This window comes from Hibiscus syriacus, unplaced genomic scaffold (assembly GCF_006381635.1).
Source record: "Hibiscus syriacus cultivar Baekdansim isolate YM2019G1 unplaced genomic scaffold, ASM638163v2 tig00018586_pilon, whole genome shotgun sequence".
Lineage (NCBI taxonomy): Eukaryota > Viridiplantae > Streptophyta > Magnoliopsida > Malvales > Malvaceae > Hibiscus > Hibiscus syriacus.
Genome location: NW_024062441.1, coordinates 736,869 through 808,957, shown reverse-complemented (window position 1 = coordinate 808,957; position 72,089 = coordinate 736,869). Strand labels below are relative to the sequence as shown.

Here is a 72,089-nt window from a genome sequence, read left to right as displayed (position 1 = left end):
AATCCACTCTTTTCAGCTTAATACTTCATATATCATCCTCTTTCTTATTTCCTAACTTGCATACTCTTACTTAAGCTAATTATTATCCATTAAATATTTCTAAAACTTAGAAATCTAATTCTCCATAAAGAATTTAAGAATCTAACCCAAATTTCAACTTGTTCTAATTTCAATTCTATTACCTCATACTTCTTAATTAACTTATTGACAAGTCAAAAATCTTATTCAAACTTCAAAAACTCATCCATATCAAAATTTTATCTAAAAACTCATTTTCCAAATCTATCTCTAAAACACTTATCTTGTTGTTTTAATGTCATATAAGCTTTCCTTTAGCTTATATAACATCCAAACTTCAATTTCCAAGCTAAAAATCAAAGAAACTACCAAGGTTCAGATTCTTACCTTTACTTGCAAGCTTCACGTTTGGAGAAGGAAGAGAAGAAGATAAGAAAGAAGGAAGAAGAAATGAGAGGATTCTGGAATACTAATGCCCCACGTGGGTTCTAATATAACCCCATAACATTTTTAATTATAATTTTCCTTACAAATGACCATTTTGTCCTTACATTCATTTCATATTTACTAACCATTATTTTTAAACTATATAATTATTCTACTTTAATCACCAAATGTTGAAACTTTGCAAATTAATCACTAACCCGGCATGGAGGATGTTACAAATCTCCCTCCCTTAAGAAAATTCGTCCTCGAATTTCAATAAGAAAAGAGATGGGGATACTGATTCCTTATATCCTCCTCACGCTCCCATGTTGCTTCCTCTACTTTGTGATTCTTCCATAAAACTTTAACCAATGGAATAGTCTTATTCCTCAATTGCTTAACCTCATGAGCTAAAATTTGAATCGGTTCTTCCTCATAAGTCAAGTCAGGTCGAATCTCAATCTCTTCTAGTGTCACAATATGAGAGGGATCAGATCTATATCTTCGAAGCATTGAAACATGAAAGACATCATGTATCTTTTCCATCTCAGGTGGTAAAGTTAGCTGATATGCTACAGGTCCTACTCTCTTCACAATCTCATATGGTCCAATAAACCGAGGACTCAATTTTCCTTTTCGACCAAATCTCAACACCTTCTTCCATGGGGACACTTTTAAAAACACTTTATCTCCAACTTGAAATTCAATTTCTTTCCTTTTAAGATCAGATGCCGATCAGAGGCCACTTTGAGGTTATGCTGAATTTCTCGAACTTTCTGTTCTACATCTTGAATTAAATCCGGACCAAGAACACTTCGGTCTTTGAGTTCATACCAATTTAATGGAGTACGACATTTTCTTCCATATAATGCTTCATATGGGGCCATCTTTATACTAGACTGATAACTATTGTTGTAAGCGAACTCTGCCAGCGGTAAATACTTTTCCCATGATCCTTTAAATTCCATTACGCATGCTCTCAACATATCTTCCAATATCTGAATAGTTCTCTCTGATTGCCCATCAGTCTGAGGATGAAAAGCCATACTAAAGTTTAAACGAGTCCCCAACGCTCCATGCAAAGATTTCCAGAATCTAAAAGTGAATCGAGGGTCTCGATCAGAGACTATGGAAACAGGTACTCCATGCAATCTAATAACTTCTCTAATATACAGCTCTGCATACTTTTCCATAGAGAAATCCGTTCTAACCGGAAGAAAATGCGCTGACTTAGTTAATCGATCAACAATTACACAGATTGATTCTCTTTTGTTCGGGGTCAAGGGTAACCCCGAAACAAAATCCATCATAACATTTTCCCATTTCCATTGAGGAATGAAAAGCGGTTGCAATAATCCTGATGGAACTTGATGCTCGGCTTTGACTTGTTGACATATCAAACACTCAGACACAAATTCGGTGATGCTTCGTTTCATCCCTGACCACCAAAATCGATCCTTCAAATCCATATACATCTTGGTTCCACCCGGGTGCATCGTTAACGGACTACAATGAGCCTCTGATAAAATTTCTTTCTTCAAGTCGTCATTGTCGGGTATTACAATTCTTCCTTTACAATATAGATTTCCATCTGACTTAATCTCAAAGTCTTTAATCTCTTTGTTCTTTACTTGTTCAATTCTTTTCAAACACATTTCATCTTTACTTTGCAATTCTCCTATTCGTTCTAACCATACTGGTTTAAGGGTTAATTCTGCACAAAGACCACCGTCTCCCATTAAAGATAATCTTGCATCCATAGCTCGTAAAGCTGCAAACGTCTTTCTACTCAGAGCATCTGCTACCACATTAGCCTTTCCGGGATGATAGTCAATTATCACATCATAATCCTTTAAGAACTCTACCCATCTACGTTGCCTCAAATTCAATTCTTTTTGAGTAATCAGATACTTCAGGCTCTTATGATCCGTATATAAGTAACAACGCTCCCCATAAAGATAATGACGCCAAATCCTGAGAGCGAATACTACAGCATCCATTTCTAAATCATGAGTGGGGTAATTCCTTTCATGTGGTTTCAACTGTCTCGATGCATACGCTACCACCTTTCCTTCTTGCATTAATACACACCCCAACCCGTTATGGGATGCGTCACTGTATACTACAAAATTCTTGCCAGATTCCGGTTGAACCAATATCGGAGTTTCCGTCAGAATTCTCTTTAAAGCTTCGAAGCTTTCTTGACATTCAGAAGTCCAAACAAATGGTACGTTCTTTCTCATTAGCTTTGTTAGAGGCAGCACAATCATCGAAAAATTCTTAACGAATCTTCGATAGTAACCGGCAAGTCCAAGAAAACTCCGAACTTCAGACACATTCTTAGGAACTTCCCAATCCATTATAGCTTTAACCTTCTGAGGGTCTACTCTAATCCCAACTGCCGAGATCACATGCCCCAAGAAAATTACTTTCTTTAACCAAAATTCACATTTGGACAATTTCACATAGAGATTTTTATCCCTGAGAATTTGCAACACTAGCCTCAGATGTGTGATGTGCTCTTCAATGGACTTCGAGTAAACCAGTATGTCATCAATAAAGACAACAACAAACTGGTCCAGATAGGGCTGAAAAATCATGTTCATAAGATCCATGAAAGTGGCAGGTGCATTCGTTACTCCGAATGGCATTACGATGAATTCATAATGACCATATCTCGTTCTGAAAGCTGTCTTCGGAATATCTTTCTCCTGGATCTTCAATTGATGATAACCCGAACGTAGATCGATCTTCGAAAATACCGAAGCTCCTTTTAGTTGATCAAACAAGTCATCAATGCGCGGAAGGGGATACTTGTTCTTGATGGTCACCTTATTAAGCTGTCGATAATCAATACAGAGACGCATTGATCCATCCTTTTTAACAAATAACACCGGAGCTCCCCAAGGTGACACACTTGGTCGAATAAATCCTTTTTCTAACAATTCTCGCAATTGATTCTTTAACTCTTGCAATTCCTTCGGAGCCATCCGATAAGGTGCCATTGCAATTGGAGCGGTTCCTGGCATTACTTCAATTTGAAATTCTACCTCTCTATCCGGAGGTAATCCCGGCAGTTCAGCAGGAAAAACATCAGGGAACTCTCGAACTATTGGAATCTCCTCTAACCTTTTCTCTTGAGCTCTTGAATCAATCACATTTGCAAGAAAACCCTGACATCCTTGTAGCAATAATTTCTTGGCAGACATCCTTGATATTACATTTGCTAAAGGATTACACATTTCACTGATCACATTAACTTCTATTCCTTCTGGACTCTTCAGGGTTACCTTTTTCAATCTACAGTCGACATTCCCATAATAATGAAACAACCAATCCATTCCCAGAATCACTTCAAACTCGTCAAAGGGTAATTCCATCATATTAGCAGGGAATTCAATTCCCTGAACCTTTATGGGGCACCCCTTACAGACTTTGTCCACCTGAGTACTATGCCCTAACGGATTAGTTACTATCATCACATTACTCGTAGCTTCTATAGGAATCCTCAACTCCTTTACTAACTTACTTGTAATATAAGAATAATTAGAACCCGGATCAATCAGCACCAATACTAATTTATCATACAACTGAAAAGTACCTGCTATAATATCAGGGTCATCACGGTCTTCACTTGTCTTTAGATTGTATACCCGAGCAGTGGATCGAACTTCAGGTTGAGCAGAGAATTCAGACGGGTTCCTTCCTCTGCCTCTTCCTCGTCCTCTTTGTGAGGAAGAACCAACTCTTTCAGATGGTGCAGGCTCACCAACAATCAAAGGACAATCCCGGATAAAATGTCCGGCATCTCCGCATCGAAAACAAGTCCCAGCAGCCATACGACAAGCCCCATAATGGTTTTTCCCACAGTGCTGACATTGTCTCCCTTGACTCGGAGTAGATCTCCCAGCACCAGATTCCACTGACTGCGTCTGTCTAGGTCTTTCCTGACTTGCTCCCCTAGCAGACGATGCAACTGATTCTGATCTAGTTTGTGATCGAAATCCCGAGTCTCTTTCCCTTTTTGTTGGTACTGAGCTAGAAGAAGTAGTCGTCCTCTTTGATGTCTGAACTCTTGAGTCCCCAAATCTTTCATTCTGAGCCCTTTCAAGAGCTTTTGCACGATTGATCACCTCCTGGAACGAGGACAAGTTTAATACTATCAACATTTCTTTAAGTCTAGGGCGCAAGCCCTCCACGAACCATTCGCAAGCATCTTTTTCAGTAGGCACAAGCTCAGCTGCAAACCTGCTCAGCTTATTAAACTCACATTCGTACTCATATTCGGAGCGGCTCATCTGCTTCAAATTCATAAACTCCTGCTTCATTTGTCGGATAAACTGATCTCCAATATACTTGTTTTTAAATTCTTCTAAAAACAAAGACCATGTCAACTGGTCAGTTGACATCCTCATGGTGACGTTCGTCCACCATATCCTCGCCTGACCCCTCAATAAAGATACAGCTCCATCTAATTTCTCCACTTCGGAACAGTGGAGACCATCTAACATGATTTTCAAATCATTCAACCAAAGATCCGCTGACACTGGACCTTCCTCAGCTTCTCCCTTAAATTCGGGAGCTCCTAAACCTCTCAACTCTTTTGCTACATTAATTCTTTGAGTTAGTGGAGCAGAAGGTTGAAGACGCGTCAGAATAGCGTCTAACGTTCTGAAGAACGTATCTTGATCTTGCACAAGCACTCCTTGAGATGCCTGTTCTTCACCTTGCCTGGCCAGGGAAGGTGAATTACTGCTTTGAGCATGCCCATCTTCTCCCGCTTCACTTCGGGAGCTATTATGTCCGGACATCTAATAAGAATAAACACATTGTTCTATTAGCAAAACAACATACTCATACTATACCAGATCAGAAGTTCTCACTATTTGTTGGCATGTATTCCATTTAAAGACTCTATAGACTCTGGTTCATGCCTAGAATCGGCTAAACCATAGCTCTGATACCATTAAATGTAACACCCCCAACCCGTACCCGACCCGGATATGAGTCAGAGATACTACATTGACTTTAAAACACAACTTTTAACAAATAATAGCAAAATATTTGAACTTATATTAAGAAAATACGATAATATACATATTGTAATATAAGTTTACCAAAATATTCAAAGCATACACAACTTAACCCTTTAATTACATGCCAACTGCCATTTACATAACAAAATGACCTACTGATTAAGTTGCTTCTGATCTGGTGGTTGCAGGAGTAATGCTGTCAAGCTGCTTAACCTGTCTCGTCTACTTTCTCGGATCCTACGTGTGAAACACTCACACGCTAAGTCATCGACTTAGTGAGACAATGTAATAATAATAACAAAGCAATGTAATGACCATGTCATAATGATATGAAATGAGATGCAAACATGTACTTAATCAATGTAGTCTACATCATCAATATCCATACCTGTAAGCATATTACTTTAGCATTCATGAATTTGTATGAATAAGTTTATTGGCCCATGATATCATACTGAGAACCTAAGGTATCTGAGTAATGTGAGGTTGTGCACTATGCTGTCACCACAACTCGTATAAATGCACCGAAGTGCTGTGTAGAATTGCACCGTAGTGCCATATAATGATGTCCATAAGAACCACATATAATTCCTTAAGAATCATATACATATATTAGGGATCAAGTATGTGTCTTTCCAAGACTTCACACATGTTCCACAGAATATATATATATCCCGAAGGACCGCGTAGAATTGCACCGTAGTGCCATATAATGATGTCCATAAGGACCACATAGAATTCCTTAAGAATCATATACATATACTAGGGATCAAGTATGTGTCTTTCAAGACTTCACACATGTTCCAAAGAATATACATATGTCCCGAAGGACCGCGTAGACCCTCTACCCTTGGCATGCCAACTATACCTATAGTTCTCATCTACATAACATGGGCTTTTACATTTCACGTAGTCTATATCGCGTAGACATGTAAATTCTTACCTTTTCACATAGCTCATAACTTTTCCCACATAGTCATGTCATATAATGCATTTTATATGAACTCATGTCATGTCTCATAATACAGAATATGCTCATGTACCAAGATATAAAATCTAGACTTATCACAAGTCTAGAATGGAGTATATTCTATAATTATGCTATGCATATGCACTCACCTATATTTCTTTGCCTTTTCCTCGATCGATCCTACTTGTAGATTGTTCCCGAACTCGTGTAGGCTCAGTATCTACATAATAATTCAATGATACTTATCAGTATACTAATTAATATATTCTAAACTATCATTCCTTAGACTCATAGAAAAGCCAATTTCATCCTTTAATGAAGGTATGCATCGATGCACTACTGATGCATCGGTGCATAAAATGCATTCGATGTTGTATTATTACTGGGATGCATCGATGCATGACTTATGCATCGATGCACTAATTGCATTCGATGTTTCTATTTTAAAAGAGTGCATCGATGCATTACCAATGCATCGATACACCTTCAAATAATTTCTGGGTTTTAAACTTTATGCATCGATGCACTATGAATATGCATCGATGCACTCTGCCCAGAATCCTCTTTTATGCCCAAAAATCCACTCTTTTCAGCTTAATACTTCATATATCATCCTCTTTCTTATTTCCTAACTTGCATACTCTTAATTAAGCTAATTATTATCCATTAAATATTTCTAAAACTTAGAAATCTAATTCTCCATAAAGAATTTAAGAATCTAACCCAAATTTCAACTTGTTCTAATTTCAATTCTATTACCTCATACTTCTTAATTAACTTATTGACAAGTCAAAAATCTTATTCAAACTTCAAAAACTCATCCATATCAAAATTTTATCTAAAAACTCATTTTCCAAATCTATCTCTAAAACACTTATCTTGTTGTTTTAATGTCATATAAGCTTTCCTTTAGCTTATATAACATCCAAACTTCAATTTCCAAGCTAAAAATCAAAGAAACTACCAAGGTTCAGATTCTTACCTTTACTTGCAAGCTTCACGTTTGGAGAAGGAAGAAGATAAGAAAGAAGGAAGAAGAAATGAGAGGATTCTGGAATACTAATGCCCCACGTGGGTTCTAATATAACCCCATAACATTTTTTAATTATAATTTTTCCTTACAAATGACCATTTTGTCCTTACATTCATTTCATATTTACTAACCATTATTTTTAAACTATATAATTATTCTACTTTAATCACCAAATGTTGAAACTTTGCAAATTAATCACTAACCCGGCATGGAGGATGTTACAAATCTCCCTCCCTTAAGAAAATTCGTCCTCGAATTTTCAATAAGAAAAGAGATGGGGATACTGATTCCTTATATCCTCCTCACGCTCCCATGTTGCTTCCTATACTTTGTGATTCTTCCATAAAACTTTAACCAATGGAATAGTCTTATTCCTCAATTGCTTAACCTCATGAGCTAAAATTTGAATCGGTTTTTCCTCATAAGTCAAGTCAGGTCGAATCTCAATCTCTTCTAGTGTCACAATATGAGAGGGATCAGATCTATATCTTCGAAGCATTGAAACATGAAAGACATCATGTATCTTTTCCATCTCAGGTGGTAAAGTTAGCTGATATGCTACAGGTCCTACTCTCTTCACAATCTCATATGGTCCAATAAACCGAGGACTCAATTTTCCTTTTCGACCAAATCTCAACACCTTCTTCCATGGGGACACTTTTAAAAACACTTTATCTCCAACTTGAAATTCAATTTCTTTCCTTTTAAGATCAGAATAGGACTTTTGCCGATCAGAGGCCACTTTGAGGTTATGCTGAATTTCTCGAACTTTCTGTTCTACATCTTGAATTAAATCCGGACCAAGAACACTTCGGTCTTTGAGTTCATACCAATTTAATGGAGTACGACATTTTCTTCCATATAATGCTTCATATGGGGCCATCTTTATACTAGACTGATAACTATTGTTGTAAGCGAACTCTGCCAGCGGTAAATACTTTTCCCATGATCCTTTAAATTCCATTACGCATGCTCTCAACATATCTTCCAATATCTGAATAGTTCTCTCTGATTGCCCATCAGTCTGAGGATGAAAAGCCATACTAAAGTTTAAACGAGTCCCCAACGCTCCATGCAAAGATTTCCAGAATCTAAAAGTGAATCGAGGGTCTCGATCAGAGACTATGGAAACAGGTACTCCATGCAATCTAATAACTTCTCTAATATACAGCTCTGCATACTTTTCCATAGAGAAATCCGTTCTAACCGGAAGAAAATGCGCTGACTTAGTTAATCGATCAACAATTACACAGATTGATTCTCTTTTGTTCGGGGTCAAGGGTAACCCCGAAACAAAATCCATCATAACATTTTCCCATTTCCATTGAGTAATGAAAAGCGGTTGCAATAATCCTGATGGAACTTGATGCTCGGCTTTGACTTGTTGACATATCAAACACTCAGACACAAATTCGGTGATGCTTCGTTTCATCCCTGACCACCAAAATCGATCCTTCAAATCCATATACATCTTGGTTCCACCCGGGTGCATCGTTAACGGACTACAATGAGCCTCTGATAAAATTTCTTTCTTCAAGTCGTCATTGTCGGGTATTACAATTCTTCCTTTACAATATAGATTTCCATCTGACTTAATCTCAAAGTCTTTAATCTCTTTGTTCTTTACTTGTTCAATTCTTTTCAAACACATTTCATCTTTACTTTGCAATTCTCCTATTCGTTCTAACCATACTGGTTTAAGGGTTAATTCTGCACAAAGACCACCGTCTCCCATTAAAGATAATCTTGCATCCATAGCTCGTAAAGCTGCAAACGTCTTTCTACTCAGAGCATCTGCTACCACATTAGCCTTTCCGGGATGATAGTCAATTATCACATCATAATCCTTTAAGAACTCTACCCATCTACGTTGCCTCAAATTCAATTCTTTTTGAGTAATCAGATACTTCAGGCTCTTATGATCCGTATATAAGTAACAACGCTCCCCATAAAGATAATGACGCCAAATCCTGAGAGCGAATACTACAGCATCCATTTCTAAATCATGAGTGGGGTAATTCCTTTCATGTGGTTTCAACTGTCTCGATGCATACGCTACCACCTTTCCTTCTTGCATTAATACACACCCCAACCCGTTATGGGATGCGTCACTGTATACTACAAAATTCTTGCCAGATTCCGGTTGAACCAATATCGGAGTTTCCGTCAGAATTCTCTTTAAAGCTTCGAAGCTTTCTTGACATTCAGAAGTCCAAACAAATGGTACGTTCTTTCTCATTAGCTTTGTTAGAGGCAGCACAATCATCGAAAAATTCTTAACGAATCTTCGATAGTAACCGGCAAGTCCAAGAAAACTCCGAACTTCAGACACATTCTTAGGAACTTCCCAATCCATTATAGCTTTAACCTTCTGAGGGTCTACTCTAATCCCAACTGCCGAGATCACATGCCCCAAGAAAATTACTTTCTTTAACCAAAATTCACATTTGGACAATTTCGCATAGAGATTTTTATCCCTGAGAATTTGCAACACTAGCCTCAGATGTGTGATGTGCTCTTCAATGGACTTCGAGTAAACCAGTATGTCATCAATAAAGACAACAACAAACTGGTCCAGATAGGGCTGAAAAATCATGTTCATAAGATCCATGAAAGCGGCAGGTGCATTCGTTACTCCGAATGGCATTACGATGAATTCATAATGACCATATCTCGTTCTGAAAGCTGTCTTCGGAATATCTTTCTCCTGGATCTTCAATTGATGATAACCCGAACGTAGATCGATCTTCGAAAATACCGAAGCTCCTTTTAGTTGATCAAACAAGTCATCAATGCGCGGAAGGGGATACTTGTTCTTGATGGTCACCTTATTAAGCTGTCGATAATCAATACAGAGACGCATTGATCCATCCTTTTTAACAAATAACACCGGAGCTCCCCAAGGTGACACACTTGGTCGAATAAATCCTTTTTCTAACAATTCTCGCAATTGATTCTTTAACTCTTGCAATTCCTTCGGAGCCATCCGATAAGGTGCCATTGCAATTGGAGCGGTTCCTGGCATTACTTCAATTTGAAATTCTACCTCTCTATCCGGAGGTAATCCCGGCAGTTCAGCAGGAAAAACATCAGGGAACTCTCGAACTATTGGAATCTCCTCTAACCTTTTCTCTTGAGCTCTTGAATCAATCACATTTGCAAGAAAACCCTGACATCCTTGTAGCAATAATTTCTTGGCAGACATCCTTGATATTACATTTGCTAAAGGATTACACATTTCACTGATCACATTAACTTCTATTCCTTCTGGACTCTTCAGGGTTACCTTTTTCAATCTACAGTCGACATTCCCATAATAATGAAACAACCAATCCATTCCCAGAATCACTTCAAACTCGTCAAAGGGTAATTCCATCATATTAGCAGGGAATTCAATTCCCTGAACCTTTATGGGGCACCCCTTACAGACTTTGTCCACCTGAGTACTATGCCCTAACGGATTAGTTACTATCATCACATTACTCGTAGCTTCTATAGGAATCCTCAACTCCTTTACTAACTTACTTGTAATATAAGAATAATTAGAACCCGGATCAATCAGCACCAATACTAATTTATCATACAACTGAAAAGTACCTGCTATAATATCAGGGTCATCACGGTCTTCACTTGTCTTTAGATTGTATACCCGAGCAGTGGATCGAACTTCAGGTTGAGCAGAGAATTCAGACGGGTTCCTTCCTCTGCCTCTTCCTCGTCCTCTTTGTGAGGAAGAACCAACTCTTTCAGATGGTGCAGGCTCACCAACAATCAAAGGACAATCCCGGATAAAATGTCCGGCATCTCCGCATCGAAAACAAGTCCCAGCAGCCATACGACAAGCCCCATAATGGTTTTTCCCACAGTGCTGACATTGTCTCCCTTGACTCGGAGTAGATCTCCCAGCACCAGATTCCACTGACTGCGTCTGTCTAGGTCTTTCCTGACTTGCTCCCCTAGCAGACGATGCAACTGATTCTGATCTAGTTTGTGATCGAAATCCCGAGTCTCTTTCCCTTTTTGTTGGTACTGAGCTAGAAGAAGTAGTCGTCCTCTTTGATGTCTGAACTCTTGAGTCCCCAAATCTTTCATTCTGAGCCCTTTCAAGAGCTTTTGCACGATTGATCACCTCCTGGAACGAGGACAAGTTTAATACTATCAACATTTCTTTAAGTCTAGGGCGCAAGCCCTCCACGAACCATTCGCAAGCATCTTTTTCAGTAGGCACAAGCTCAGCTGCAAACCTGCTCAGCTTATTAAACTCACATTCGTACTCATATTCGGAGCGGCTCATCTGCTTCAAATTCATAAACTCCTGCTTTATTTGTCGGATAAACTGATCTCCAATATACTTGTTTTTAAATTCTTCTAAAAACAAAGACCATGTCAACTGGTCAGTTGACATCCTCATGGTGGCGTTCGTCCACCATATCCTCGCCTGACCCCTCAATAAAGATACAGCTCCATCTAATTTCTCCACTTCGGAACAGTGGAGACCATCTAACATGATTTTCAAATCATTCAACCAAAGATCCGCTGACACTGGACCTTCTTCAGCTTCTCCCTTAAATTCGGGAGCTCCTAAACCTCTCAACTCTTTTGCTACATTAATTATTTGAGTTAGTGGAGCAGAAGGTTGAAGACGCGTCAGAATAGCGTCTAACGTTCTGAAGAACGTATCTTGATCTTACACAAGCACTCCTTGAGATGCCTGTTCTTCACCTTGCCTGGCCAGGGAAGGTGAATTACTGCTTTCAGCATGCCCATCTTCTCCCGCTTCACTTCGGGAGCTATTATGTCCGGACATCTAATAAGAATAAACACATTGTTCTATTAGCAAAACAACATACTCATACTATACCAGATCAGAAGTTCTCACTATTTGTTGGCATGTATTCCATTTAAAGACTCTATAGACTCTGGTTCATGCCTAGAATCGGCTAAACCATAGCTCTGATACCATTAAATGTAACACCCCCAACCCGTACCCGACCCGGATATGAGTCAGAGATACTACATTGACTTTAAAACACAACTTTTAACAAATAATAGCAAAATATTTGAACTTATATTAAGAAAATACGATAATATACATATTGTAATATAAGTTTACCAAAATATTCAAAGCATACACAACTTAACCCTTTAATTACATGCCAACTGCCATTTACATAACAAAATGACCTACTGATTAAGTTGCTTCTGATCTGGTGGTTGCAGGAGTAATGCTGTCAAGCTGCTTAACCTGTCTCGTCTACTTTCTCGGATCCTACGTGTGAAACACTCACACGCTAAGTCATCGACTTAGTGAGACAATGTAATAATAATAACAAAGCAATGTAATGACCATGTCATAATGATATGAAATGAGATGCAAACATGTACTTAATCAATGTAGTCTACATCATCAATATCCATACCTGTAAGCATATTACTTTAGCATTCATGAATTTGTATGAATAAGTTTATTGGCCCATGATATCATACTGAGAACCTAAGGTATCTGAGTAATGTGAGGTTGTGCACTATGCTGTCACCACAGCTCGTATAAATGCACCGAAGTGCTGCGTAGAATTGCACCGTAGTGCCATATAATGATGTCCATAAGAACCACATATAATTCCTTAAGAATCATATACATATACTAGGGATCAAGTATGTGTCTTTCCAAGACTTCACACATGTTCCACAGAATATATATATATCCCGAAGGACCGCGTAGAATTACACCGTAGTGCCATATAATGATGTCCATAAGGACCACATAGAATTCCTTAAGAATCATATACATATACTAGGGATCAAGTATGTGTCTTTCAAGACTTCACACATGTTCCAAAGAATATACATATGTCCCGAAGGACCGCGTAGACCCTCTACCCTTGGCATGCCAACTATACCTATAGTTCTCATCTACATAACATGGGCTTTTACATTTCACGTAGTCTATATCGCGTAGACATGTAAATTCTTACCTTTTCACATAGCTCATAACTTTTCCCACATAGTCATGTCATATAATGCATTTTATATGAACTCATGTCATGTCTCATAATACAGAATATGCTCATGTACCAAGATATAAAATCTAGACTTATCACAAGTCTAGAATGGAGTATATTTCTATAATTATGCTATGCATATGCACTCACCTATATTTCTTTTCCTTTTCCTCGATCGATCCTACTTGTAGATTGTTCCCGAACTCGTGTAGGCTCAGTATCTACATAATAATTCAATGATACTTATCAGTATACTAATTATATATTCTAAACTATCATTCCTTAGACTCATAGAAAAGCCAATTTCATCCTTTAATGAAGGTATGCATCGATGCACTACTGATGCATCGGTGCATAAAATGCATTCGATGTTGTATTATTACTGGGATGCATCGATGCATGACTTATGCATCGATGCACTAATTGCATTCGATGTTTCTATTTTAAAAGAGTGCATCGATGCATTACCAATGCATCGATACACCTTCAAATAATTTCTGGGTTTTAAACTTTATGCATCGATGCACTATGAATATGCATCGATGCACTCTGCCCAGAATCCTCTTTTATGCCCGAAAATCCACTCTTTTCAGCTTAATACTTCATATATCATCCTCTTTCTTATTTCCTAACTTGCATACTCTTACTTAAGCTAATTATTATCCATTAAATATTTCTAAAACTTAGAAATCTAATTCTCCATAAAGAATTTAAGAATCTAACCCAAATTTCAACTTGTTCTAATTTCAATTCTATTACCTCATACTTCTTAATTAACTTATTGACAAGTCAAAAATCTTATTCAAACTTCAAAAACTCATCCATATCAAAATTTCATCTAAAAACTCATTTTCCAAATCTATCTCTAAAACACTTATCTTGTTGTTTTAATGTCATATAAGCTTTCCTTTAGCTTATATAACATCCAAACTTCAATTTCCAAGCTAAAAATCAAAGAAACTACCAAGGTTCAGATTCTTACCTTTACTTGCAAGCTTCACGTTTGGAGAAGGAAGAGAAGAAGATAAGAAAGAAGGAAGAAGAAATGAGAGGATTCTGGAATACTAATGCCCCACGTGGGTTCTAATATAACCCCATAACATTTTTTTAATTATAATTTTTCCTTACAAATGACCATTTTGTCCTTACATTCATTTCATATTTACTAACCATTATTTTTAAACTATATAATTATTCTACTTTAATCACCAAATGTTGAAACTTTGCAAATTAATCACTAACCCGGCATGGAGGATGTTACAATCATAGCTTGACGAGAAGGGATACATTCTTCTCTAATTTTGTAAGAGTCAAAATATTGATAATACCAAAAACGATGATTTCTAGGACCAGGATGATTGAAGCACGAGTTTTGGATAATCATATTAGGATCAATGGGATTAGGATTAGGAATTGGAATTTCAGGAATAGGAGGAGGATTTGGAGGTGGGTTGGATTGACGATTTGAGCGACTAGATGATGACCTAGCACGTTTAGGATTGGACATGGTTTAGGAAATCGGAATAGAATGGATAACCTGCAATTTAGAAAACACATGTATGCAATTCAATCAATCCTAAAACTCAATTGAGTCCTCAATATTTCAAGGTTCTCTAAACCAATCCTAATGGGCAAAGTTTTTGAAAACTATTGAAAAATAAGGTTTTGAAAAACAATATATGTATAGTTTTCATAACAACAACATAATTCAATTAAAACACAATAATTTGAAAAACAATTTTTTTTTATTTCAAAAATTTCAAAAATTTTGGAAAATTCGTGTGTTTTTGATGAAATTAGTTGTAATATCTAGTTTCTAATCACTAAACAATCAATGCCCGATCACTATTTCTATCTAGAACTAATTAAAACTAGTCATATGTTCAAAATCAATTAAATAGAGAGTCTAAAAAAAATTTCCTTGAAAGATGAGATTAAGTGAATTTTGATGTTGTTTGCACGATTTTAATGATGCTAGCAAGTTTAGAAGATGATATTTGAAGAGAATTCCGATTAAAAATGTTGTTTTGAGGTAAAGTGGAGATATGAAGAGAGTAGAGGAGGAGAACGGTGGTAATGAGAGAAGAAGAGGGTTTGAGATTTTTAGGAGTTATGCCCGTGTTAAAATCCATAACCCCATGGGGGTATCGATTCCCCTAGGGGGAATTGGTTCCCCTTCAAAGGGGGAATCAGTTCCCTAATGAGGATATCGATTCCCTCTGTACCAAAATGCTAAAATCCAATTTTAAACACACACAAAATGCTAAATTAACTTTCTCTAGTGGTATTGGCAACTCATCATATATTGAAAATTAATTGGGCAATGAAAAATTAATCATGTTCAAACAATCAAATTAATCTTTAAACTATATTTGAACATAAAGTTAATTTTCATCAAGAATCATAAACTCCTCCTAACTAATAGCAATGAATGCAATCAAAAATTACTATTCTAAGCATTTTTCATTTAGTCTTAAAAATGCTAAAATTATTTTAAACACTAAGTGAAGATAGGTTGGTCAAATTGGTCAAACCTAATTCTCTCCTAAGTGTCCAAAATCTTTCATTGTCTAAAGGTTTTGTAAAGATATCCGCTAATAGGTGCAAAGTATCAACAAATTCTAGAACTACATCTTCCTTAGCGACATGGTCTCTAATGAAGTGATGTCTTATTTCAATATGCTTAGTTCTAGAGTGTTGGATGAGATTTGTAGTGAGACAAGTAGCACTAGTATCGTCACACTTGATAGGAATGGTACCAACTTCAATTCCATAATCAAAAGGTTATTGTTTCATCCATAAAACTTGTACACAACAACTACCAGTTGAAATATATTCGGCTTCAGTGGTAGATAATGCAACACAATTTTGTTTCTTTGAAAACCAAAAAATCAACATATTTCCAAGGAATTGGCAAGTATCGGAGGTGCTTTTCCTATCTAATTTGCATCATCCATAATCCACATCAGAAAAGGCATGCAAGCTAAAGCTAGAGTCTCTAGGATACCAAAGTCCTAAACTAGGAGTATCCTTAAGGTATCTAAAGATTCTCTCAACAGCTAGTAAATGTGATTCCTTATGACATGATTGAAATCTAGCACATAAGCAAACACTAAACATAATGTCCGGTCTACTTGCAGTTAGATAAAGCAAAGAGCCAATCATTGACCTATATAATTTAACATCTACACATTTACCTCCTTCATCTAAGTCAAGCTTTGTTGAAGAGCTCATTGGAGTGTCGTGAGGTTTGCCATTTTCCAATCCAAACTTTTTGAGCATATCTTTGACGTACTTAGCTTGATTGATGAAGATGCCATCTTTTCTTTGCTTGATTTGGAGTCCCAAGAAAAATGAGAGCTCCCCCATCATGCTCATCTCAAACTCACTTTGCATTAGCTTAGAAAATTCTTGGCAAAGAACATCATTAGTAGAACCAAATATTATATCATCAACATAAATTTGAACTACTAATAAATCTTTACCTTTATGCTTTAAAAACAATGTAGTGTCAACCTTCCCTTTTGAAAAACCTTTTTCAATTAAAAAGTTTGACAATCTTTCATACCAAGCTCTAGGAGCTTGTTTTAAACTATAAAGCGCTTTTGTCAATTTAAGAACATGATCCGAAAATTTTGAATCTTCAAAACCTGGAGGTTGTTCCAAATACACTTCTTCCTTTAGAAAACCATTTAAAAATGCACTTTTAACATCCATTTGATATAATTTAAATTCATGAAAACATGCAAATGCTAATAACATTCTAATTGCTTCCATCCTAGCTACGGGAGCGTATGTTTCATCATAGTCTATGCCCTCTTCTTGAGTATACCCTTGAGCAACAAGTCTAGCCTTGTTTCTCACTATATTACCACTCTCATCAAGCTTATTCCTAAATACCCATCTAGTACCTACAGTAGATTTATTACTAGGCCTTTCAACTAATGTCCATAATTTACTTCTCTCAAATTGATTTAATTTTTCTTGCATAGCCATAATCCAATGTTCATCATTTAATGCTTCTTTAATATTCTTAGGCTCTATGCATGAAATAAATGCAAACTAATTACAAATATTTCTAAGAGAAGATCGAGTTGTTACCTCTTTGGATGGATCACCTATATTCTCACCATCCTTGACATAGTTGTACTCTCTTGGATAAGATACTTCCCTTTCTTCAATGGTTGGATTTTCAAGAGGATCATGAGTTTCCTAATTTTTCGTTTTTTCCTTTGATGATGGTTCTCCAACGTCATGTCTAACGTCATTTGTATTTATAACACCTACATCATCATTCACACAAGAATCCTTCCTCGGAAAGGGATTATCATCGAAAACAACATGTATAGACTCTTCTACAACTAAAGCTCTTTTATTAAATACTCGATAAGCTTTAGAATTTAAGGAATAACCCAGAAAAATTCCTTCATCACTTTTAGCATCAAATTTGCCAAGGTTTTCTTTACTGTTGTTTAAAACAAAACATTTACATCCAAAAGGATAAAAATAGCTAATGTTAGGCTTTTATTTTTGAAAATTTCATATGGAGTTTTCTTTAAAATAGACATAATCATTACTCGATTTACAACATAACAAGCGGTATTTGTGGCTTCCGCCCAAAAATATTTTGGCAAATTATTTTCACAAAGCATGGTTCTAGCCATTTCTTCTAAAGTTCGATTTTTCCTCTCAACAACTCTATTTTGTTGAGGGGTTCTAGGTGCTGAAAAATTGTGGCTAATACCATTAGAATTACAAAACTCAGTAAATCCAAGATTTTCAAATTCAGTGCCATGATCACTCCTAACACTAGTTATAGAGTAACCTTTATCGTTTTGGATTACTTTTGAAAACGTGATGAATTTTTCAAATTGTAATACTCTACTAGTTGATACGTCATTAATGGATTTAAAAGAAACTCGCTTTTGTTTTCCTTTAGCACAAGCATCACAGATTTTATCATTATCAAATTTAAGCTTAGGCAACCCTCGAACTAAATCACCTTGAATTAGCCGTTGCAAAATACTCATACTAGCATGTCCTAGTCTCCTATGCCATAACCAACTATCATGTTCATCCTTAGCAACTAGGCACAAATTAGTCATATCAATAGAATCTAAATACACCATGTATATGTTTCCTATTCTATGACCAACAAGCATAATCCAATTAGATGCAATGTCAATGACTTTACAACCATTAATATCAAACATGACATTGAATCCCTTATCACAAAATTGACAAATACTCAATAGATTATGCTTTAATCCATTCACATATAAAACATTCTTAATTTGTATGGAAGGTATTACCAATAGTACCAATACCTTCAATGTGACCTTTTGAATCATCACCAAAAGTCACTTCTCCTCCATTTTTGGCGTTAAGCTCATTGAACCGGCTTTTGTCTCCGGTCATGTGTCTTGAGCATCCACTATCAAGGTACCATGAATTTGGATTTGTTTCCCTTGCCTTGTAGCAATGCTCATTTTCCTACAAACATAGATTAATTTCTAATTTTCGGTACCCAAGTTATTTTGGGTCCATATTCATTAGTTTCCAAAATCCTAGTCCCCTTAGGTATCCATTTGTGTAGGATATCCTTATCTTTAGTAGTAATGAGCTCTTTAGGAACCCATATACTTCTAACGATTTTTTCATTAGAGGTTCTTTGGGGACCACTATGATTGTAGTTTTTAAAATTTTTTCTAACAAAGTTGGATTTTGAATTTTCTCCATTTTCAAAACGTTTTGTTCCAACTTTATCAAAAGAAGCTTTAAGATCATCAATTTTCTTTTGATGATCATAAATGACCTTTGAAAGTAAATTTTGCAAATCCAAATTTTTCTTTTCAAACTCTTCTAGTTTGATTTGCAAATCTTTGATTTTACTTTCAAGATCGTTGTTGGTTTTGGATATGAGTTTATTTTCATTTTTCAATTTTGAAACGTCATTTTTATATTTTAAAAACAATTTCTCATAATCCGAAGCCAACCCATTATATTCCTCTAATAGCTCATCATAGGATAAATCATCAAAATCAGATGAGTTAGAGGTTACCTTAGAATCTTCCCCGAATGCCATCATGCACAAGTTTGCTACTTCTTGTTCCTCTTCATCGGAACCTTCTTCATCGCTCCATGTAGCCACATGAGCCTTGTGCTTATTCTTTGATTGACCCTTTCTCTTTAATTGTGGGCAATCATATTTGACATGCCCTGGCTTTTTGCATTCATAGCAAATGATCGGATCATTCTCTTTTGGTTCATTTTTGAGGCCTTCATTTCGTTTGAATTTTCTTCCTCGGTAAGGTCTCATCATTTTTCTGAACCGTTTGGCAAACAATGTCATTTCCTCGTCATCGTCATCTTCATCCGAATCACTCTCATCTTTTGTGGATTTGAGAGCAACTCCAATATTTTTCTTCTTCTCCTTCTCCTTTGGTGTCTCTTCAATCTTATCAAGGTCCACCTCATCTTCAAGCATCATTTCATGAGTGAGGTCCTTAGACTCGATGATTGCCGTCCTTTGATTGCCACGATTTTGGAAGGGAATAGACTAACTTCCTCACAAGCTTTTCATTTGAAATGATCTCTCCATATGATTTGAGACCATTGACAATCGTTGAAAATCTATCTGTTATAGCTTTGATATTTTCATTTGGTTTCATCCTGAAATTTTCATAGCTATGCGTTAGAATACTAATTTTAGATTTCTTTACCTCATCGGTACCTTCATGAGTGACTTGAAGTTTGTCCCATATTTCTTTGGAGGTTGTACAAGATGAAACTCTTCCGTATTCATCTGGTCCAAGAGCACAAAATATGATATGGATGGCTTTGGAGTTGAGCTGGAACATTTTTGTCTCTCCTTCACTCCACAATCTTGGATGAGTGAGAGGATTGATGTATCCTTCTACTACGACATTCCATGCTCCCATGTCACTTGCTTGAATGAAGTACATCATCCTATTTTTCTAATAGACATAGTTAGCCTCATTGAAGAAAGGAGTCTTGTTGACGGGCATCGAATCGAGACTGGAGTCGAAGTTTGAAGCAGAGGTCATTGATGACTTTGATTATCGATGTAACTCTTCCCGAATCGACTCAAGAGACGATTAAACCTTCAAATGAGTTAGGCTCTGATACCAATTGTTGAGTTAATCGATTGATGAAATCGACCAAGAGGGGGTAAATTGGCAATTAAAAATTTGGTGAAAGCTTTTACAGAAAATTGAAAGTAATTGCACAGCGATTTAGAGTGGTTCGACTTTTTCAATCAAAGTCTACGTCCACTACCTTAGCTATCAACACTAAGTATTTTCCACAAATTCACTAATTTGTCTTTCTTTTGAGGACAAAGAGTAACCTTACAAACCCTCAAGAATTATACCCCAAATTCTTGAGAACACTCTCTCCCAAAGAGAACAATACAAATTTGCAAACTTACAAGGAAATCCTCACAAGGTAGATTGTTTGCACAATTCTAGAACAAAGAAAAGAACTCTCAAGAATGAATACAATTGAGCACAATAAGTGTTCTTGAAAGCAAAATGAATATTGAATGAAAAATAGGCTTGAAATGCTCAAACTTGAGGTTTGATGATTTCTCTTTGATTCTCTCTTGATTCTAGTTGCTTGTTGTTTCTTGTTGTTGATCAATGGCTTCTAAGCTTGCTTAAATACACCTTGAATCACTTCTGAACGTTGGGGATCATTAATAAAGTTTTTGGAGCCGTTTAAGTGTGAAAACAATTAATATTTTTGCTTGGAGCGTGGGGGGAATCGGTACCCCTCATGGGGAATCGGTTCCCTAAGTGTAAAATTCAAATATTTCGACCGTTGAACAGTGGGGGGAATCGGTACCCCCTGGGGGGAATCGGTTGATGCTTTCTCTTTGATTCTCTCTTGATTCTAGTTGTTTGTTGTTTCTTGTTGTTGATCAATGGCTTCTAAGCTTGCTTAAGTACACCTTGAATCACTTCCGATTGTTGGGGATCATTAATGAAGTTTTTGGAGCCGTTTAAGTATGAAAACAATTAATATTTTTGCTTGGAGCGTGGGGGGAATCGGTACCCCTCATGGGGAATCAGTTCCCTAAGTGTAAAATTCAAATATTTCGACCGTTGAACAGTGGGGGAAATCGGTACCCCCTGGGGGGAATTTTTTCCCTCCGAGCATACTAGAAATCTCGGAGCCAAACCATTCAGGGGGAATCGGTACCCCCTTGGGGGGAATCAGTTCCCTCTGAGCAATCTGGAAATTTTGGCTTTGAAATGGTTCGAAATATTTTGTAAAATTGTTTTGAAATTATTTTAAGACTAAAACTTAATTTTACACTTGAGTAAGGATTAAAAATGACATTTGAAAGATTTGGAATAATATTTTGATATTCAAATAATTATATCGAATATACTTAGAAAATATTTTTGGAAAATCTTAAAATTCATTTAACTTAATTTGTTATATCAAAATATCAAAATATTTTCAACACTTTCAAATTGAAGAAATTCTTGAACGAGTGACAGGACAATTAAGGATAGATGATGGATTAATCCCCGTAGATTTATGGGTTCATGTGTTGATTTCTAGACTTGATTTTATTTTTCTCATCTTCTTGTAAGTGCTTCATCAATCGTTTCATTCTCACAAGCCATTTACTTTAGAATAAAAGAGATGGATTCTTACTTAAATAGAATTTCTATATAATCTCTAATAATAAAGATCGATTATATTTTTAAAAACGCCCGAACCCATTTAATTGAGAATAAATTCTTGTTTAAAGATTCGATTAATTGAATTAATCTTATTTATGTAAATAAATTATTTAACGATTACCTCTGATATTGTAATATCGTGTATCTTATAAAAGATTTTTATTTTTTATATATATGGCTTGAAAATTCTTTGTAGTACATGAATTATTGAAATAAGTTTGTTTATTGATTATGTTCAACCATTTAAATTAGACTAATCACATTTGTATAGCGAAGAGTATTGTACAATACAATTGCTTTTTAATATGGTATAAATTATTGAAGTAATATTTGAATTATTTTAATCATGTTCAACTTTAAGTAACGGATATTAGATTATACTAATTAAAATTAGATAATTTAATTAAGTTGAATTTTTATCCAGAAGAACTTGACGAGTGTGGAAAATCAAGAGACGAGATCACCAAAATCAACCCGAGAAACACAACGTAGACTACGGTTTAAAAGAGAAATACACTCTTTGGACACAAAAGGAAAGGGGAAAATTCGGATTGTCTTACCTTCTTCGACCTCTCCTTTCCTTAAAGTTTCCATCTTTCCCAAAATTCTTGTTTTCATTCACTTTCCTTTCAAATACTTCACCTGGTGAGCTTCTTCTTCTCTACTATACCCACATTTTATTTTGGTTTGATAATCGGTTTAGCGTTAAACCCATCTCAATTGTGATTGGTTTTACTGTGTTCTGCTTTTTCTTCAGCTGGTTTTGACTAATTTTTGTGTGGCTGCGAGGTAACTTTGCTTTGGCTGGCTTCCTATTTTTCATTTCTAGGGCTTTAAGCTTGTTTTACCGATTTATTTGTTCTTTGAATATAGCCGTGGAAGTGAACTTTAGACTTTTTGATGTTTTAGCTTTCAGGTAAGTATTAGATGGTTCTTTCGGTTTTGATTTTTTTAGCTTTTGGCAAAACTCCTCTTCACTTCATAGTCTTTTTTATTGGATTTTTAGGACCATATTTGGCTATAATACTGGGCAATCTTTTTGATTCACTTTGCATATTTAGGCTCCTTATTTTCATTCATTGTACTGCATAAAATCTAGGGCTTTCTTAACCAGGTATATATATTAATACAAGTAGTTTGGTTTTTTTTCTCGTCTCTTTTCATTTTCATTTGATTTTCTTTTTCCATGTAGCAGTTGAGAATACTATGAAATAAAATGGATGGTACGAATTCAATCCCCAAGCCTCAAAGCAACTTAGATATACCCACTTTCAGTGCCTCACAAATGACTTCATCTTCTTCCCCGTCTTATATGCGTTTGAGTCCTGAGAACAACAGTAACAAGAGACCTGGGATACCTCCTTCACACCCCAACAACCCTACTGCTCCATTGCCTTATTCGCAACAGATGGTTGGTTCGCGTCCCAATGCTCAACAAGGGGCACCGAGTTATTCGAGGTCTTTATCTCAGCCCACATTCTTATCACTTGACAGATTGCCCCCATTGTGTCCTCCCCCTTATCGAGATCCTTCTGTCCCATCTCTATCTGATCCCGCTTCTAATGATGTTTCTATGGAAGAAAGGGTTGTCAATTCTAATGTAAGGTCCTCTCTCCCTTCACCTGTTGGCGGAGGAAGTAACGAGTTCCGCATCGGTGAGAGTTCAAGCCTACCTCCACGTAAAGGACATAGGCGGTCTAGCAGCGATGTTCCATTTGGATTTTCTAATATGATTCAGTCTTCCCCTCAATTGGTTCCTATAGGGGGTTGTGGCATGTTGGATAGGTCAGTTTCAGGTAGGGAAAGTTCTTTTGGTTCAGAGAAACCGATTCAGTTGGTGAAACGTGAATCAGAATGGAAAAAGGATCGTGGCAGTAATGTAGAAGTAATGGGTGAGAGGAAATCTGATGGGGATGTTGCGGATGACTTGTTTAATGCGTACATGAATTTGGAAAATCTTGAGACATTGAACTCATCTGGTACTGAGGACAAGGATTTGGACAGCAAAGCTAGTGGCACAAAGACGTGTGGCGAAAGTAGTGACAATGAAGTTGATAGTAGAGTAAATAAACATCCATTCAGTTTACATGGAATGACTTTTGGCGTTTCTACGGAGAAGAGGGAAGGGGTCAACAAGAGGAGAGCTGCTGGAGATATTTCACCGACGGTTCGGCATTACAGAAGTGTCTCAATGGACAGTTACATGGGAAGTCTGCAATTTGATGAGGATACACCAAAGATTCCTCCTTTGGGAAATCATGGCAATCATCACTCTCCTGGTAGCTCAACTGATGCAAATTCAAGTAAATTCAACTTTGAGATTGGGAGTAGCGAGTTCAATGAATCTGAGATTAAAAAGATCATGGAAAATGAGAAGCTTGCTGAGATGGCATCTGTAGATCCAAAACGCGTCAAAAGGTTTTGTACATCGCTTCTGCTTCTCCTTGCTTTTCTATTATATTCTGCTTTTGGTGTTGCGTGTAATTAGGCATGATTGATGTTTCTGATGTATTTATGACAGGATTTTGGCTAATCGTCAGTCAGCTGCGCGTTCCAAGCAGCGGAAGATGCAGTATATTGCAGAACTAGAACAAAAGGTGCAAACTTTGCAAACAGAGGCAACGACATTATCTGCACAGCTAACAATGTTACAGGTGGGTACAAAATTATATGACCATGCTATGCAAACAGAGGCAACCACATAGGGCTCATAATGTTTTTTTTGTGTGAAAACTAAATCAAGCTATATGACCGTGCTATGCAAGGCATGATTATAAATACTTTCATAGTTTTTTCAGGAATGGTGCTATTTTTGTTATGAAAAGCGTCTGAATGCATCTAGTTTGGAATAAAAGGGATTGATCCTTATTTAAACAAGATTTTTGTCCAATCTCTAAGAAAAAAAGATGGATCATTTTTTTAGAAAAATTTACAGAATATAGAGTTGTTATGTAATTTTTTTAGATTCGATCGATCGGATTAATCTTATTTACATAAATATAAAGTTTATGAATTGCCACGTGATATGATCTACATCTGATAATAAATATTGTGTTCCTGTTTATAGACTTTGAATATTATATATATGATTTGAAAATTCTTTATTATTGTAATACGCGAATTATTAAAATAATTTATGTTCATTAATTATGTTCAACCATTTAAAGAACGAATGTTACATTAGACTAATCATATTTGAATAGCGGAAAGTATTGTATATAATACAGTTACTTTTTAATATGGTATAAAGTATTGAAGTAATATTTGAATTATTTTAATCATGTCCGACCGTTTAAGTAACGAATATTAGATTACTCTAATTATAATTAGATAATTTAATTAAGTTGAGTTTTGTTCCTTTGGTTGGTCTGTCCTTTTTCAGAGAGATTCTGCTGGGCTTTCAAGCCAGAACAATGAGCTAAAGTTTCGTCTTCAGGCCATGGAGCAACAGGCCCAACTGAAAGATGGTATACTTCTTTATTATTAAATCTTATATATTCTGTTTCCTAGTAGTTTCTCAATTGGTATACATTTTTCTATTTCACTTGAAAATCTTGATCGCCGATATGATATTTTACATATTTGGTAGACCCTAGGATTTCCCACAGATCCAATATGTTATATTGCTGGCTTTATGAAGTTGCACCACTTTTGGCAATTTGGAATTGAGTATCCTATTCTTTTAGCAATTTGGAATTGAGCATCCTCTACAATTCTAGCAAAGCATGATAGTATATAGACTCTAAGTACTAGTTTTCCCTATTTACTTTTTTCGAAAATGTCTCTGCATTTTGAATACATGTTGCTGGATCTGAATTCCTGGTTGGTGCAGCGTTCAATGCTTAGTTCTCTGAGTTCCTGGATTTTGAATACATGTTGCTGCATTTTGAGTTACATTTATAGATGCTAGTATTGATTTATATAAGACCAGCATGTATCCATAACAAGTCGGAGATGGAAGAGGTTTAGGCTTATCAAACATGGGGCTCATAACGGTATTTTTTTGGGGTGAAAACTAAATCAAGCTATATGACCATGCTATATGCAAGGCATGATTATAAATACCTTCTTAGATTTTTCTTACGAATGGCACTATTTTTGTTATTATGATGATGTTATCATAACAAAGCCTAAATGAAAGATGCTTGAATGGGGCCAAATTGTGTTCATTTTGATTGTTAGGGCAATACTGACTGATATGGCTGCTGGTTAGTTGGGTTGCTTTTAACTTTCCTTTTTATTCGTTTATGTGACTTAACTATGCTAATGATACAATTGTATCTAAAGAAAATGATACTCCGTTATTGGTTTGGTTTTGTAGCACTAAATGATGCATTAACTGCTGAAGTCCAACGACTGAAGCTCACTGCAGCAGAGTTTGGCGGAGAGGTTCATCTTTCAAACCGTATGGCTCAGCAACTTTCCATCAATCATCCAATGCTCCAGGTACAGCCTCAGCAACACCAGCAGCTAAATGTTTACCAGATGCAGCAGCAACACCAACACCAACAACCACAGCAAAGTCGCAATGACCCGTCCCAGACCCAACAACAAAATGGTGATGCTGCTGCGAACGAATCAAAGTGATGACTGGTTTAGAGGTTTCTACAGATATCATATACATATATTTTATTTACTGTCGTAAACTTTAACCATTTTTTGTTCATGTGATGCCTTGTGGTGGCAATGCATTGGAGGGTTGAAGCCACACTACAGTTCTGTTGGTTCATTTATGGTAGACTCGAACCATCTTAAGCCTTTTTTTTTAATATTTAACGGTGTAATGTTTTGCATTCCTCAGGATTCAAATGCGCTAAACTTCAGTATTCTTTAGCTTCTTGTATTTTGGTATTTGTTGGCCTCAATTTGTTTCGGCAACAGCTGCTGGATTCAACCTGTTGAGTAACCAGGGATGAGAAAAGTGATATTTACATTACACGGATGACGTGGAGTTTACAATACAAAATGCATGAAATATCTGAAAAGGAAAAATAACTTCGCATCATTACTACTACTAAATTTTTAACTGTGGATGTTAAATTAAAATTTAAACTAAACGTTTGATATGATTTTGAGACAATAAAATTTAAATATTAAAACAGAATAAAATTGATAGTTTAGATATTAAATGTGTAGTTTACCTTAAATAAAATAACCTTATATTTCCTCACCAAATTAGTTCTACATTTTCTCACATCTACTCAAAGTCCTGATCAACTTTAAAGAAACAAAATAATCAAAATGATGAATGTCTTCAAATAAGGTTTATCATAGTTAAAAAAACATTCAATAAATTTTAATATTTGCAGGCTCTAATCCTCTCAAATTCAATGTCTTCTTTAGATTGAGATTAGTTTAGATGAATTTAAATAATTTAAAATTTTAGAAGTATTTTATATTTCAAATATAAGAATGTAATTGTCTTGGATTGGAGCATTCTTAGAACATCTCCAATGATGCGCTACAATCGGAGAATATCTCCACTTTAGAGAAAAAACAACCTCCAGCCCATTGCCAAAAACATCTCCGCTTTGGAGAATTGCTATAGTGCTACGTCAGATGTAGCGCGGTACTATAGTTGCGCTACAATTTTTTTTTGATTTTTTAGATTCAAGTAGATTAAATTGAAAGATAAATAAAAATACATTGAAATTAGATAAATAAATATATTAATTTTTTTTTGTAATTTTTCTGATTTTTTGTAATTTTTGTAATTTTTTTAAAATTCAAGTAGATTAAATGCACTAATTGAACATTTTTAAAATGAATATTCTAATTCCGAGAATTAAAATATATAATTATGTAACTTATGTTTTTTCGCATTATTATTATGAATTGTAATTTTTTTATTTATTTATATTTTTTGTAATGTTATTTATGAATGTTTTATTTATACTTTTTATCTTGATATTTATTAGAAATATATATGTTTTATTTTATATTTATAAAATTAATATTATAATAGTTAAATATTATGAATAAAGTAGAGTTGATAGTAATGTAGAGATAATGTTAGAGATGAAGTATTATTTTATCTTTAGAATAGAGATAGAGATATTGTAGAGTAGAGATGGAGATTAGAGATAGCCGCTCAAATTTTAATTGGTTATGAATATAAAATTTTTGAGTGGAAATTGATGTAGCTCAAAATCAGCTTTGGTAGCTGTAGTCAATAGCATCACTTCTGAAGAAGACTCGAATTCTCAATCCAAAAGTCCAGTTTGCATTTACAACGCGTGTAAATACACGACGAGCATCCCTTCACTTTGACGCGTCACCCCTTTTACAGAACAGAAGCCCAGGAAAGAAATACACACTTTAAAGGAACACGGCAAAGCCCTGAGAAACGGTTTTAGGATCACCATGGGTTTCTCTATTTCGAAAGTGTAGGGCTTTTTCATTTTTCTTACAATTAGGGTTATCGATATAGTTGTCTTAATTTAACGACCGAGACTCTTTTTTTGGGAACTGGACTTCAACATTTTTGCCGAGAACCGGAGCGGCAAAAAGGACCATTTTTTTCTTAGTATACTATTTTGTGTTTTTTTGCGATGCGAGGACTGCACTGGTTACTTGGGCATCGGACCTTCACCTTTGTCAGGTACAATTGCAATTTTACTTTGGAACTTCTTAATTTTTTAGGTCCATTTCAGGTGATATAGAGAAAAGGAGATTGCAAAATTTTAAGTCAAAGTGTTGGAGAATGGAGCTATCTGAACCTTCTTGTTATGTTGTTTTTGATGCTTTTTTCAGTAATATTTCATCTATTGTTCTTTCTCTTGAACTGCATTTGAACCTTTCTGGCGGTCGATTTTGTTCATTTTTTTGTATTCTTTTAATGAATGATTTCGGATGAGTTTTTCATTTTGGTGATGCCATTGTTGCAATAAACCTTTTAGGGGTATGAATAACGGGCTGTCCCCCCTTCTCTTGTATTTATGTCTAATTTAGTTTCACAACTTTATGTTTTTACGGGAATAAATCTGTTAATAGAGTTGGAAAGTTTGTCATGCTATAGTTAGACACAGAAATGAGGGAATGAAAATGGTGACAGACTATCACTGCTAGCTTATTCAAAAATGATAGAAAGTATAACAATATGTTGCCATTGATTAGCTTCCTTGGCGTGTCCATTCATGATGTTTTCCTTCATATAGTGTTCATCTTTGCAGAACTCGATAATATAACCAGAATGCAGCTTTAAAATATCCATGGAGTTTGATTAGGATGCAGGTTAAGTTAATAAATGCTTCTTATATTGCTTTATTTCTGATGTCTTGACTTTATATTTTGGTATGTTAAGTATTTGATTTTTATCCCTAGTCCTAAAAAATTTGAAAGGACCATCAATTTCCTTAGGAGAAGTTCCAGTTTTAGAATCCCTAATTCTTAGGTGCATGTTGTTCTTTACAAATTGAAATGGTATGCCCCTATATAGCCACCACAGCCCACAGGTCGATAAAGAGTCTTTTCTGTCTCATCCTAAGATTTTCATTTGGTAGTCTGAACTAATTTGAATTGAATTTTTACTCTTGTTTGATGTAAGATTTCAGAAATGCCATCTGCCAAAGGTTTTGTGACCAAAAAGGGGCTATCCAATGCTGTGCTAGCAAGGGAGTAGGTCCGGTCCAACTTTCTCTCTATCGAGTTAAGTGCTGAGAGTGAAGAAAGCAGTTTTTCTCAATAGATTAGGCTGGGTTATTCTCACAAAAATGAAAAATAGCTGATCTCATTTTCTTATCCCAGCCTTACAGTTACAGCAACAAGACCAATATATCTGTTGATTAGTAACCTGCATCTAAATCTACAAGGCTTGATTAGATGATTGGTTTCGTAGCATCTCATTTTTGACAAAACACATTGTTGCTGCCATCTTAACTCATTTGATTGTCTAGGGGCAAGTACTTATCTGTCTTATTTTACTAAGTTTGTATGTTGCTTATACAACTGGCCTCTAGCATCCATTTCCAGCAAGGGGAGTTTACTCGAGCTAGAGTAGTAGCTAATACTAGATTTTATGCCGCTTCTAATTGTAACAGTATAGGTGAAGTTTTCTAAGGCAAGCAATTGAAATCCACCTTGAGATTTTATTAGTCTCAGCTAATCCTTAGTGAGAGTTAAACTATTTGTAATAATTCTGTGAAAAATAATGGATTCGCTGGCACATATCAGCATCATAGATGCCATAGTTAATTCCGCTTGCACTCCAATTTTGTTGTTACTAGAAAGTTATTATATACATATATGAGTAATTTTTTTTATATATATAGGCTCACTGCCTATTTAAACCCTAAAATCTAAAACTCTAACGCATAAACCCTAAATAGGACACGGCATTAAAAGATGCAGGCTTGTGTAAATTAAAGTTTACACAGCCTGTGTATTAGATAATTTTCCTATATATACAGAGAGATTAGGATCCACTTAACACTAAAACTTTTACATGTTTTTGTTTTTGGATCATTTGAGTAACCGAGTTTAAAACTTTTAAATTGAGAATAATCCAATTCTTCTTCTTCTTTTTGTAAAAATCTCCTCATTTTCTACTGTTAATCTCATATATCCATTTTCACTCATCAATGATCCAAAAAAACGTGTAAAACTTAGAAGTTTTACATTGTGTCAACGTATACTCATATATACATATATGTATATGAATCCTCCCTTCATTTAGTTGCCAGAGTGTGTTTGTAAGATAAAATCATGTTTGAGCATTTCACAATCTTATTTTATCAAAGATGACGAACAGAATATGTAAATGCTTCTTCACTTAACAGGTAAGGCTGTTTCTATCAGAGGATTCGCCATCACAAGTCGGGTTGGGTGGTCAAGATCACCTCCGAGCAAAAGCCTCTTCGGTATCACATCTAATTGGGGCAGCTGTGGATGACATTCTGCCTCCGGGATTTGAAGAAGCTCATTCTACAAATCATCTGCAGATTAACTTGTTGGAAATTCCTGTCATTAAATGGAGATGTCCTCTCAGAGTAACATTTCTAAAAGCTTATTTTCTGGCCATTTCTATTTTAATTTGATTTGTGATTATTGCTCCCAGACATTTACATTGAAGTTGAATACCCATTTTCACAGTTTGTTTTGGACTTGAATTGGCAAGTTGTTGCCGGAGAGGAAAGTAAAGAGGTGGAGGTTCAAAATCAGAGAGAAGTGAGAGTACTTGAAGCTGTTTATCCACGCCTATCTGCAATCCCTACAAAGTTCGATACTTTCCTTTTTTTCATCGCTTTTTGACGGGTTGTGGGGTGGGTTTCCTAGAACCCGCTTCTCTTGGGTTTTACTTTTCCATGAGACTAAATTTTCTTCTCGTTGTGCAGCCCTTCGGTTTTAGCAGACATAGAAATTGTCAATATAACGATCAGCAAACTCCTCAAATACCCATTACTCCTATTGAAGATGAGGATGCAGCAATTGAAACTCCACTTAATTCACAACCCCAGATGCTGCCTCCTGGTATTTTACATACTCTGCATTGCAGTATGCGAGTGTTTCAAGTGCCTCGATTGATGAAAAACCAGCTGCTGGAATGGTTCTTAATGTTGAACCCGGTGTAGCAGCAATTAACCAAATCAATGAACCCGGAAACATGATTGATCTCGAATTGCTTGTTAAAGTTCTCAGCAACCCGGGATTGATTGAGAAATTAATTACTGATTATGAAGCAGCTTCAGGTGCTCAAAACTTGACTGAATCGTCATCCCCTTTGGTACCTTCTCCTGACCCACCCCCACCTGTAAATCACTCCAACCCAGTTCCTACCCACATCTATAGAACAGGAAATGGTACTGCATCCTTATCAGCTACATATGGTGGAGCATTTTATGCTCAGCCATATGGGGTCGGAGTTGGACCCTCAAATAAACAAGGCCCTATTCCCAGTGTCCATCCACCTTCACCTGCACCTGCACCTGCTGTTGGACTTACCCAGACGAAGGATTTAAACTATTACAAAAACTTGATTCAGTAGCATGGAGGAGAAAGACAAGAACCTGCTCAGAAGTTCAACAGCCGATACAATTAGCACCTAAGACCGAATCAAGAGCAAATAAACAACCCCAAATTGAGAGACTCAAGGCCGAAGATAATGAAGCCTTGCATGTACTTTAACAGTTCCAGGGGATGCAAGAATGGAGACAACTGTGCATACCAGCATGATACATCGTCCCCCCAGAACAGTGGCAATAGTGTTGCAGAGGCGCCAAATGCAAAGAGAATGAAAACGGATAAGCAGTTAGAAAATACTGGAGCACGTATTCCTTTTTCACATGCAAAAAGCATGTTGCAGCTCTACTTCTTCATTCCTTTTATTCACTGGCCTTGGTTATCACAATCAATTGCGGATGTTCATCGTTAAGACCACTCTTTTTGCTTCTTGCATACATGTATAAATATTTTACTAACAAAGTAGTATTATGTTATCACTTTGGACGCATGACATGTGCTATCGTGACATATGTCACGTAATTGATTATGTGCACATGTCAATGACATGTCAATACTTTGAACACAAGATTTGTTACGTCAGTGACAAGTGTTTACTGTTAGTCAACTAATGGTTTTTATTCAATCAAGGGTTGTTTTAATCCAAAATTAAACGTTATAGGTTCAAGTACTTAAACAAAAGAAGAAGAAAGGAACTATTCAGTGAAATTTAATGGATGAATTTTAACTTATGTCTAATAAATAGGGTAAACTAAGAAGATGATCTCCTTTGTTTTTAGACTATCTTATTTTGGTCATTGGTTTTGAAAAAATTAGGGTTCGTTTGGTTTAAGGAAATACAAGCTATTTTCATTTTCTTAGAAAACAGAAAACGTTGAAGAAAATGTGTTTAGTGGTAAAAGCATAAAATGATTTCTAAAAAATGAAAATAAAAATAAGTGAAAATTTAAAAAAAAAATATAAATGGTGTTTTCAGTGTTTTCTTAGAAAATTGTTTTCAAAATTTTAAAAAAATAAAAAATTACAGGATTCACGTTTTAACTTACAAAGCAAAAAAAACCCATGTTTATCCATGCAATTAGTCAAAAGAACATCAATACTTTACAAAATTTAAGCTTCAATGGCAGAATCGACTTTGAAACCTTCAAAGCTTGTGTCCCTCTCATCACTCACACCTCGTACTTTGAGGATTTTTCTACAACGCCGATATTTATATCTGTTTTACTAAAATTTATGATATAATTGGAGAATATTTCTACAATTCTTATTTTGAGATAATGCTCTTATAAAAAAACATGTTTTAAGCATTGTAGTCATACTAGAGTTAAACTATGATCAAATTTATGTAAAATTGTTCTTTGCACGGAAGTAACTACTATCTTCCAGGGTCACTAACACTTGATTTTAAAAAAAATAAAAGATTTTCTTCCTATTAATTGTTCTTTGCAGTTCTCTAACCCTCTATGCTAGGGTTTTATTCTGAGCTGTGATCTCAGCCTATATTTTCAGTTTGTTTTTCCAGTTATTCTTAATTTTCTAGGTCATCTTGCTTTATTATGGGAGCAATAGAGCATGAGTTGGCAAGTCTCAATTTGGAGGAAGAGAAGGGTGAAGCGTTCATAGTCGGACAACCCAACAATTAACAACAAATTACTTTCGTAAACTGTTTAGTTGACCGTTTTCAAACTTCAAGTATGGTTAATTTGGAGGCATCTTAATCACGGATCTAGGGAAAGGACGATTCTTATTTTAGCTATACCGTGAAGTGGATTTAAAGCGGATTTATTCAGAGGAACCCTGGTACTTTAATTTACACTTACTGATCTTCCACTGATTACTACAAAGAGAAGATCCTATGTTAGTTGAACATAACAACGTTGATTTCTGGGTGTTAGTTAACAGGGTTTCAAATCGCGGTCGCGTTTTCGGTTATTTCGAATTTACCGTGATTGCGGCCGTCGCGGGCGCTATTGCGGCTGTCGCGGACGCTATTGCGGCCGTCGCGGGTAACTCTGAAGGCGGCAAAACCGTTATATCGCAGCCGAAATCGGGTCGCGGATCGTTTTTTAAAACCCTGTTAGTTAACGATTTGGTAACAGATTTTATATCGGAAGAAATAGCACGACAATTTAGCAACTTTATCGGTCAGTTCCTTGACTATGATTCTACAGCAGTATCGTTAGGATACAGGGGTTGTTAATTGTTTTCTCTGCGGAAAACTTGGGCACGGAGAATTTTTTTTCCAGTACGTATTCTTCAAGATAAAAGTGATCTTCCTCTATTGTGGGATGTTTCTATTCGAGCACCTCCAAGGAGAAGTGGAGTGGTGACCAACCCTTGGTTACGGGAAGAAAACACGAGTATTACCAGTTTAGTTATTAGTTAATCGATAGCAGATAAACAAGTCACGACAACTAAAGCTTGGATTGAACATGCTTTTACACTACAAACATTCGTTCCCTCACTGGAAGGTGTTATTGATGTGACCATGACATCGGTGGAAGAGGATAATCCCTTAGAAAGTTGAGAATACAGAGCGACCGAGGAACGACCAGTTAACCTTAGCTGGATCTGATGGAACATTAACTGGAACCCTAAAGATATCAGTAGACTTGGAAACCTAGGCCAGCCGGAAGCAATGAAACTTTTAAGTTGGAACGTCTGAGGGTTGGTGTTGCCCCGGACAGTTCATCGTCTCAGGCACATGCTGAGAGATATAAACCCAACTGTAGTCTTCTTTATAGAGACATCTACAAAATTCTCGAATGGAAAAATTTGCAAGTCGTGTGGTTTTTTGCTTGGTATTGAGGTTGATTCAATTGGAACCCATGGAGGTTTATGCCTAGCTTGGCAGGTAGGCTATAATGTTTCTTTACGATCCGTATCGAACTACCATATAGATGTGCTAATCTTAGACGCCGATGAAGAAGCCTCATGGAGATGCACATGATTTTATGGAACCCCGAAAGAGAACCGTAGATCGAAGTCTTAAAATCTCTTACGACGTCTAAACAACTCTTAGGATATACCTTGGTTGGTCATTGGTGACTAATGAAATAATGTTCTCTTTTGAAAAGGAATGTGGTCTCCTTCGAGGGAAAAGACAGATGAGTGCATTTCGAGAAGCCATCGACGAATGCGGATCAGTGGATATCGGATATTCAGGCCCTTGGTTTACTTGGAAGCATGAAAAAACAAGCAAAAATAATATCTGAGAATCTCTCGATCGTGGATTTGCAAACACTTCTTGGAAAACGTTATTTTCAAACTACTTATTACGACACCTTATGCACGATTTCTCATATCATTGTCTGCTACTTCTTGATACAACGAGTCCCAATCAAAGAACATGACAATGACACTTTAAATTTGAAGCTTCTTGGTTATTAGAAGACTCTTGAGAAGAAGAGGTGAAAAGAATTTGGAGCACTACCGAAGGGTCGGTACTTAACAAATTAAATTGTGTCAGCAGTGGCTTAGGTCGATGGTTCAAGACTATTTGTCGGCAAAAAAGATTGACAACTATAGAATTAGAACGCCGATTGTTAGAGCTAATGGAACAAACTCCAACGGATGATGTGCTTAGTGAAATTGTCGATACCAAGCTCTGATTAAATTTGAAAGCGGACAAACATGAACTATACTGCGAACAACAGGCTCTGGTTAATTGACTGAGAAACGGGGATAAAAATACTTCTTTTTTTTTCATAGGTACGCCTCCTAAAGAAAAAGAAGAAACAAAATCCATTACCTTGATACCGACGATGGGAGCTGAATTGATGACGAGTGGGGGATGGAAAATCTTGCACGATAATATTTCAAGAATTTATTTACGTCAACAACAACCGTGTTAAACAATAAGGTATTGGAGGGTGTCAACAAATGCATCTCGCGAGAGGCTAACGCAAACTTAGTTCGACCATTCTCAGTGGAGGAAGTCTAGAAGACAGCTAAATCTGTTAACCCATTAAAAGCGTCGAGTGAAGATGGATTAGGTGCGATATTTTATCAGCGGTTCTGGTACATAATTGGCCCTGAAATAGCTGAGTATTGTATTGGGTCACTCAACGAACATTATGATATGAGCGAACATTATGATATGAGCGAAATTAACCATAAACATATAGTACTCATCCCAAAAGTGACTGAACCAAAGAAATTGAACCAGTTTCGTCCTATCAGTTTATGTAACGTTCTCTTTAAAATTGTATCGAAGATGTTGGTCAATCGTATGCAAAGCCATCTAAATTGTTGTATTGTTGAGGCAAAAAACGCTTTTATACCCGAGAGATTAATAACATATAATATAATCGTTGCGTATGAACTTCTCCACTCTTACCAGAAGAGGTGAGTTGGTAGAAAGGGTTATTTTGAGCTAAAACTAAACATGAGCAAAACGTATGATAGAGTTGAATGGCAATTTGTTTGGGCTATGATGGAAAAGATGGGATTCTCGACAGTTTGGATTGATTTTGTAAAACAGTGTGTTAGTTCAGTCACTTATTTTGTGATAATCAATGGCGTAGCTGGTGATAAGTTTGCGACTCAAAGGGTTCTACGTTAAGGTGACCCACTCAGTCCCTAACTATTTCTCATATGCAGCGAAGGATTATCGGTGTTATTCCGTCGAGCTAGTACCTTGAATTCTATCCAATGAGTCAGAATAAACCGATATGCACCTTCGATATCTCATCTACTATTTGCAGATGATTGTGTTATTTTTGGTGAGGTGTCTTCTCAAGTGGCAATGCAAATTAAAACCATTTTACGCCTCTATGGAGAAAGTTCGGGGCAAGAAATAAACTTTGATAAGTCAGGCGTTTTCTTCAACACAAACATCATTGACAATAACCGAGATGATGTTCGACGGATTCTTGAGGTTGAAAACACGAGTTGTCTGGAGAAGTACCTTGAGCTGTCGACTATAGTGGGCAAAATAAATCTAGAGCTTTCGTAAGCTTTCTTGATAAGTACAATAGTCGGATCAGCAATTGGTGTGTTCGAGTGCTCTCACAAGGGGAAAAGAGGTATTTATAAAATATGTCATTCATACTATTCCTCTTTATGTTATGAATGTGTTTTTGTTTCCAAAAATTTTATGCTCGTAGCTTGAAAGTACAATGGCGAAATTTTGGTGGCAAAAACCTTTGAACAAACGTAGTATTCATTGGTGTTTGTGGGAGGCACTAAGCCAATTAAAGGAAGATGGGGCCCTTGAATTTAGAGATATGGCAAAATTCAACATCGCTTTACTGGCTAAACGGGGATGACGCTTGTTAAATAACCCAATGTCTTTAGTTGGACGAATTTTACGTTCTAAGTATTTCCCAAACAAGGACTTCATGGATTCGAGTTTGGGTACTGCACCATCCTATATCTGGAGGAGTATATGGAGTGCACGAAGACTGCTAGAGATGGGGTTACGCTGGAAGGTGGGATCAGGAACCTCTATCTCAATTTGGAATGATTTCTGGATACCTAGTTGTTCTCATTATCGCGTTGTTTCTAACCAAGTTGACACAGTGGAGAAGGTGGCAGATTTAATTGATAGCGAATCAAATTCCTGAAAAGTCGAGCTAGTTAAAAATGTGTTTGTTGAAGAAGAGGTAAACATGATTCTAGACATCCCAATATCAAAATTTGACCAACATGACTATATTTTTTGGAGCGGTGAACGATCGGGGATTTACAGTGTACGTAGCGGATACAGGTTATTATTAAATCGTAATCAAATCCATAGTTCAACCAAAGCCCTGTTTAATCGCATTTGGACTAGTGCTTGTCAAAGGAAAATCAAGTTAGAAGTTTGGAGATTTGTTAATAATTTTATCCCGACAAAACAGAACCTGCATCATAGATGAATAATTGAAGATCCTAGCTGCCCGAAATGTGCTAATGTGCTGGAGTCAGGTTTACACATTACCCGAGATTGTTACCTAGCTCGTCTTTTATGGCTTGTGCTACATTACCAATGGACAATCTAGCTAAACGTAGCAAATCTACTCGATTGGTTAAATTGGTTATTCGAGAACCATACATCCACCAAACATGCATAAATACTGTGTAATCTGGGCATTATGGTTTGCTTGAAATAAAGCACTTCATTAAGGAAAAATGTTCGAGTTGAAGAATTAATTACCCCGATAAAAGCTCAGTGCCAAGACTTTCTCCTAGCAAATCTGAACTCCATTAGTAAACTGGTTACCCCCTCCAGATCCTGTTTCCAAAATAAATTTTGACACATGCTTTTCGCAAAATCAGAAATGCTCTTGGTTAGGGGTGGTGATTCGTAATTAAGAAGGTACTATATTGGGTGCATGTAGGAGAAACGCGGAGAGGATTACCTCAATATTTATGGCGGAGGTGACGTCAGCTTTACATGTGTAGACACACTTTTTATGACTGAAATGAACATATATTTATATATATATTACATATATTGTATAAATATTATTATAAACATGTTTTACATCTTGTATCAGGCCCAACCACGCCTAATGGTCCAGACCCACAACAAGTTAGGGTTTTTAGAAACCCTAGCTCACTCCACTCTTGTCCTAGCCGTCAATCATGGGAACCGTTGGATCAAGGTATGATCCAACGGTACAAAACACGCAAAGATTTCCAGAAACCCTAGCTTTCCATTCAGTTCTCATCTGCGCCGCGTCACCAAGACTCCAGGGGTATCACGCCTGCTACCAGCTCTCCTTTCACACATTCAACGCCGAGTTTCAAGGCACTCCATCCCTCATACAACAACCGCAGCAACGTGGATGTTTGGGACACTGGAAAAATAGCAAATAAGGCATTAGTTTAGTTCGAGTAGGACTCAGAAATCAAGCTAAAAATAGTTTATTTTTTAGTATAAATACATGTAATCATTTCATTTGTACACTACGAGTTGATACGAAATAAAAGCATAAACTTTCGAGCAAAATCACGAGCACTATCAAGGCAAAGCAGAAACGTTTTTGAGATTTTGAAAGCAATAGAAGGTAAAGTTTGTATCCTTTTTTTCGTTTTAAGGCTTGCATGCGTTCGTTTCGTTGTTCTTGACTCGGAAAACCACCAGAAACAAACGTTTTGGTCGATGAACGAAGTGAGGCCTTTTATTTTCTCGAAACCTATTTCCTAGATCCGCATTTTTTGTGCCGATTTTTTGAGAAACCACTTGGATTTCTGGACTGAGGGAAGAGAGTGGTCTTTAAAAAAGACAGGTTTTGTGGTGGGCCACCACCGATGAGCGGCGGTGAGACGGTGGCCACCATTTTCAGGCGGCACACAACTCTTGTTCTTGAATCTCAAGAACACTTGAGAGAATTTTTGAGCCAAGGGGGGAGTGTTTTCGTGGGAGGAGGAAGGAAATGAGAAATTAGAAAAGAAATTTGGTTTTATAGTAGACCCATCAGACGCCTGACCCGACCCATGACCACGTCTGACCCGCGTGTTTTTAACAAGAATGGGGGTTCACGTTTTGGTCCCCCAGTTTCAAAGTGTTTAATTTAGCCCCCTAATTCAATTTTTAAAACCCAATTCAATTCTAATTTGGCCCCAATTTTTATCTTTTCTTTCATAACGGTCCCTTATGTATTATTTTTATATTTTTATTTATTTCTTTTTGATAATTCGTATTATTAAATATATATATATATATTAATTATTTTTATTCCAATATTTTTTTTATTTTAATGTTTTTTAAAGTTATTATATATATATATATTTATAACTATTATATTTATTATTATTTTACTATTAACGTATATAAATATATATTTTTTCTCTTTTGTCACTATTATTATCATTATATGTATATTCTTTATTGTATTTTTTTTCGTATATATATAATGTATTCATTATCTTTCTTTTTAATGTACCATAACTTATTATCATACATATATTGTTTTCATATTTTATTTTTCTTTTCTTTTGTTTTTTTTCATTTTTTTATGTACTTGCTTTTGTTTTATGTTTTCATATTTTTCTATTCTTTTTTACTTTGTTACGTTTTTACTCATGTTACCCTTTTATTTAGTTTTGCTTTATTCTTATGTCTACTTATCTCATTATTTCTCGTTTCTGTTTGTTCTCATATTTACACGTTTTTAACTTAATTTAATTTTGTACTACACTATGAATCTAACATCACTATCTTTTTAAAGGTACATTTTCAAATCAATCTAAGGTAAGCCGTTGGGATCGTTATTTTACCTTTTAATTTAAAGTTATGTTTTTCTTAACTAAAGACAACTGGAAATTATATAGTACCGAAAGGGCAGTTCAAGGGTGCTAACCCTTCCTTGACTGTAACCGACTCTCGAATCCGACATATCACTGGTAAGACGCATATCAGGTAAGATGGTGTCCGATCTACCTAAATAACGTTTTAAAACGATCGGTGGCGACTCCAATTCATTTAATCCAAGTCGAAGCCCAATTTCTGGATCTAACCGAAAGACGGTTCCGACAACTTGGCGACTCCACTGGGGACACATGTAAGTGAGTCAGGCTAAGGTAATTTCCAGTTGTCTTTTTAACGAAAAGGGTAAGTTTAAATTTTAAGGTAACATTTCGATCCTTTTACTTACTTTTGATTATATTTTCGAGTAAATAGTTGTACTAATCGTTTTCTAATGATTTCAGCCTTCAAAGGTTTTTTCACTTAATGCTCTAAACCTGAGCTCTAAACCCTATTTTAAGTGGGGGTGAAAGCAACACATTCGTGTGAATTTATTCACCGCATATGCCTAGCAATTAGCCTTCGGGATTCATATACCTTATGTCTTCGTGTGATTTTATTCTCCGCATAGACATAAGGGAATGTGTCCTCTCGAGTTTAACTTAGTCCACACAAGCCTGTGATGGGTTTAGGACTAAGGGTCTGGTAAGCCCAAGGGGGGCACGGGCAAGGAGAACTCGAGTACCGTTTTTTAGAACCTAAACTGGGAGATTGTGGAGAATTAGATCCTACCCCGAAACCACATTCCAAGACCTAGGATTTTTTTTACCCTAACTATGTTTCTTTTTTTTCTTCCATTTCGTCATTTTATATTTATTTATTTATTTTTATTGTACTAACTTTTTTCTTGTGTTTGTTTTTTTAGTATTTGCATCATAATAAGAGGTCATTGATCCCTAAAAAGCATTTATTACACATAAAATAATTTGAACAAATGGACAAAGGTGTTGTAATACAAGAGATTAAAAACCCTGAGGTACGACTATGGTCTGAGAAGACTCAGAAGGAAAAGGGAGACAATCTTCAAAGAAGCTATGTGTTAGAGCTGGTCAGCTATGCCTCTATCAGCCTAAAACAGAATGACGTGCAAGAGCTTCGAGACATCTGAGACAGTTGGAAGAATGATCAGAAACAGAAATTCAGCCAACGGTACGGTGACATTGCACTTTTGCTTAATATCAAGACCGATGAGCCCTTAATCAGAGCCTTGGTTCAATTCTGGAACCCAAGATACAATTGCTTTACTTTTAATCAGGAGGACATGGTGCCCACTATTGAAGAATACACTACACTGTTACACTGTGAAAGTATCAGACTAGAGAGGGCCTACCTGAAACACATTAAAAGCCAGCCTTTCAAGAATGCACTAGCCAAAGTTGTCGGGTTGACGAAAAATGGGTAACTGAGCGGGCTCGATGTAAAGGCAATGGGGAAGGAATTGCTTGGCTTCATATCAAGCAACTGATAAAGAACCATCCCGATGAGTGGAAGGTAATAGACCTGTTTGCACTGGTCTGTATGGTCTAATTATATTCCCGAAGACTTTGGGTTACATTGATGCTGCTGTAGTAGAGCTGTTCGAACAACTTCCAAGACGAGTCAACCCAGCACCGACCATCTTAGCCGAGACCTTTCGGTCTCTTAATCATTGTCGAAGATCTGGTGGAGGAAGGTTCGTTGGGTGTATTCAGCTCCTTCAAGTCTGGATTCACAGCCACTTCTGGAAGGCTAAAGGGGTTGCCTACCGCCGATTTAGCACCACATATTCACCTTTGTGAGAGTTCATCACAATGAAATGGCATGAAGGTGCTTCAAAGGAAAAGTGGATGAAAGTTTTTACACATCTTCAGGATCAGGATATTACCTGGAGAGCCCCATGGTTGTTCCTCGGTGACATTCTTTTCCGTTGTGGGGATTCTGACACTATAACTTTACTTGGACTTTGGGGTGTAGTTGGGTATGCTCCGTTATTGGCACTGAGACAGTATGGGGCACGTTAGTTTGTTCCCGCAACATACAAACTAATTAAATAAGAGTTTGTATATAGCGGTGACAGTTATAAGAAGATGATCAAGGAAGCAGCCGATTCATGGAAGTAAGTATTTTGGATGGATGTTGTAGCTGCCAGAGACATGCTTACTTCGGATTATGTGGAGTGGCGAAGATTGAGAAAGAATGATAACATTCCGGTGCCAGACTGCGAAGACACCCGAACTATGGAGGAACATCTCAGGTCTGTCCCTTATGGACTTGAGATAACCAGTGCAGAGTTTGAAGCTGTGAATAATAAGCTTAAGAAGAGGATTAAGGAACTTGAAGCTGAACGTTATCAATGGAAGCTAGATGCCGACTCTCAGAAAGGTAAAGCAGATAAACTGGAAAGGGAACAGAAAAGAGTCCATTTTGAGCTCGAAGACTTAAGAAAAGGCTATCAAGATAAGGTCAAGGATAACTCCAAGTTAAAAGTAACCTCTGAATACTGGAAAGACGAAGCTCACAGTCTGAAAAGGAAATTCGAGGGGCACGATAAAAGAGCTTGGAAGGAACAACTGAAGACTACTCAAAGGCGCTTGTCAGACAGTCAATATCAAACCAACGCTTGAGAATCCGGGTGGCAGACTTAGAGAAATAACATGAAAAGGATGGCAAGACAATAGCTGAGTTAGAAGCTGTTGTAGATGGGTTCAAAAGGCAAGCGAACGAGCTTCAGATAGTGCCCTTTGATGGAGGTTTACAGTGGCGTTTCCAATGGGAGAAAACACAACGAAGGGTAAGGGCCAGAGATGCAACCATCCGAGATTTCCTGGAACAAGTACATAAGGCAACTCGTCATCTTCACGGCCTGGCAAGGAAAGCAGGAGTGGTTCGACAAGGCATTCAACCAGTGACAGATGAAGGCAGAAGACTTGTCAACCTACTAAAAGCTGTTAGGGGTCTAGAGGATTTAGAATGTACCTTTAATTTGTTTTTATGTCTCTTAAAAGATACAATAGTTTTGTCTGAATAAGGAATATTTATAATAATGAACACTTTTTTGGATCAATGCCTCCAAATTGCATACATTATGCATTGCATTTCTTGTATTTTATATTTTCATATTTGTTTTTATTTTATATTTTCCATGTTTTTACATTCTTATTAACTAACAGAACATGTCTCAGACACCAAGCGTACCACCGCAAGCATTAGATACGCATCACCCTCACAACACTCGTGCAAAAAAAAACAAATGGATGCCAGAATTGAGAAGATTGAGGAGAACATGGCAAGACTGCAGAAAGAATTGGAGGACAAAATGGCTCAGAACAGTCAACGTACCATGGAGTCCATTAAGAAAAGCACGGAGTCCTTAGTCGACCAGATCGTGGCTAAGTTATCTGGTTTACAATAATAGACAAGTACATCCGGAGAAGGTGCATCTGAGGGGATAACCATACCACCAACCCCACAAGTGGTTGTCTCATCCGGGACCTTACCCGGACTGCAAGGTGACTCATCCACCGCCAAAGGGAAAGCTGCATCAGTGGCAAATTTACAGACTTCTGCGGTGAAACATGACAGTCATCCGGACGACTGCCCTATCCCGGATTTTGACGAGGAGGATAAGGCAAGGAAGATGAAAGAAAAGATCAGGATGTTAGAAGACCAAATGAAGATGGTCCAAGGAGACCATGATTATTATGGTGTGGATGCAATAAAACTAAGTCTGGTTCCCGATTTAGTGATTCCACCAAAATTTAAGGTTTCTGAGTTTGAGAAGTTCGACGGGAACAGCTGCCCTTCAGCTCATATCACTATGTTCTGTCGGAAGATGACAGGGTACGGGGGAAATGACCAACTCTTAATCCACTGCTTTCAGGAGAGCCTATCCGGTTCAGCTATCCGGTGGTACAACCAGCTCAGCCGAACTCATATCAAGACGTGGAAAGACATAGCCAAGTCTTTCTTAGAGCAGTACAAACATATAAATGATATGAGACCAGACCGAGTTATGCTGCAGAGCTTGGAAAAGAAGCATAACGAAAGTTTCCGACAGTACGCACAGAGATGGAGGGATTTATCTGTGCAAGTTCATCCCCCCTTGGATGAAAAAGAAACTAGAAAGTTGTTTGTAAAAACCCTGAAGGCACCTTACTTCGGGCATTTGGTAGCAATCACGTCGATAAGTTTCTCAGATTTATTCATGGCCGGTGAGATGGTTGAACTGGCCATAAAACAAGGAAAGATTGAAGGAGGTGACTCTAGCAAAGGTGTTACGATCTCAAAAACAACTGCAGCTGTACCATCTGGTACTTCTAACCAATCTCAGAGAGAACCAATGAGGGAAAGGGAAAAGGAGCAGTTCGATCCCATTCCCATGACATATAAAGAGTTATATCAACAACTTTTCGACACTCACGCAATATCACCCTACCCAATGGATCCGATAAAGCCCCCATATCCAAAATGGTTTGACGAGAACGCCCACTGTGAATATCATTGAGGTGTGCAGGGGCATTCAATTGAAAACTGTCTCGCATTTAAGAGACTGGTACAAAGAATGCGGAACAAAAATTGGATTCATTTCAACTCCGGAGCACCGAACGTCGCCCAGAATCCCTTGCCTAATCATCAGGAGACAGGAATCAACGCAATCACCACCGAGAATGGCAAGAAAAACAAAACTCGTGTTTCGGAAGTTAAAGCTCCTTTGGCTTAGGTATGGAGCCAAATGGTAAAAGTGGGGCTTCTTACACCCCATTCACGGGCAACAAGGATAGGAGATGGTGACTATTGTTATTACCACAATGAAGAGAGGCATAATGTGCAAGAATGCCCAGAGTTCATATCGTTAGTCCAGCTCATGATGGACCGGAAAGAGCTGAAATTTTATGAGGAAATTCAAGATTCTTCGAAAGAAGATGTTTACGCTACCGAAGAATCATCCGATAAGAGGTATGACAGGAGTGGTCCTCTGATAATTACCCCTAAAGAGAAGATGACAACAACAACACAAGCCAGAGTGGTGATCACAGCACCTCGGCCTTTTCAATACAAGGACAATCAACAAGTGCTATGGAAGTACGAATGCCAAGTGAGTACTTCTAAAGGATGTGATGGCAAAGTGGGACAAAGACCACTTGAGCCATTCAAAAAAGATGTGTTAGCCGTCAACTAACTCATAAAGGAGGAAGAAGCTAAAGAGTTCCTCAAGATCTTGAAGCACAGCGAGTACAACATTGTATAACATCTCCACAACTTACCTATGCGTACTTCAATGCTAGCACTATTTTTAAACTCGGAGGCACACTGAGAAGCATTGTTGAAAGTCCTTAATCAAACGTTCGTGCCATAAGACATACCAGTCAGCAAGATGAATCGATTGGTAAACAATATTCAAGCTGATAATCTCATCTCATTTTCAGATGTTGAGATTCCATCCGGAGGAAGAGGCCGAACAAAGGCATTACACATTACCACCTACTGTAAGGGGCACGCTTTACCAAGTGTCTTGATCGATAACGACTCAGCCTTAAACGTGATGCCTTTGGTGACACTGAAAAGGATGCCAATAGACACCTCACATATGAGAGCTTGCCACCTATGATGTTGAAATCATTGTGATGGATATCATGTCGTCCTATAGTTGTCTTTTGGGAAGGCCATGGATTCATCAAGTAGGTGCATTACCCTCCACGCTACATCAAAAAGTTAAATTTGTTATCGATGGGGCCTTGGTAATTATCAACGCTGAAGAAGATATCGTGGCAAGTGTGACCACGGAGGATCCATACATCGAAATAGATGAGGAAACAGTGGAGTGCTTATTCCGCTCCTTGGAATTTGTGAATGCCACATTCGTGGTAGAGGGAAAGAAGACTCCTAAACCCCGACTCTCCAAATACACAAAGATGGAGATCAAGCAAACCTTAGGCCGAGGTACTAAAATCAGAAGAGGGTTTAGGAAACATCTACAACGAAGGATTAATCATGTCCTTCCCATTTCAAAGCTAGATCAGTTTGGGCTCGGTTTTCAGCCCAGTTATCAGGAAAAGAGGAAAGAGATCCAAAAGAGTCGGGAGAGGAGATTAGCAAGGTTGACCGGAAGTGAATTCCAATAGAAGCCTATGACATTCCTGCCTCTTTACAAAACATTCAAGTCAGGTGGTTATGTGTTTGAAACCACCATAGCTGAGTTAGAAGTTACTCTAGAAGATCTGGATATCAATGCCGTGACCACAGAAGATGTTGACAACGGAGATAGATCCGGGATATGCCCTCTGCCATCTGGGTTCGTGCCTAGCAGTTGGTCGGTAGAAGAACTACCTGTGGTTTACAAGAGTATTTCAGAGTAATATTCGAACTACCCCTATTTCAGAGTAATACAGCCGGGAACGCTTTCTTTTCATTCATGGATGGATTTTTGGGATATAACCAGATCAAGATGCATCCTAAAGATATGGAGAAAACCACATTCGTCACAATGTGGGGAACCTTTTGCTACAAGGTGATGCGCTTCGGACTAAAGAATGCTGGGGCAACATATCAAAGAGCTATGGTGACCCTGTTCCATGACATGATACACAAAGAGATAGAAGTTTATGCCGACGACATGATTATCAAGGCACAAACCGAGAATGAACATGTCGAGAATCTGTGAAAGCTCTTCCAGAGGTTGAGGAAGTTCAAGCTACGACTGAACCCTAGCAAGTGTACTTTCTGGGTGACATCTGGGAAACTGTTAGGCTTCGTGGTCAGCAGAAAAGGCATTGAGGTTGATCCTGACAAAGTTAAGGCTATTCAGAACCTACCTCCACCTCGAACACAAAAAGAGGTCCGAGGTTTTCTAGGTAGACTGAATTACATAGCTCGGTTCATATCTCAGTTAACCGATAAGTGTGACCCAATCTTCCGTCTTCTCCGAAAGAACAATCCAGGAGCATGGGATGAAAAATGTCAGATTGCATTCGAGAAAGTGAAGGAGTATTTATCTCACTCTCCTGTCCTGATGTCCCCTATTCCGGGCAAACCTCTATTCTTGTATCTCTCTATATTCGAGAACTCCATGGGGTGTGTCCTAGGATAACATGATGAATCCGGGAAGAAGGAAAGAGCCATCTACTATTTAAGCAAGAAGTTCACCGATTGCGAGGTCAGATATCCTCCTATCGAGAAGGTCTGTTGTGCTTTAGTCTAGGCTACAAAAAGACTCCGACAATACATGTTGTACCACACTACTTGACTAATTTCTAAGTTAGATCCCCTGAAATACATGATAGGTGTACATGTTTTATCTGGAAGGTTAACCCGATGGCAGATGCTCTTGTCAGAATTTGACATTGAGTACGTGAGCTAGAAAGCAATCAAAGGAAGTGCCATATCGGAGTTCTTGGCCAGCAGAACCGATGAGAATTATGAGCCTTTGGACTTTGACTTCCCATACGAAGACTTGATGGCTATCTCCTTAGAAGCAGGGACTTCAACGGACAGTTCCTGGAGAATACATTTCGATGGTACTTCAAATGCATTAGGACATGGCATCGGGGCTATCCTAATTTCTCCAGAAGGGAGTCACTACCCATTTACTAGCAGACTCAACTTCGATTGCACCAATAACATGGCAGAGCATGAAGCATGTGTCTTGGGAATCCGAGCTGCACTGGGGCAAAGCATAAAGACCTTGTGGATATATGGAGATTCAACATTAGTAATCTATCAGCTCCGCGAAGAGTGGGAAACCAAGAATGTAAAGCTGTTAGAGTACCGAAAACTAGTACTGAATCTGCTCGAAGAGTTCGACGAAGTCACCTTCCACTATGTGCCAAGAGAAGAAAATCAAATGGCTGACGATTTAGCTACCTTGGCAGCCACATTCAAGGCTGGCGGGAAGGCTGAAATGATATCAATCGACATGCAGTCGTATGAATACCCGGCTCATTGTTACCAAATTGAAGAAGTGAAATACATTAAGCCTTGGTACTACGATATTTTACAGTATATCAAGCATCGGAGTTATCCAGAAGAAGCCACCGAAACTAATAAGAGAACCCTTAGAAGGATGGCAGCTGGATACGTCCTTGACGGAGAGATTTTATACAAGAAAAGCCATAATCAAGTCCTGTTAAGGTGCGTCGATGCTGAAGAGGCAAAGATGACAGTAAAAGAAGTACATGATGGAGTTTCTGGAGCACATGCAAATGGACACATGATGTAAAGACAAATAATGAGATGCGGGTACTTTTGGTCCACACTAGAAAGTGATTGCATCAACTATACTAGAAGATGTCTTAAATGTCAGATTTACGGAGATAAAATCAATGTTCCACCTCATCCATTTCATGTAATGACATCACCATGGCCTTTCTCTGTATGGGGCATGGACGTCATCGGGCAAATTCATCCGAAGGCTTCGAATGGTCACCATTTTATTCTCGTGGCAATTGATTACTTCACGAAATGGGTAGAGGCTGCATCATATGCCAGTGTCACTCAATCCACTATTTGTAAGTTTCTGAAGAAAGAAATCATTTGTCGGTATGGTCTACCCGAAAGGATCATCACCGATAATGCTACAAACTTGAACAACAAAATGATGAATGCTGCTTGTGAGCAGTTCAACATAAAGTATCACAATTCTACTGCTTACAGACCAAAGATGAACGGAGCTGTAGAAGCAGCAAACAAAAACATTAAGAAGATAGTGGAGAAAACGACTGAAACTTACAAAGACTGGCATGAGAAGTTGCCTTTTGCTTTGTTCGCCTATCGAACCTCAGTACGAACCTCGACTGGGGTAACTCCATTTTCATTAGCATATAGAATAGAAGCAGTGCTACCCATTGAAGTAGAGATTCCTTCACTTTGGGTCTTGGCAGAAGTCAAACTGGATGATGCAGAATGGGTATAATCCAGATATGATCAACTTAATCTGATAGATGAAAAGAGACTGAAAGCCATTCATCATGGTCAAAACTATCAGAAATGAATAATCTGAGCACATGAAAAAAAGGTGCGCCCGAGAATATTTCGCGAAGGAGATCTGGCGCTAAAAATAATTTGGCCAGTCCATAAAGATTTCCGAGGAAAATGGATGCCAAATTGGGAAGGACCTTATGTCGTGAAAAAGGCCTTCTCTGGAGGAGCCCTTGTCCTGGCTGAAATGGACGGACCTGAACTGCCACATCCCATCAACTCGAATGCAGTCAAAAAGTACTTCGCTTAGGATGAAAACCCGAGAGGGCGTCCTAAGTTAAAAAAAAGAGAAAAACAAAAAGGAAAAAAACAAAAAATCATTTAGGGTAAAAACCCGAAAGGGCGCCCTAAATTGAAAAAAGAAAAGGAAAAGAGAAAAATGAGAAAGAAAAGAAAATAAGGTGGGTTCAAGATGAAAACCCGCAAAGGGCATCTTGCAACCAAGGATGGGTCCAAGTTGAAAACCCGAAAGGGCGATTTGGATATCAGTTCAAGAAATCCATAAAGTGGAAGCATCTCGGCATCTGAATCTCCAGAAAACTCAACAAGTCGGAGAAGGGTTGCACTCTCCAGAACGTTTTCGTATTCCCAAAGATCCCTTGATAATGGCTGTGTTCAAAGTCACTTGACGGCTTTTCTGCTCAGAAGTGCCCATATTATCGGGATCTCATACTTCATCGTGTATTCATTTTCCAAAATGTTTGTCATGTATTATTTGATCTTTTCTCTCTTATGAATAAAGACAATCTTTCCTCTAAATCAATTCCGCTTAAGCATCTTGAATTGGATTTAAACCTAATGATTTATTTATTCTTGCAAAAGATAATCGCATATTACTGTAAAAAGATTCATTGAAAAGTACAGGTACCCGAAAGCCGATCGAGGCTCATGCACATACTTGAGATGGTCGAGAAGCAGCTCCCAAATCTGCACATCGGATTTAAATATTTGAAAAATTCAAGATCAGGGATCAAAACTTCAAGATTTCAAAATCCAGAGTCAACAACAACAGGCAACCGGAGACCGAGATTTCTCTCTAGAGCCCCAAGATAACATATGTTGCATATGCATTTTAGGCACACCTAAGAGCATTGCATTCATAGCATCACATATATGCATAACTTTTTCAGGTTGTAGCTAGAGTTAATTTCAACTTCACAGCGGAGGATTTTGAACTCGAAGCGACACAATTTGCTCGAGAGTAGATTCCAACTTCACAACGAAGGATATCTAACTCAAAGCCAAACTTCACAATAAAAGGGTCATCCACGGTTTCAACTTCACGGCGAAGGGAATCGTGTCCACCCGCAACATACAATACTTGGATTTCAACTTCACGGTGAAGGAGATTCAAGTCAAGGCTCAACTTCACGACGAATGGGCCATCTGTGATTTCAACTCCACGATGGAGGATATCGTACCCACACATCCACGACTTCAACTCCACGACGGAGAATATCATGCCATTTGAGGCTCAACTTCACGACGAAGGGCTTCCCAATTTCATAACCAATTTCAACTTCACAGCGAAGGATATTGGACCCAAGACAACACAAGCTCAACTTCACGATGAAGGGGCGGCTGATTGTCAACAAACAGTTTTCAGAGTCAATTTCAACTTCACAACGAAGGATATTGGACTCAAGACAGCACAAGCTCAACTTCACGGCGAAGGGGCGGCTGACTGTCAACAAATAATTCCCCAATTTCAACTTCAATGCGAAGGATATTGGACCCAAGACAACACAAGCTCAATTTCACGACGAAGGGGCGGCTGACTGTCAACAAACAATTTTCCAGTTCCAGAACCAATTTCAACTTCACGATGAAGGATATTGGACTCGTAGCAATACGACTTACTTGGATTTCAACTTCACGACGAAGGATATCCAATTATCAGGCTCAACTTCACAACGAAGGGGTCACCCACGGTTTCAACTTCACAACGAAGGGAATCGTGCACACAAGCAACATCCATCTCTAGATTAGATTTCAACTTCACGACGAAGGATATTCAACTCAAAGAAGGAGTGTCTGTCAATAAACTTTCTAGTTTCAGAGTTAATTTCAACTTCACGGCGGAGGATGTTGGCCTCGAAACAACGCAACTTACATTGGATGATATCCAATTCCCAGGGTCAACTTTACGATGAAGAGGCCGTATACAATTCCAACTTCACCAACAGATTGACCCAACTTCACGACGAGTGAGTCATCTATGACACATCAATATCGAAGTCTTCAGGACAAGTTTTTCACCTCCACGACGAAGTATCGTGAGCTAGAAGACGGTTCAGAGGCCACTTACCAAGGGTTTTGAGTACGATTTCAACTTCACGACGAAAGATATCGCGCTCAGAAGTTTCCAGTTTAACCCGACCTCACGACGAGGGAGTAATTTTGTGATTTAATCCAATTATCGGATTTTAACTCTACAGAGGATATTCGATGGGATTTGACCCCTATAGGGATGATACGTTTGTGGTAAATGAAAAGTGTGTCTTTTAATCTTTGCCCTATCCTCGTTACATGACTATGGGCAAAGAGGGGCAGCTATAGACACACTTTTTGTGACTGAAATGAACATATATTTATATATATATATATTACATATATTGTATAAATATTATTATAAACATGTTTTACATCTTGTATCAGGCCCAACCACGCCTAATGGTCCAGACCCGCAACAGGTTAGGGTTTTCAGAAACCCTAGCTCACTCCATTCTTGTCCCAGCCGCCAACCATGGGAACCGTTGGATCAAGGTGTGATCCAATGGTCCACAACACGCAAAGGTTTCCAGAAACCCTAGCTTTCCATTCGGTTCTCATCTGTGCCGCGTCACCAAGACTCCAAGGGTATCACGCCGCTACCAGCTCTCCTTTCACACATTCAACGTCGAGTTTCAAGGCACTCCATCCCTCATATAACAACCACATCAACGTGGATGTTTGGGACACCGAAAAAATAGCAAATAAGGCATTAGTTTAGTTCGAGTAGGGCTCAGAAATCAAGCTAAAAATAGTTTATTTTTAGTATAAATACATGTAATCAATTCATTTGTACACTATGAGTTGATACGAAATAAAAGCAGAAACTTTCGAGCAAAATCACGAGCACTATCAAGGCAAAGCAGAAACGTTTTTAAGATTTTGAAAGCAACAGAAGGTAAAGTTTGTACCTTTTTTTTCGTTTTGAGGCTTGCATGCGTTCGTTTCGTTGTTCTTGACTCGAAAAACCACCAGAAACAAACGTTTTGGCCGATGAACGAAGTGAGGCCTTTTATTTTCTCGAACCCTATTTCCTAGATCCACATTTTTCGAGCTGATTTTTTGAGAAACCACTTGGATTTCTGGACTGAGGGAAGAGAGTGGTCTTTAAAAAAGACGGGTTTTGTGGTGGACCACCGCCGATGAGCGGCGGCGAGGCGGTGGCCACAATTTTCAAGCAGCGCACGGCTCTTGTTCTTGAATCTCAAGAACACTTGAGAGAATTTTTGAGCCAAGGGGGTAGTGTTTTCGTGGGAGGAGGAAGGAAATGAGAAATTAGAAAAGAAATTTGGTTTTATAGTAGACCCATCAGACGCCTGACCCGACCCGTGACCTCGTCTGACCCGCGTGTTTTTAATAAGAAGGGGGTTCACGTTTTGGTCCCCCAATTTTTAAAGTGTTTAATTTAGCCCCCTAATTCAATTTTTAAAACTCAATTCAATTCTAATTTGATCCCAATTTTTATCTTTTCTTTCATAACGGTCCCTTATATATTATTTTTATATTTTTATTTATTTCTTTTTGATAATTCGTATTATTAAATATATATATTTTTTATTTTTATTCTAATATTTTTTTTATTTTAATATTTTTTAAAGTTATTATATATATATTTATAACTATTATATTTATTATTATTTTACTATTGACGTATATAAATATATTTTTTTCTCTTTTGTCACTATTATTATCATTATATGTATATTCTTTATTGTATTTTTTTCAATTATATATAATGTATTCATTATCTTTCTTTTTAATGTACCATAACTTATTATCATACATATATTGTTTTCATATTTTATTTTATTTTTCTTTTGTTTTGTTTTTTTCGTTTCTTTTATGTATTTGCTTTTGTTTTATGTTTTCATATTTTTTTATTCTTTTTTACTTTGTTACGTTTTTACTCATGTTACCCTTTTATTTAGTTTTGTTTTATTCTTATGTCTACTTATCTCATTATTTCTCGTTTCTGTTTGTTTTCATATTTACACGTTTTTAACTTAATTTAATTTTGTACTACACTATGAATCTAACATCATTATCATTTTAAAGGCACATTTTCAAATCAATCTAAGGTAAGCCGTTAGGATTGTTATTTTACCTTTTAATTTAAAGTTATGTTTTTCTTAACTAAAAACAACTAGAAATTATATAGTATCGAAAGGATAGTTCAAGGGTGCTAACATTTTCTTGACTGTAACCGACTCTCAAATATGACATATCACTGGTAAGATGCAGATCAGGTAAGATGGTGTCCGATCTATCTAAATAATGTTTTAAAACGATCGGTGACGAGTCTAATTCATTTAATCCAAGTCGAAACTCAATTTTTGAATCCAACCGAAAGACGATTCCGACAACATGCAATCATATTCGCTACAGATATGGGTTTCCATGTGATTATAGTCGAAGGAGATTCAAGATCAGTAATTGAAAAGCTTCGCTCCCCTGAGTCAAATATATTAGAGATCAGTGCTTTGACTTGGGAAATTAGGTAAAGGCCAGAATCCTTTTCCGTGTGCTCTTTCTGTTTTATCCGACGATCATGTAATAAAACAACCCACTTACTTGCAGCAGCGACAGAGTATGATACAGAGGACCAATTTTGGGTGGAAGAAGCGCCAGCAACTGTTGAAAATCAAGCGGTGGAGGACAGGAAGAACATCGATCCACCATAGAGGTTATGAAGATAGATTGAGCATAGAAAGTCGAACTTGGTGTGGTGGCGTTTGCTTCTTTGTGCTGGGCGATCCATTGTTTCACTTCGAGAATACAGAGAAAGTTGGAGCCAGCTATTTTTCATTTCATTTAGGCTGTAAAATACAATTTCTTTAATATCCGTTTCACTATTTTGCTTTTTAGGAATAAGCGTTGTTTCTTAACTTATTTGTCCATTCATTATGACTTTTTGTTTACTTATGCCATAAAAGCCGACTTCCAGTTTCAAATAAAATATTCTTTGCATTGAATTGAATTAAAATCTTTATATAACTATTTTTTAATTTAATTTAATTATACAGAGTTAAAGTTCTAATAGTATCTTTTTGATTTAATTCACATTTAAATATTTTATTTTAGTACAACTTCAGGTCCTACTAAAATTATCTTTCTGTGATTACTTTTTTACCTTTCTTTTAATATTTAAATATCAATTATCTTAAAGTTCATAAATTACAAGTTAACTGCTGATATGATGGTTTTATATTTGCCAGGTAAATAACTAACTTCACATTAAATTTATTATTATTCTTATGTAGTTTTTCGTTTAATGTTAATGCTTGTAACTTGTAACTTGTAACTAAGGTGCGTCCATTGCATGTTGAAAACTATTTTTAAATTCTATGTTAGTCCTTACTTCATTCATCTAATTATTGTTTTTTATGGAGAAAAAGATTGTAATCTTTTTTTTATTGATTTCAAAACTTTCATTTATTTAATCATATATTATTATTATTATTATTATTATTATATTTTTCTAATATTCATATTTTACTTTAATTATTATTTTATTTTTATTTTAGAAAATTGGGTACCAAACACATTTTCATTATTTGCAATTTTAAAAATAAAATTTATTTTTACTAACCAAACATGTTTTCTACTTTTTGGAAAACTGAAAATAAAAATTATTTTATGAAAATAAAAACAGAAAATAAAAAAATATATTTTATAGAACCAAACGAACCCTTTATTTTGGTCATTTTTGTTTTTGATTTGTCTTATTTTAATTACAAATTTGTAATTTTTTTTGTGAGAATACAAAATTATAACTCTCGTTAGTTTGATGACGTGACACATTAATAAAAATATTTAAATTTTAATTTGACTCTTTAATTTTGGATATAATACTAATTTAACCCGAAACTTTATATTGATACTAATTTAATCCTTAAAATTTTGATAAAATATCAATTTGACCCATGAATTCAGTCAAAGTTCATGTTTTCTATCGTCGATCATCACTCTCGTCGATCATTGTCAATTGTCATCATTGATAATTGTCATCGACAATAGTTAGACCCTAAGATTTTTAGTAAACTTCTTTTTAACCTCTTGAATGCAAATATTATATATATTTTACTGAAAATTATAACAAATTTCACAAATCTATGCTACAATCCTTCAAATTCCTTTAAAAGTAACTTACAATAATAAATGTATTATTATATTCTTTTTAAAATAAAGACACAAAAGATCTAAATATATATTATAATATGTTTATATAATAATAATAATAATTTAATTTATATAATCTTTTATAAATTATATTATAATTTTTCTATTTTAATTCATATAAAAATATATTTTAATATTAATAAAATTATAATATAAAATTTATCTTAATCCACCGTTAAGATTGTATGATTACATATAATTTTTTTTCAATATTCTATAAAGACAAAGGCATCACCACACCAGTGTAGTTTTCCCTAAAAAAATTAATTTTATGATGGCCCATTGAACCTTCTCAATTGCTTACGTTAAACAAGAAGGTAAGAGAAAACCCAAACGAGCCCATATAAGAGTAAATGACATGCTCTGCATTCTGTACCAGGAAAGACTGAAGGAAGAAGATGTTGAAGTTTCTATCGAAAGTGAAGATCGAGTTCAATGCATTGGACCCACGCATAGCTTCATGCATGGAGTTCTTAGCCCAGTGCAACGCCCCCAAAGCCAAAGAGTCCAACCCCGCCTGCCAACTACAGGTCAAGCGCCGTACGGACGATCACCCGCCCCAAATCACCGTTACTTTCGTCAACGGAGTGGAAGAAGTTTTCGATGCCACATCCACTCCTGCTCAAACCATAAGGACCATGATCCTCGAAAAGGGCCAGTTCCTTGAGACCGAGCAAATGTTCCGTGAAGCAGGCGAGAAGTGGCCCGTTGTTATACCCGAGGAGGAGCTTCACCAATCGTTTCCTGGAACCAAGGTTTGGGCATTTTCTCTTCTGGGTTGATTTTCAGTTGTTGGTTCTTTGTGTTTTTTTGGTAGAGGTATTTTGTCGAACGATTGGTATGTCTTGGTAGGATTTGAAATTATCATATAATGGGGTATGAGTTTGATTATCATTTGATCTATTAACTTCCTGCTTGCTTAAAATGATTAGCTTGAGCATATCAAACCTGTTGATTAATAGTTTTTCCTTGTATTTGTCTTCTGTTTATATTTTTCTTCTTATATGCCTAATTATGGCAAAACTGTTTCAAAATGCAAAAATGGTTTCTAAACTACTGTTATCTTGTTTATTCTCTCCAAACCTCTTTCCCTTTTTCTTCAGCCAAGGAAAGCAGAAGAGAAGAAGCAGTAAATCCACTCCGTCTTACCTCAGCCATTTTACTTGATGTCACTTTGAAAGATAATAAATTGTTCCATTGTACGATGAAGCCTGGGGAAGTGCTCCTATATGAACATTTTGGAGACTGATTTATGCTGCTAGAGTTCTTAATTTTTTTAATCCTAGTTCAATTGAACACTTATCCGTTTGAGTTACTCTTTAGAACCCCATTTGGGTGCTTTGATTTCACCTGTTTAATGTCATAAGAGAACTTTCTTTGCTGCATCTAGCAGTAGTTGTCTGCGAATAATAGCAAAGTTTGCTGTGATATGACTTTGTCTCAGCAGTAGTTGTCATAAGAGAACTTTCTTTGCTGCATCTAGAATTAGTCTGCAAATAATAGCAAAGTTTGCTGTGATATGACTTTGTCTAAGCAGTAGTTGTCATAAGGGAACTTTTTTTGCTGCATCTAGCAGTAGTTGTCTGCAAATAATAGCAAAGTTTGCTGTGATATGATTTTGTCTCGGCTTGAATTGATCGTGGCATGCCATTTGCACACTATTGCTGGGCAAAATTTGTTGAAACAGCCAATACAGCTTAAAAAAGTAGTATTCTGAATTGACTCAATCTCTTCGAAGTGCTTCACATATATTAAGCAAGAAAAGTATATTCTAGCAATGTTGGTTTTTATTTGTGCTTAATTGCTCGGCCATCTTCTTGATAAACTCTTGGGATCACCAATCATATGCATCATCTTCTTCTGAGGTGAACCGTCCCAGTTTGCAAATGTTTTTTAGTCAACCTGGCCAAGGGCAGATATCACTTTTCTTGCATTAATGCCTTAAATGGTTTTGGTTATGCCCAGTGACAAGTTATATTTTTCATTTATGATTCTGGACTTGTTTTGCAGTCTTACAACCAAGTCCCCAAATTTCCCCTTCTGATATCTATGTTTGCATTCACCAATAGATGTCATGATTCTAAGCATGGATTGTTGTGTCTTGTTTCTAGAAGAAGAAATCATGCCTTGTGCATTCCTAGCATGCCTGATTTTCCATGTAATTTTCTGATAGAATGACATGAACTTGTTGTCTTGTTTGTTAGTCCTTTCAATGACCAATAAAAATTCGCTTTATAATTTCTTCCACAAATCTCCATGTTCCCATATCAAAACTTAGGTGAGTTCTTAAGCTTTGGTTAATATTACCATTGGTTGTCAGCATGATAGAAATTTACAATATGTCAAAGAAGCCGTGGAAGAAAGATTCGATAGTTCCAGTATATCGAGAAAAGATTCGATAGTTCCAGTATCAATTGAGAATAAATTAATTGAGAAGGCTACTTGCCATCTTATATATGATTACTGCATTGAAAAGAGCAGCTAACATTACATAGGACATTGTTTCTGCAATGACTGACTTGGAAATTGATTCCAACTGTTGGAGATCGAGTAAAGGTAAATCCAAAAAATATGAAGATGAGATTCGAATGAGATTCAAAAAGTATCACATTGCTTGTCATATACTAATGTTATGAATGTGATGTATGTCGGAAAGATGTTAGCTCATCATTCATCAGCAATGTATGCTCTAATTTCTGGTTTCTGATCTAGTATTTGCTAAAAGATCGTTTCATGCTGAAAATTGTATTTTTGTTAAAAACTCAAGAATATATATCTGATTTCAGAAAAGCTGAATTCCTGCCATTTTTTTACACCAACAAATTAACAATGGAATAGCGGAAATGCCAATTCAGGTGGTGGAATCTTTAAGCATTGCAATTTGCAACCTTCTTATTTGGAGCCGTTAATGCAATTCATTGTGGCGCTGTTGAGAAGCTTCATCCCCTCTTCACTATCTGTTGTGCTTCTGTAGGGGATAGGATTCTGATGCAGTGGACACACCCGACAAACTCTCTGCATCGACATCAAATTTTAGCTCATTAGAAGCTGGATTAGCTGATTACATGGTAAAATGTGAACTTGCGCCAATAAAATACTTGTCGACACTCCAAAGGTTGCATAGAAATCAAATATACATGTATATGTGTATGTAATGAATATACTTACTCCCATGGATCATCCCCAATAAGTAGAACATCACTCTCATAATCCACATATACTAATTTCCACCCTGAGCTTTTTGCAGCGTCAAGCAGCCCCTTCAGTCCGAACATGCATTCAATTGCGGAGATTAGTTCTTCGTATTTCTTAAAACTCGTGACATCAACTGACCGTCCAACAGATCCTGCCATCTGAACCTGTAAGCAAGAACAAATGAAATCTGCACATTGCTCCAGTTGATGCCTCAAGAACTTTCATATTCATAATCTAAAGGAAAATCGTACCTTAGTATATGTTCTCACCCGTGGAGTCATTTGCTGCCATGAATTGTATTGCAGAAAGAGACTCTCATCAAAATCAACATTGTTCGAAGATGTGCCACCGGAGCTGTCTGGTAAGTCTTGTTGAGAGAAAGCCTGAGAGTCTGCAAGGCTAGCAGAGGTGATCTGAGACTGAATATCCTGACTAGAACTAAAGTTTCCAACCAAACAAGGATTTTGAAACTCTGCATCCTTTAGTACAAAACTCATCGAGAATGACACCGGAAACCAAAGGATTGATCACGGTACTAGTACCATTACTGACATCGATGTTAAGACAGCTGTATATCTCACTTTCTTTAATGCTGACCTCAGAAAAATCTCTCACCCCACCAGAACTGAGATTGCATAGGATATGTTGAGTGACTGAAGCTAAAGACCTACGACCGTTCAGCTGGTGGTCCCATGTGTCCTGAACCCCAGTAGTAAAAGGGTTAGTTGCTTCAGAAAAGACAGCTGAAAGGTCTTGTAACCCACACAATGGCATATCGCCAGGTGATCTATAAATCCCGGAAAGAGGTTGGCAAGAAGAGAGGTTTGATGTCCATCCATTGGTGCCTAAGAAAGGAAGAAGGCTACTTAAAGTACTAATATCAGCTTGAGGTACCTGCACTTGATGAGCTTGGACGACCGATGATTCCGACTGTGGCAGATCGAGCCATGGAGTATTTTGCAACTGGAATGGAACCAGGTTCTGGTTTGGGGAAAAAACGGTTTAAAATAGTTGAACTTACAACATTTGCAGCTAATTCTTCCCCGTTGCATTTGGATGTTGAAGTCAATTGACTTAACTGTTCAGTTGAATGCTCTGGTTCCAACTTCAGCTTTTCATCATTGGTCCTAGGCTACGTTTGGTTTTCCGATTTGTTTACGGGTTGTAGCCTCCCATTACCGTACTAATTGGATCAGGTTGGGAAGGAACTAATTGGGAAAGATTTTGGTTTTCTATCAACAGATTTTCTGCTTCGATAAGTTGAGATTTATGATTACTTGTAGACTGCTGAACGGTCCTCATCTCTTCTAATGGAGATCACTTTGCAGCAGAGGTTTGTTGTAAAGCAAATGCTAACATTCTGGGAGGGTTAATAAGCTGAGGCTTCAGCATCATCTTCGTCGGTTGTTTAGAACATAAACTTGACGTCAAAAAGGGAAGATTCCCGTTTTCAGGCGGAAACTGGAGGACGGGTCTTTTTATCAAGCTTCCCCATTCAGATTCTGCTTCTGTGAACATAAACAACAGCCACTCAATACGTACCTAAAGATGTTGCTCACCAAAAATTCCAGGATATAATGGTCGCTTGAGAGCCGAAGTTAGAGAAGGAAAAATAAAGAGGCTTTCAGGAGTTTCGATTTCCCATGCGTTGACCCTGTCCTGTTTATTGATACATTATGGTTCATCCCATTCAACCTGTTTTGAGAACAGATACATGAAGTTCCATTATTAAACTGGCCAGTAGATAAAACTATATTATTTAATAGGACGATGCAAACCAGTGTCCTGGTGCAACCAAAGATATTTGGCTAAATGGAAGAACACCTGAAAGTTTCGCCACTTCGAGCCAGGCCATCTTAGAGGATCCAAGTCACTAATACCAACTATTGTACTATCTGCAGAGAAATGAGAAACATTAACAGACAGCATTGTTATTTTTTCTCATACAGAGGAATCTTTCTGCAGTTATATAATCAAATGTTACCAAGAAACAATTGAAACAGATGCAAAAGTGTAGCTAACCTTTAACAATCCGACATCATAAAGGGGTGCCTTGACCTCACAATGACCATTACAACAAAAATTTCTGACACCTTAAGGTCGGAAAAAAATGGTGAGGTTGAAATTATCTAGAAACTTACCTATGTTTCCCGGACTCCTCTGTCTCGAACATCATTCTGAACCTCGTACCATATACAGGTTTACAGTATCTTGCCAAAGGGATGACAAATTCTGAAGGGCAGGTTCTTCCAAAAGAGAGAAGAGAAAGGTGTTTTAGATAAAGGGAACATAACAGGATGTGGAAAAGGATGGAGGATATATGGTATCAAACTCACCTTGGATTGTAAAAAATTGTGAATGGGGTTCTATTGGCAGCAGCAGCAAGAACACCAATGTGCATACTATCAACAGATAGAACTGATGATGGTAATGTTGTTTGTTGAATTTGCATGCCTCACACCCACCAATAACTGAGATTTCTCATCCCTTGCAACAATAAGACATGATGTAGGATGCAAGTACAAAGCTTAAAGCTGAAAAAATGCAGTATACTGACTATAGCATACCTGATAAAGAGAACAGAATCATCTGCTCTAAGCCTTTTTGATCCGACAAACAAACTCCACCCAGTTGTAAGATGTCTCTTCGGCTTCCCTACATAAAAACAACATATATGATACTCAATCTAAAGTAACAATAACAACAATTTTCATGTGTAAAGCTGTTATAATAAGATTACTTGCTGAAACAGAAGGTATATGATACAAAATAACACTCGCCTCGGTATATGTGGTGAAACGCCCATGCAAGTCTCGCACAAGAAGCTCTTGGGATGGGGTTTGCATTGTGTAATCCTGAAAATATATGGAAACAGAAGAAATTTTACATAATGCCCCTGCATGCTTCAATGGTCACCCTACTAAAAACCTCACCAATGGAGGAAAGAGCTTCTCAGCTGCTGTACGTGGCACTGAAAAACCACCATGTGTACTTGTATCACTTGCAGACAAAATTTTGCAGAAAAAAATCACTAGGATGCTTGCTGGGATTCGGTCCGAAGTCTGGTATATGGAAGACATCATTTTCCTATTCGAAGGAAAATCCATGAGAATGAGAACATCATCATATAGGAAGTTCATAAGAAGATTGATTTTTTTTAAAAAGTTGTGGAAAATTAGTAAGAGTTTTAGAAATATATCACACTAGCGAAGCTTACAGAGTTCACTGGTTGAAGGCACATTTGAGCATATATTTCATCCGTATCTCTGTCCGCCTATCAAAATATTACAAAGAAGCAAACATCAATTAGATAATACAATATTTAAGCTTAAATGGCATCACGGGACTCATTTTCATTAAAAGGAATATAAATAAATGGCATACATGTAGTGTAATGTAGTGAACTTGGCACATGAGCTGAGATGGAAGATTAGGATAGTTGGGGACTTGAGATGTAGCCGTTATTTTGGTGGACACTGCTACTTGCTCAAGAAGAATACAACCATTATTGGTCCTTCAGTTCTTGATTAACAAAATTCACCAGAAGTCTATCATGCATTTTTGGGATTTTAGTACAATTTTTGTAATCAAACAACGTTCTGATGGTTTTATCCCACCGTGTTGAATCTGTAGGGTCAAAAGATCCAATTTTTATATCCTGCAAAAGAGTAAATATCAAGTGTGAGAAATAAATGCAAACCTGTTCGCTATGTCCTTGAGGAAAGTAATACACAAGACTCCCCCACCTGAGGCAAGAAAACAAGTGGACCTGCACAGGCATGCCATAGCTCGGAATGTATAGCCTTTCGGGTCCCTGAAATCAGCCATGAGAAGAATAACCCACAGACAGAATAACAAGACGCATGTTAACTGTCTCATTTTAACACATGAGGACAAAGTGTTCAAAAATAAACAAAGAAAAAGAATGTTGTCTGGGTTTTTAATGAAGAAAAACAAACCAGATTGATCATGCATTTCTTTCAATAACTTCATCTCCTCAAGCAGAGTGAGTTGTGTACCCCCATTAACCAAAGCTACTGTTTTGATATTCTCTTCAACAACACAACCCATTCAGCATTATCGAAGGAAAATAAAATAGGGGGAGTCTCATGAAACACTAAACAAGGCAATCCGCAATCCCAAGTTGTCAAAAGAGAACCTTTTTAGTTTTTTACCCCCTTAGCCCCACCAGCAGAGTCCAAAATCAAGGAACAAAAACCTGCAAAGAAAAGGGAAGTAACGCTGAAAGGAAGGTGTTTTCTTATATGTGGGTGGGGAGCTTTTTGGTATAACCAAAAAGAAACAGCTACCCCTTCAGTTAGCATCATCAAAGCACGCCGACCAAAAAGTATCTCTCCTTCTCTTTCCCCTCGAAAAGATAATAGACCATTCAATGAAATTGAAACCCCACTATCCTCATCATCATCGCTCTATTTGCTCTGCTTCCTCATTCTCGATCATGAAACAGACCAAAGCCCATTATTTAAAAAACACTTGTCAAATAAACTTTTTTTTCCAATTTTTTCAGTTTTTATAATACAAAAATGAATGACATGAAAGCTGCTTAAAACTGGGAAGAGAGTGCATGCTCTTATCCTGCACGGACTTTCTGGATACAGGTGGTTCTGTTGCAGCTTTAACCTTGGAACCAAAATATAATATTTATTCTATAATAAAAGATTATTAAAGAAATGTGCAGGTCCACTAACAGAACACGAAAACAGTACAAACTGTAGAGAATTCAGAAAAGAAGGGAGCAAAGCGAGGTGTGTAGGATAATAAGGAAGACCTCACGTGGCGTATTATACCACGTTGGCGACATGGATTTGCTTGTTTCCCATTTCAGGTGGCAGCTAATTAGTATCATTTTAATACAACAATTATGTATCATTTTATTTAATGCAACCTGAACATTTTTCAGTGATGGATTACATATCTATTTAAAGGGTTGAAACGCCTCCACTCCGACATTTTTGCTTTGATTTATCATGGTAAATGTACATTTGCTTGCCTACCGGATCCATTTGAGGACAATGGGTCGCCTTCTCTTCGACCAGAGTTTTGAGAATCTCATCTTTACCTTTTAATACAGTAACTTTGTCGCTGCCATCAATGTATAGCTGAAAGAGTCGAGGTATTTTTGTTATTATTCATCTTGTCGAGATTCGAATTCCCACTATCTTTTGTAACGTGAAAACGCGAACATCTTCTCTTTCACCCGTGTGAGATGTTACACCCTACGAGAAACATCACTTTCTATTTTACTCTAACGAAGTATCGAGATATCTATGCTATCTAATAAAATCGAGAAAGTATCTCTATACTTTCTACTATAAGCTTTATGATATTCACTTGATTAAGGGACAACAATTTATTATATCTCCAGAGAATAACCTCTAGAAACTGTAAATACTTTGTCAGTCGATACCTTTGAATAATCCCTCTTCTTACCACAAAGCCTACAAGGAGCTTACATCCTCCCAGTCAGTTACAATGCATGAACAAGATTTCTTACTGATTTACGTGATCTATTAGAGCAAAATCTAAGATCTAACGATTAAATCTATTTAATATGATAACTTACAAATAGTCATAATTATCATATGTCTGACACTGTCAATTAATGATCATTATAAATTCCCCTCAGTCACAATTGAGAGAGGATCGGACCTTCAACAATATAAATAATCAATGTCTTCTTGATGATGATCTTTCTCGTATAGAGAAACATCAACTAACGGCTATTTTGTAATTAGTTGTGATTTTTTGTCTAAATCAAAAAGAATAAACCATCAGCCAACAAGATAAATTTAATTCTTATCAATTATTTTTAAAAATTAATATATTTTAATTAATGTTACGAATATATAAATAATGTAATGCAAAAACTAGTTACTGGACGGCATGTATTACAAGTTTTTGTTTTAAGCTCTAAGTGAACAATCCACATATGATGAGAAACATGATCTGTGTGGAGCGGTCACGCATGGCATCGACGTGGATGAGAAATATGATCCTTTCTATGTTTTCCTCTTTTTTTGTCGTTCCGCTTCTTCATATCTTTACTCTTAATAATTCGGATCAATTTATATCACACATCTGATATTAATAAATAAGTTTCCCAACGAAAATCTTTTTATAGATCCATTTGGCTTCGAATATTGTTTATAATTATTAGGCACATCAATGAATTAAGTTCCAACTAGTGATGGGTTTGGAAATATTTTTTAGGGTGAACATGCATATGTTAATAACACAATTTTCATATGGGTGAACACAATAAATAAAATAAGTAACAAATTGAAGAGAATTCAGATTTCATTATAAACACGTCTACTTTAAATTTGATTTAGATCCACCACTGGTTCTAACCCATTATCTTTTTTATATTTATGTTAACTTTTATAGACTTTTGTATGCTTGTTCATCTAAAATAAGTAAATATGTATGAGAATATTAAATGAATTCTTTTTATGAATATTAATCATTATATAAAGGATAAAAGAATATAATACATGAAAAAGTTAATCATAGGAAGGTTATATTGAACTATGACCGTTTATAATTTAAGTGATAATGATTTACTACAAAATGTCACTCATTATTTGTAATATCGAAATTATTTTGATATTATTATTAATATTAATAAAAGCTATAGAATCATATTTTATTGTTGAAACGAACAAAATCCAAGTATGGTTGAAAATATATATAGTTATGAGATAACATTAATTAAATTGATTAATTTAATTGGACATTTAAATAGTGAACGAATTATATTTTCAAGTATGTTCTATACAAATTAGATATGGTACAACCGAAATTATTTTTATGAGATGGTTATGAATTTCGGTTTTAATAATTAAATATAAAATTATTGCAATTATATTTTTTAATATATATTGTATAAATCAAATTATCGTTATGAGATAGTTATAATTTTTTGTTATAATAATTAAAATATATAACTATCATTATTATATGTTTTAAATGTTTTATCACATATTCATTTAAGGATAATTTGGGATTCAAATTAGAGAGAGTTTTATAAACCAAAAGACTAAGAATTTTAGGATAATTTGGAGTTAAAATAAGCATATTTGTGAATGCTTTCACTTAAATTAGCTTAGTTTACTTCATATTTTTCTAATAATCTCTTCGATTTAAGGATAATTCAGAAGTCTTATAAATGTTATTGATGTATCTTTCAAGACCAAAGGTTTTAAATCATCAACCGGATTGTTAGAACTTGTTTATGATTGATGTTGTAATATCTTTGACTTGTGTTCGACTTCTAGACTGAGTAAGGGTGTTACACTCAATGTAATGAATTTAAGAGTTACGATATTTTTAAGGAAGTCCTGATACTTTGAGACAGGTTTCGATACCCATATTTTAGAGAGTTTAGAGTTTTCGAAATTCGGTGAAAGTATCAATATTTTTGAATGAACTTCAAAACTCTGAACCTAAAAACTTTTAAAATTTCGATTTTGTATTAATTTCTTAGGTTTACGAGAAATGGTCATTGCTTTCTATGTTTTTATGATTTGCTTCGCCAAAGGATGTTTTTAACCATGCAAGCCCTAATAACCTTTATGAATTCTAGTGTACTCGTGTTTTCTTCAAAAGATTTAATTCTTGTAAAGTCAATGATTTAGTCATCGAGTTTTAAAGCATTTACAAATTAGTCCAAAGGTTACGCAGTTCCTTCTTCCTCGATGATTAAATTCCATGTGATTCAACTCTACTTGAAATAACACATGTTTGTTATTGACTAAATTAATTCTTGAATATTCAATGTGTTATAAGTCTATAAATAATTCCGATTCACGCATGTGACATCTACTACGTTATTTCTTTTAACCAAGTCGTATGAATACAAAGATTATATATATATATATATATATATACAGCCCAAAAAATTCTACAATTAATTTAAATTGTATAGGCCCAAACATATATTCCTGATGTGGACGTCAAGCTTTAAGGTCCAATCTAAAGCTGTTCAAACTTCAAATACTCGGTAGTTAAAATTATAGTGGTCAGTTAGGGTTTTTCATTCCAGGGTTTTCTCTTTGTCCCCTCTGAAGAAAAACCCGGACTTGCTATCTTGAATCCCTCAAGTTTCAGTTTTGGGATTTGATTGCATCTTCAAATGGAAGGATTAAGCGTAGCAGATGCTAATTTGGTAATGTACTTACACCCCTCGAAGAGCAGGAATGCTTCCCAGGCGATCCTCCGTGAGCTTGGCTCTTGGCTCTTCATGTTCGTTCTTTTATTACTTGAATCCTTTGTTTTTCTTTATTATGTCCCCGTTCACCAAAAGTTGTTGATTTGTGTTGATATTGCTTGTGGTTTAATTAAATTACACCTTTGGTTTGGTTAATGCAGAGCTCAGTTTTCTATTCTAGCTGAAAATTAACTTCTTAGGATGACTCGTGTGATTTAAAACAGCTTATGTGATCTAAAATCTAAATGACATTGTGTGTCTTTTTGAACAAATGGAGAAGCTTGTAAAATAATCAAACTAGTAATGTTGATAATAATAATCGAATGATGTTAGAATATTTGCTTCCTTTTGTCCTGTTATGAAGTCTTCCTTCTTCTTTCTTGCAGGTTCAATGAAACATTTGATGGTGTTTTATTGGCTTATGATGTTAATATTATTGATAAAAAGGCGAAAATTCTTTCCGGTGTTCATCCGTATTTTGGTCTTAAACTAAAAGCAAATCTCCTACTATTTTCGCCAAAACCGGATATGGTCATAGGTACTTTTTCATGATCTTTCAGGTTATTTATTTATTTATTTTATTTTTTTACACTGCTTGTATGTATTTATGAATCTGCAGGGCCTATGATATTTGTCTAAACTAATTTTCCTTTCCATGTTCAGAGGGAAAGGTAGTGAAGCTTTGTCAAGAATCTATTCATGTCATTGTTCTTGGGTTTTCATCTGTTATCATAACAGCTGAAAACATCCGTGGAGAATTTAAATATAGAAATGTAACACTTTTCTATCTTGTTTTTTCTTTCTTTCTTTTGGGTTGTGTATGCGTTTACGGAAAGATACTATGTTTATTACTGTAACAACTTACTTTAGTGTCTTATTGCATCATAGAAAGACGGAGAGGAATTATTTGCCAGCAAATCTCACAAGCGGCATGTCATAAAGGTTGGCACCATGATCCGTTTTTTAGTCAAGAGGTGACAATTTCCTTTCAAAAGAAAACTATCCTTTTAATTTAAGAATAGCGTATGTTTTTCATTAGTGTACTGTTCCGGTTACCATCAATATTTTTTTGTAAGCTGGAGATAAATAGTATTCTTTATAGTTAGTCGGCTTATTTTCGTCTGCTATCTTAAGATTGTAAATTGAGATCGTGGATTGGTTTATTTGCTCTGCTCGTTGATCAAATATGTATATATTTGTAGTTAAGGCCTAGTCTTAATTATAAATAATTTGGATTTTCAGTATGCCTATTGACATCTTGCCTCCTTGCTTTTGTTATTTCGTTTGTCATTCATTTTTAGTCCATTGCAAACCAGTGGATCATAGAATCTTGTTGCTTTAGTCTTTATGCCTTGGTTCTACTTGCTTTTCCTTTCAATAATGTTTCATTGTAGTTTATAAAGGCAAGTTGATTTTCATTGGAGACTAACAACTTATTTGAAGTTCTGGTTTATTGTTTTTCCCCCTCTTGGAGATAGGGAAGGTGTGGACCATGTGGTGGTTAAAGACACATTAATCACATGATTTTTTGACACGGGTTCTTTTGCAGTTTTGACGAGGAAATACTTCACATCACTGGATCTCTGACTCCAGCTCACACAGGAAGCATTCGCTGGTTAGATAGGAATTCGGAGGAAGTTTCAGAAATTGATAGGTCTTTAAATAAACTCGGTCTTTTTTATAGCAACCCTTTGCAAATCAACTTGCAAAGGTCTTAATGTAAATGTTGTATAATTCTGTAGGAGTGCTACAAAGAGTAGAGATAGAGAATCGCTGGGGGATAAAACTGTCGGTGAAAAAGCAACTCCCTTGAGCTACAATAATCACATTAAAAAGTCAAAGAAGCGTAGAATCGCAGAATGATAATGACATTGCTTCCCTTAACTAATTGTATAAGGAGATATCTTGTTCTCAGGTAATACATCGTCCCATTCATGTGCTCACTATGACTATTTGCTAATAATCTTTTATCAGTGTTGAATTATTCTTCTGCAAAGTAATTTTTATATTCATCTATCTAGAGTAATCTAACCCGTGAAGTATTTGTTGGATTGACGAGTTGCACAAAAAACATAATACCTGTAATTAACAGGCTTAGATCGCATGACTGCTTCCTGATAGAATATTGAATATGCTAAGTAACTTCACCGAGTATCGGCTATGAAATGAGCATAATCTGTTTGTCTTTACATTCATATGTTTGCTTTTCTTTTATCTCGTATCGGAACCTTTTGACTTTGATTAATTTTGCTTCTTACTTCTTTAGTCTGATACATTAATTCCTTATAATCCAAGTGCCCTGCAAGTGCAGCTTCCCAATGCAGTAGTTAAGTACATCTATTTTTGACTGGAAAGTTCACAACTTTTGTGTTAGTGCAGGTAGCGGGGAGTGTTGCGGCTGAAGGTCCATGTCGATAATGGTATATTGCTTCCCGTAGATTACCTTGGTAAGGAATCGTGCTTTTCTGTGGAAGCTTGCTGACGTGATATCTTCCCCTGCTTATTTCGTCGTGGTGGTTGTCTTGTGTTTGCACTAAAACTGAAAATTCCAAATTCCCAAGTTGAGACAGATTGCAGAGAAATGGGTGGTTTTTGTTTCTTTATGCTGTATGTCGATCGGCATTTTTTGTACGTTGTATTAGTATGGAATTGGTCTTACCTATACATATGTTAAAAACATTTTACTCTTAGGGTGAGTTTGGTTCACGGAATGTAAAATTACCAATTGGAATGTAAGATTATCAGGGAATATGATTACTGAGAATGTTGTATTTTGTGTTTGGTTAGCAGGAATGTAAGATTACCGTGTTTGGTTAAAGGAATAAAAGATTATTAGAATGTATATTTGTCCAAATTATCCTTATTATATATTTGTTTTTTTAACAAGTTAAAAAATATTTATATATTTTCTTAAAAAAAATTAAATTTATAAAATTTATATAATTTTTTTTTACAAAATTAAAAATATAAAAAGGTTTAATGAAAGGATAAAATTTTATTTTAACCCTTGAATTTCATATAAAATTCTAATTATAGATTTTTTTGTAAATCTAAAATAGTTTAAGGATAAATTTGTAATTTAACATTCGTATAATTTTTATTATTCAATGACAAAAAAAAGATATTTTTGAAATAAAAAAATAAGGGTATTTTAGTCTAAAACGCCGATAATTCAACAATACCTAAGGAAATGGAGGTAATGATATTCCCGGTAATATATCCAAAAAAATCCACTATTGGTAATCACATTACCGGGAATGGTATTCCCGGGCTAACCAAACGGGGGAATGTGGATTCCATTCCCATATTTGGTTGGCCGGGAATCTCATTCCCGATAATGTTTTATTACCAATAGTAGATTTTTTGGGATATATTATCGGGAATGTCATTACCTCCCTTTCCTTAGGTATTGTTGGATTATCGGCGTTTTGGACTAAAATGCCCTTAAATTATTATTTTTTTTTTTCAAAAATATAATTCTTCTGTCATTGAATAATAAAAATTGTATGAAGGTTAAATTACAAATTTATCTTTAAACTATTTTAGATTTACAAAAAAAATCTATAATTAAAATTTTATATGAAGTTCAAGGTTAAAATAAAATTTTACTTATTCATTAAATATTTTTATATTTTCAATTTTGTAAAATATATATATATATATATATATATATATATATATATATAAATTTTATGAATTTAAATTTTTTAAAGAAAATATATAAATATTTTCTAACTTGTTAAAAAACAAATATATAATAAGGACAATTTAATTAAATATACATTCCAATAATCTTTTATTCCTTTAACCAAACACGGTAATCTTACATTCCTGCTAAACCAACCAAACACAAAATACAACATTCCCAGTAATCCTATTCCCTGTTAATCTTACATTCCCACTGGTAATCTTACATTCCCTGAACCAAACGCACCCTTAGTGAATGGAAATGATTTTCCCCTTGTTTCGTGATGACTTTGTGTCATTTTTGTTGATTTTTTTGTTTGTCAACGTTTACCGATGAAATCGATTTTTGTGTATTTGATCGAAACTCGATTACTCGAATTGATTTTCCCGATTTCAAAACTTAATACGAACCCAATCATAATAGCGTAAATTTGATTTTATACTTAAAATGAATCGAATTGAACCAAATTTGACTTAAATTTTAGCTGAATTGATATGTATTCTTATCCAATTTAATTTGAATCGAAAGTAATCTGAAACTAATTTGTCTAAATTTAATTCAAACTGAACATCAACTCGATTTTAATATGATAATTGAGGTATCTATTTTTTTGATATTATAAATAGTAAATAGTGTATGCTATATTTTCTCTTTGTATTATATTATTAGTTAACCATCACCTCTAGTAATAATATAATGATTCAATATAATCTTTTCTCTTTTAAAATAATTATAAAATAAAGTTATTCGCCGTCTAACATTATATTTATATGATTAACTTTTATTGATATCACTTAGACCGTAGATTATAATTGACTTTAAAAGAAAAAAATTCACATTTTTTATCAACACAAATTAACATAAAACATAAGTCTCAAATAAAGAGTTCTAATTCAAAATAAAATGTAACTATAGATTAAGTTAAATCTACACTCGATTACTTTTACATATTAAACCAAATTATATTAGATTTTTTAATAAAAATAAAAACATCAAAAAATAGTTTAAAAAATCAAATTTCATCCTCTTAAATTTTATAATAATAATAGACACAAATAATATATACATCTACTCTTGGATTTTATTATTGTCCCATCTACATAAGAACTAACAAATTCGACATAACGTAGCTACATAAACAATAACAATAAATTATTAATTTGTTTACTAGTTAAACAA

At 36.1% G+C, this 72,089-nt stretch overlaps 3 protein-coding genes and 2 pseudogenes across 7 annotated transcripts; 4 read left to right on the top strand and 1 right to left on the bottom strand.

Annotated features, from left to right (window-relative positions):
* Positions 1–22,667: 22,667 nt before the first annotated feature.
* Positions 22,668–27,006, top strand: LOC120209275. 4 transcript variants are annotated; one of them, XM_039208319.1, is made up of 6 exons: positions 22,668–22,847; positions 22,960–22,991; positions 23,398–24,620; positions 24,724–24,856; positions 25,585–25,669; positions 26,524–27,006. In XM_039208319.1, the coding sequence occupies exons 3-6, from the start codon at positions 23,419–23,421 to the stop codon at positions 26,787–26,789; spliced, it is 1,686 nt and encodes a 561-aa protein (XP_039064250.1). In that variant the 5' UTR covers positions 22,668–22,847; positions 22,960–22,991; positions 23,398–23,418; the 3' UTR covers positions 26,790–27,006. The 4 variants fall into 4 exon arrangements, with proteins under 4 accessions (XP_039064250.1, XP_039064251.1, XP_039064252.1 ...); XM_039208320.1 differs by having other exon boundaries at positions 23,395–24,620; XM_039208321.1 differs by lacking the exon at positions 22,960–22,991.
* A 1,747-nt stretch (positions 27,007–28,753) lies between these two features.
* On the top strand, positions 28,754–32,586 carry LOC120209315 (annotated as a pseudogene).
* A 23,549-nt stretch (positions 32,587–56,135) lies between these two features.
* Positions 56,136–57,182, top strand: LOC120209314. The gene is made up of 2 exons (XM_039208358.1): positions 56,136–56,552; positions 56,901–57,182. The coding sequence occupies exons 1-2, from the start codon at positions 56,196–56,198 to the stop codon at positions 56,928–56,930; spliced, it is 387 nt and encodes a 128-aa protein (XP_039064289.1). The 5' UTR covers positions 56,136–56,195; the 3' UTR covers positions 56,931–57,182.
* A 1,507-nt stretch (positions 57,183–58,689) lies between these two features.
* On the bottom strand, positions 58,690–63,063 carry LOC120209288 (annotated as a pseudogene).
* A 4,005-nt stretch (positions 63,064–67,068) lies between these two features.
* On the top strand, positions 67,069–69,910 carry LOC120209313. Of its 2 annotated transcripts, XR_005524387.1 has the most exons (7): positions 67,069–67,257; positions 67,609–67,760; positions 67,886–67,995; positions 68,111–68,196; positions 68,772–68,876; positions 68,965–69,137; positions 69,602–69,910. XR_005524387.1 is itself a non-coding variant. In XM_039208357.1 (6 exons), exons 1-6 carry the CDS (start codon positions 67,148–67,150, stop codon positions 69,083–69,085), a joined length of 684 nt encoding a protein of 227 aa, XP_039064288.1. In that variant the 5' UTR covers positions 67,069–67,147; the 3' UTR covers positions 69,086–69,576. The 2 variants fall into 2 exon arrangements, 1 of the variants encoding a protein (XP_039064288.1); XM_039208357.1 differs by lacking the exon at positions 69,602–69,910 and having other exon boundaries at positions 68,965–69,576.
* The last annotated feature ends 2,179 nt before the right edge of the window (positions 69,911–72,089 follow it).

Excerpts from the sequence above, each read along its gene's own strand:
- LOC120209313 (XM_039208357.1), top strand. The coding sequence starts at position 67,148 with ATGGAAGGATTAAGCGTAGCAGATGCTAATTTGGTAATGTACTTACAC. Across the intron at positions 67,258-67,608 it reads CTTGGCTCTTGGCTCTTCAT|GTTCAATGAAACATTTGATG; the intron begins GTTCGTTCTTTT and ends TCTTTCTTGCAG. Across the intron at positions 67,761-67,885 it reads AAAACCGGATATGGTCATAG|AGGGAAAGGTAGTGAAGCTT; the intron begins GTACTTTTTCAT and ends TTCCATGTTCAG.
- LOC120209275 (XM_039208321.1), top strand. The coding sequence starts at position 23,419 with ATGGATGGTACGAATTCAATCCCCAAGCCTCAAAGCAACTTAGATATA. Across the intron at positions 24,857-25,584 it reads CACAGCTAACAATGTTACAG|AGAGATTCTGCTGGGCTTTC; the intron begins GTGGGTACAAAA and ends GTCCTTTTTCAG. Across the intron at positions 25,670-26,523 it reads ACAGGCCCAACTGAAAGATG|CACTAAATGATGCATTAACT; the intron begins GTATACTTCTTT and ends TTGGTTTTGTAG.
- LOC120209314 (XM_039208358.1), top strand. The coding sequence starts at position 56,196 with ATGTTGAAGTTTCTATCGAAAGTGAAGATCGAGTTCAATGCATTGGAC. Across the intron at positions 56,553-56,900 it reads AATCGTTTCCTGGAACCAAG|CCAAGGAAAGCAGAAGAGAA; the intron begins GTTTGGGCATTT and ends CTTTTTCTTCAG.